The following is a 70,173-nucleotide window of genomic DNA, read 5'->3' on the forward strand; positions in this document are numbered from 1 at the left end:
GTCCAGGGAGGGCCATGTCTGCCCCAGCAGCCTGGAGGATGTGGCTACTCCCCAGGACCCTGGCCAGGCAGATGGAGGGTTTAATTTTATCCAGATTGTCCCCATAAAGGCTTTACAGGGAATTGGTTGATTGGATTAGAAGAGCGGGAGCCCCTAATGAGCAGCAGCTGCTTAGCAAAACGCTAAAACAGACACAATTTTCCTTTGCCACCAGCCTCCAGGGCAGCATCCGGGCTGATAGGGATCCCTTAGATGCCAGAAGTACCACTGAGTGACACCCAAATTGCATTTGCCTTCTAGAACACACTTCTAGGTCCCAGACATCCCATAAGAGGTAGAGAGCAAGGGGTTAAGAGCACAGGTTTTAGAATGAGACAAAAGGTCTTTTGCAGACTGAAATTACTGTGTGACCTTGAGCAAGTCTTTCCCCTCCCTACGCCTCAGAGAATGATGGGAACTGCTGGCACAGGGTTGTTGTGAGGACTAAATGAAGTCAAACACAAAGTGCTTAGTTCAGTGCCTGGCACATAGTAAGAGCCTAATGAATGGTGGCTCATAATATAAAAAGGGAGAATAGCTTGACTAGGCAGTGGAGAGGGTGGGACTGGGATGTGGAGGATGCAGGTTCGAAACCCTGAGGTTGCCAGCTTGAGCATGGAGTTGCTAGCTTGAGCGTGGGATCATAGACATTGACCTTGTGGTCCTGGCTTGAGTCCAAAGGTCACTGGCTTGAGCCCAAGGTGTCACTCGCTCTGCTGTAGCCCCACGGTCAAGGCACATATGAGAAAGCAATCAATGAACAACTAAGATGCCGCAGTGAAGAATTGATGCTTCTCATCTTTCTCCCTTCCTGTCTGTCTGTCCCTATCTGTCCCTCTCTCTGTCTCTGTCGCAATTTTTTTTTAAAAAAGATGGAGAATATAGGCAGTTTCTCTGGATCCCACACCAGCAGGTCCTGCAAAAAGGTGAACAGTTGTAGCTTCCTCACCTCCATCTTACTGAACATTTTAGCAGTTGCTTCAATCACCTCCTCGAGAATGTTCCAGATTTCCCAGTCTGTGAAATGGGTTGTGTGATTTATATGTTCAAGTAAGCTTTAAAGGTCTTGCCAGAATTAACATTCAGTGTTGTGTCTGACCCAACAGCACAAAGTGAATGTGGGAAGCCTCAGGTGGGAAGAAGGGTGAGTGCTCAAAGGAAGTTTCTTAAGCTCTCCTCCTTTATGCCCCATTTATCTGATCTGGGATCTTTCTCTGGGAGTCCCAGGAATAACAACAGCAAGCAATAATAATTATAATAATTATAATAATAATAATAATAATACCTCATTGATCCAGGCAGTACCTGAATCGGTCAAGAGCACTCACAGGCTTAGGGGTCAGGAAGATCACTATTAGCCTATTCTGCGAGAGTTTTGTGCCTGTGTGAGTTCTCTCCGAGCCTCACGCCCCTGCCCCCCCCCCCCCCCCCCCCCCCCCCCCCGCTCACCTGGGAAGTGCAGATAATGATGGCTCTATGGCCGGGCTGGGAGAGTGCCGAGGTGACCGCATTCCGGGAAGACGCGAGGTCTGGGCCCACACTGGTCACCGCCGGGAGGATCTCACCGCCCTCCACGCTTTCGCGGGCGGATTCCCCAGCGGCCTCCCGCGCCGCGCGGCGGAGACCCGTGTGATTGCAAACAGCCGCCGGCCTCATTAGGAGACGTGTAATTAGCGGCTGCGGAGCCAAAGCCTGCACTAGCTAATTACCGTAGGGAGTGGGCTGCGCCGCCGACGCTGCCAGTCCCGGCCGCCGGACCCGCGGGGCTACCGCTGGTATCCTGACCCTCGTGGAGCCAGCAGGAGGCCCAGCCTGGTCCGAGGATAGGGGTCCCGCACAGCAGCATGCTTCCACCGAGGGGCCGTGCCTAGGGGGAGGAGTAGATCATTCTTTCAAAACAGCGTTTAGTGCGAACTTACTGTGCTAAGCGGTTTGCCCACGTTAAAACTCGTTTAAATCTTACATCCACCCACGAGGGACGAACCATTATTAGCCTATTGCACAAATGAGGAAACAGAGATCTAGAGACATGAATTAACCTCCCCGACAGCATGTGGCTGGAAAATGACGAAAAAGGGATTCGAACCTACGTGAATAGTCTCTCCATTTCATACGAGTGAACAAGCAAAACCACGCACGGGACATCAGTCTGTAGGTGAGAGCAAGGACTCTGGAGTAGGATGGCTTTGAGTTCGAATTCTGATCCTGCTTCTTACTGGATCTGTGTTTGATCTGAGCCCCAACTACATCTCATAAAATGTTGGGATTAAGTGAGCTGAAGGCTAGAAAGTGTTAGTGGCGTTATTTTAGGGACGGAAGAATCTTAGTCCGTCTTTTTCTCTGCACAACGGGCTTCTGACGCCCCCTGCTGGCAGAAAGGGGGACCGTTTTTTGGATAATAAGATTGTTCTCGGTGAAAAAGACCTGACCCTGGTCCCTCAGCAGGGTCACTGCTCTTCTGCCTCCCCCTCCTCTCGCCCCTTTCTTTCCTCTGTATCCCTCCTTTATGGTGGTGAAAAGTGAGAGATGGGAAAATTGAGGACTCTTTCCAGATCTTGCAAATAATCAGTTGTTAAACCTGCCTTTCTTTATAGACCTTACAGGGCCAGCCAAATCTTTGACAGTTCTACTAATTCAGGGATAGGTATAAAGAATAAAGACCTAGTCACAAGGCTGTGAATCAAAGTGCTGAATATAACAAGAAAATCTGGAACTAACTGAAACGTCCATCATGGGAATATTGATAAATTTAACAGTGGTTCATCCAAAGAATACAATACTGTGCAGCTGAAAAATTTTGCTGAACATTTTATATGAAAATATAGTCAAACAAGGTGAATGAATCTTACAGACATTATGTTGGGTGAAAAGATACACACAAACACACACAACATGCTATCAGATATTTATCAGAAGTTCAAAGACAGGCAAAATTAATTTTTCATAATAGAAGTCAGAATAGGGGGTACTTTTGGGAAGGATTTTGACTGGGAAGAGGGTATAGGAACCTTCTTGGGTGCTGGAAATGCTCTCTTAATCTGGGTGGTAGTTACACAAATCTATATATATGTAAAAACTCATTGAGTTGTACACCCATATTCACTTTATGTATGTTATACCTCAATAAGACAGTTTAAAAAATATATATTCAAGCAGGAAAAAAGGTACTAAACCATCTTATCCTATGCTTAAAAAGAAAAGAAAAATATAACTTAGCATAGGGCAGCTGTTCTTATCTCAAACTGTTTTCATTGTCTCAGGACCCCTTTATGCTCAGATTATTTAGAATCCAAGGAGCTTCTGTTTTTGTGACATATATCAATACTTATCATGGATATTAAAACAGAAGTGTTCAAAACAATATACAACCTCATTAAACAAAGCGATGTCATTACATGTCATGTAACCTCTGGAAAACTTTACTGTCTATTGTGAAAGAGTAAAGAAGGCAAATAACATCTTACTGTTATTACTAAAGAAATTTTGACCTTGGAATTTTGGAACACCCAGTGGTCCCTGCATCTCACTTTGAGAAACGTTGGCACAGGAGAGAAATAACGGGGAAAACAAAAACAAAAACACATCATGAATTATTCTCTGGTGATGGGATTATAACATTTTTGTTTCTTTGCGCTTTTCAGTTTATAAATGGGAAAATATAACCACAGATCATTTCTGAAAAAAAAAAAAAAACACGAGACAATATATCCGTCTCCGTAAGATTGTTGTCCCAGTAGTAATAACATTATTTGGCTGTACGGAAAAAGTAAACCGAGCCCTAACCTGAAAGTAAGCGTCCTATTTCCTGTATCAATCCCTGGCCTGTAAATGCAAGAGTTCCACCACCCAGATTTAGGGAGAGAATATAAGTGCATACACAACTGTATTGCAGTGTAATAGAAAGTAAACATCCCGAGGGCCCCACATTCTGTAACTGCATCCTACAACACTGCAGACTCTGGCGAGCAAACATAACCCTCTCAACCAGAAACTGCTCCGACACAGAGCGCAGTTTGGAACCAACCAAATCAGTCTGGAACTCAGCAATACGCTTGCGCTTTGCAAACGCAAACGGAGGCGAGGCTTGTGGGAGAGTGACACTGGGCTCGGCCTCTCAACATTACAGCTCCGCCTTCCTATCCTGCATCCCTCTCTGAGTGGCTGCAAGACTGCGGAGGCTAACTTCCTATTGGCCGCCTTACGGAACACGGACAGCGTTTGTGCGTCTGGACGCCGGAAGCGGAGGTCGCCATGGTGCGTTTCAAGCATAGGTAGGCATCTCTTGTCTACCCTTCACTGCCTTCCCGACCAAGTGCCCGCGGCCCTTACCGCGTGCTCACCTCCCTCTCGCCTGCCGCAGGTACCTGCTCTGCGAAGTGGTGTCTGACGACCCCCGCTGCCGCCTGAGTCTAGATGACCGAATGCTGAGCGGCCTTGTACGGGACACGATTGCCCGCGTGCACGGGACTTACGGCGCGGCCGCCTGCTCCATCGGCTTCGCGGGTGCGAAGGTGCTGGGGATCTGGGCCAACGGCAAGACATGGAGGGATTGGGGGCCGGAGGAAGGAGAAAGGGCACAAGTGATCTAGGGAGCTGCCAAGCCTGATGCACCGTCCTCTCTAAATGTCATCCTCCTTAGGCATCTGGGAGCCCGAGCCCCAGATCTGGATGAATCCAAGTTACAGAGCTAAGAGCAGAAGGCAATGGAACTTTGGGCAAGAGTCCCACGTACCTATTTGACGTGTATGTTAGGATTGCGACTGCATTTATAGGACGGTTAGAATTAAATAAGGGCAGACGTGTAGTTCCTGTTAAGTTGGGTGACTGGTTACATTGCCATCACATGGAAAAAAATAACACTGAAAAGCCCTTAATAGGGCCTGTATAAAACATATAATTGTGTGTATATAAATGAGGAAGGGGAGGGCCCTACCCACAGGCACACAAATCTAAATTCCCTCTTTTCACACATGCTCAAAATGGAATATGGGGGAGTTGCATGTAGGGACAATTCGACCTCAGGTAAGACTCAGTTGGCTGCTGCAGAACCTTTTTTCAGCCAAGGGTTTTCTTCTGAGGAGGAAGATGGATTTCTGCCTCCCCACTCCCAATTTATTGAGTTAACAAGCCAATGAATTAGAACATTTAAAATTCTAAACTCATCAGTTCTGAGTGGTGTGTAGGGCATTGGATATTGTCTATCCTCCCATAAATGAAGGTCTGTTCTAAATATTTTTTCCTTCAGGAATATTTTTACTCACTGATGCGTCCCAAGTGCCACCCACTGTCTCGAACAGTCTCTGGCAGACAGTATAGGCTTTCAGTTACCGTAAAATTTTTAACCTGATCTTGAGGATCCAACGTTTCCCAAAATGATTATATTTCCTGCCGTAGTGCGATACCTCAATGCCTATACCGGAATAGTGCTGCTTCGATGCCGAAAGGAATTCTACCAACTCGTGTGGTCAGCTCTGCCCTTCATCACACAGTTGGAGAACAAAGGACACCGTTACCCATGTTTTCTCAACACCTTACATGTGGGAGGTAAGAGTGCTGTGGTGTGGCTGGATTTTAATAGGAAACAGGTTCAGAGTTCAGTCCTGACTGGTCGGTGGGTCTTCCTATCCTGCCAAGAACAAGCTGCTTTCCCCTAGTTCTGCAAGTCTTTGAGGCAGACACCTTTTACAAGCTGTTGACCACAAGTCTTTCATGTGCCAGGTACAATTAGAACATGTCAGAAGTTCCTGATCCAGTACAACAGGAGACAGCTGTTGATCTTGTTGCAGAACTGCACTGATGAAGGTAAGCAGCACTAACCCAATGTCCACTGAGCAGTGCCTGACCTCCTTCAGCTGAGTAAATGGTCACACTGTCGAAGACATCTTCCATCCCTGCTCTGTCTGCCTTTTCCAGGAGAGAGGGAAGCTATCCAGAAGTCTATCACAAAAAGCTGTTTACTGGAGGAGTCGGGTGAGGAGGAGCTCTCAGATGGTGATGGTGAGGAGGCTGCTGAAGCAATGGACTGAACCTCTGCAGGCTGCAGTGTGCCCAAGACTCAGGCCCACTTGCTGGAACAGGACATTCTGGGAGGCAGCAGGATCCTCTACATTTCCAGGATCTTTCTCCATAATAAAATGGATGTTACTCAAAGTCCCAGACACGTTTGATAGATTTGTGGATTTTGTTTCAATGTAACAAAATCCTCTCATCTCAAGCTACAACACCCTCATCCCAGCCAGAGTTCCTGATGCAGGATTTCTGAACATTTTTTTTATTTATTTTATTTTTTTTGTGGCAGAGACAGAGTCAGAGAGAGGGACAGACAGACAGGAAGGGAGGGAGGGAGATGAGAAACATCAGTTCTTCATTGCGGTTCGTTAGTTGTTTATTGATTGATTTCTCATATGTGCCTTGACCAGGGGGCTACAGCAGACCAAGTGACCCCTTGCTCGAGCCAATGATGAGCCTTGCTCAAACCAGATGAGCGTGCGCTCAAGCTGGCGACCTTGGGGTCTCAAACCTGGGTCCTCCACATCCCAGTCTGACGCTCTATCCACTGCGCCACGCCTGGTCAGGCTAAACTGCTTCTTTTTAATTTTTTTTTTTTTTTTCAGAGACCTAGAGTCAGAGAGAGGGATAGACAGGGACGGAGAGATGAGAAGCATCAATCAGTTTTTCGTTGTGCATTATGACACCTTAGTTGTTCATTGATTGCTTTCTCATATGTGCCTTGACCGTGGGGCCTTCAGCAGACCGAGTAACCCCTTGCTCGAGCCAGTGATAAGCCTTGCTCAAACCAGATGAGCGTGCGCTCAAGCTGGCGACCTTGGGGTCTCAAACCTGGGTCCTAGGCATCCCAGTCCAACGCTTTATCCACTGCGCCACTGCCTGGTCAGGCTGAACTGCTTCTTTTTAAGAATGACAAGTTAAAGCTAAGCCTAGATCACAAACCCTTTATTTAGATTTGATACTAGGAAAGACATTACTCCATGATAGCTACTAAGAGCTTGAGGAATTCTGCTATTACTTTAACCTATTAATTGTGTCTAGCTGACCTGAATTGGACTTTAAAAAAACAGAAAGCTCACATTGCTTGTGCAGGTAATTTATTACAACTGTTTGCCTTCACATCCTATTATACCTAGAGGTTACTTTATTAAGCAGCAAAAGAACTCACATCACTCAAATTTAGCTCAAACCAAGGCATAAGACTACTCTAGACAACAGAGAAGCAGTGGGCAATGCCACTGCTTTCAAACCCATCCTGCTCTGCCTCAATTTGTGCTGGACTCCTCTGTTCCTACAATTTAAGCCACTGTCACTTGAAACAAGTTTGATTTAAAGGTTGGCAGGTCCCAAAGCTTCCTTAGTGAGTTACAACTTTCCTTGCCAAACAGAAACCACGTGCAAGAGGCAAAACCCTCCATCACACATGCAAGTGCAAGCCAGGTCTGGCCCAATAGCCTGGCCATGTCAGATAAAAAACTGGAATTCAAGCTGGGTATCCTAAATCCATTTTATTCCCATCCCTGTTTCTCTAAGAGAACTGAACATATAGAAAAGATTCAACTATTTTTAAAAAGCACACTGATAGGTGTGCAGAAACCATGATATGCCCTGACATAAGTCAGAGCTGAGCAGTGCTATGTAACACTGATTTGGGCTGCTCCAAGGGATACTGAAAGAACTCAAAATTATTTGGGATTGAAAAAAACTAATTACACATTTGCCAAAAAGACTAACCTGGCAACAAACTAAAAATCTTGGCAGGAAGAGATCTCTGTGAGTGTCAATACTTTATTTTGGTGTAAAGATGGGAAGCTGGAAAATACACTGTATTTAAAATCTTGGTTCCCCCTCACATTGTGGAAACCCCCTCCCCCAAAACTAATCTGTTCAAACTCAAATACTTAAAAATTAGAGCAGCAAAACAAAAGCATGGAAAACAGAAAACCAGATGGAGAAGGTAGCCTGGGCCACTAGTGTCACTTGGTGTGGACGACCGAGGTGCTGAACAGGAGCTTCTGTTTCTGTTTTTTTCTTTTCTTTCCTCCTTTCTCTTCTAAATAGAAACAGTAAGAGAGCTTAGTTTAGAATGCCATCCCTGGGTCCTCTGGCCAGTTTTCATTACTGAGAACAAGATGCAGCTCAGAGTATAGGCTCTGGAATCAGAATGCCTGTATTCAAACACCGGTCCTTGCATACTCTTAGGTGTTTGTCTTTGGGCAAGTCTCTTATCTCCCTAGACCTCTGTTTCCTCATCTCTAACGTGAGAATTATGCCCATTTAATATGGCTGATAGGAAAATAAAATCAGCACAATGCCAGACACACGTGGGAAGCACACCATAAATCTGTTATTCACATCTAATTATGAATACCACAGAGTGGGGGACTTCAAACCCAATTTCTGCATCTATGAGCCATCCTTTACCCACTCAGGATCCCAAAATCTACTCTCCACTGCTGTGTCTTAAAAAGGGGAAAAGAATTTCTCAGTATTTCACATCCAAGCCTCAAGGATTAATCTGAGGTGGCAAAAAGGTGCTATGTGACATACCAAATGCAATGTTAGCTGGCAGTTAGAAGGTGAGCCTAAAGGCTCAGGGGAAAGTGCCCGACTGGACGCCGGTGGGAAGGACAGCCCCAGGACCCCAGTGGGAAGGACAGCTCCAGGCCAGGCACTCCGGTTCTTTGCCCTTACCAGAGAGGGCGTCTGAAGTAGCTGGCGTGTCCAGCTTCATGAAGGCTGCTTCAATAGCTTGGCTGAAGGAATTCTGGAAACTGGGCACAGGAACACGATCCGAGTTATCACTCTCCCCATCACTGTCCACAGTGGCAGGAGGAATTAAGCTGTTCTCATCTAAAAAATACCAGTGTTAACTCTAGAAACAATGCTAGAGACTTGTATTTTCTGAAAGGGACCAAACCCCCCCTTTCACCAGGAGGGCCATCCTTACCTTTCCTTGGAGCAGTTTTGGGCCACACATCTGCTTTTGCTTTTCCAACTCTCAGCATCTGCCAAAGTGGGGGGGGGGGGGGGGGGGAAAGGAACTCTAATGATCTGTTAAATAATGAGAACTCTGATTCTTCCTCAACTACTCTTAGCCTCCCTCCTTGTTACCCATCTAAGACTAAATCCATGAGCCAGACCGGTTGGTGGCACAATGAATAGAGTGTTGACCTGGGATGCTGAGGTCCCAAGTTCGAAACCCCGAGGTCACTGGCTAGAGTGTGAACTCATCCAGCTGGAGTGTGGGATTATCAACATGAACCTACAGTTGCTGGCTTGAAGCCCAAGGTTGCTGATTCAAGCAAGAGGTCACTGGCTTGGCTTGAGCCCCCCAGTCCAGGCACATATGAGAAGCAATCAGGGAACAGCTGAAGTGCTGCAACTATGAGTTGATGCTTCTCATCTCTCTCCCTTCCTGTCTCTCTCTCTCTCTCTCTAAAAAACATAATAAAAATAAATCCATGAGCTTCCCTCTTAAGAAAACCTTCCATGATTATTAGTCAGTTTGAAATTAGCATGCAAGCCTCCCCTTCTTCAACAAAGGAATTTCCAGAAAAGAACAGGCAGCAGAGTCCATGTTAGATACACTTGGGCTGCCTCACAAAGGATTTTCACCTGGGCAAAAGAAGGGAAGGGAGAGTCTTCTTCCAGACTCCCGATGCAGAATGAAGGACTGCCCCGACTGGCAGTGGGTGACACAGGGGTCAGCAGAAAATCTGAAAAGAACCAGAGACCTGATTATACGAACAAGTTCCAGGGAGCTAGAGTATTCTCCTAACAAGTCTGAAGAGATGAACCCTAAATCAGATGTGGATAAACAATCTCATCTCAAAAGGCAAACCTCAATCCAACTTAAATTCTGACATATTCTCAAAAAGCCAAGAACATGGCCTATTATTCATAAGTTTAGTGTTTACAATAACACTAAAAGTTATGGCAGAATCTATTCCCACATTAAGAGAAGCACTTTCCACACTGGCTGGTTCTTATAGCCTAGGTTTGGACTGGTTTTATATAGATGAAAAAGCTCCAAGATATAAAATTTAATTAGGTCAACCTTTATGTTCCAGCTAGCAGATGTCCATGACTTGAGAATATTCAGTTAGAATCCAACTGGAGCGTGGGAAACACACGCATCAACAAAATCCAGAATGAAAATGCAAGCTTTTCCCTGATAATTCCCAGGAAATAGTCTTCCCCAGCCTTTCTGACCTTATGTTGAACATTTCCCAGAGGATCACGTCTACCTACTCTCCTGGTCACTACTAGAACGGAGAAGCCCATTCACTCTCCCACTAGAAGGCCCCTCCACAGCCAGCCGGGGCTGTTTAGTACTACTATTCCTATGACCACCTAACTGCTTTTTCCTAAACCCACTAAAGCCCATACCTTTAGGAAAACTAGTATGTGAAAACACAATCTTTATACTATAAACAAGGCAGTTGATGTTTTGCTGTATTCCTTTGGATAGCAGCTCTCTTCCTAAACATGCTCTTCAGAGCATCATGGTCATGCAGCCCTCAAGATCCAGGTTCTAGTCCTAGTCCCTGCCATGAACCAGGGCCCTGCCTTAGCCTCAGGCTCCTAATCAGTGATAGGCATATGATCACAAGGGTAATCAAGAGTTTTAAATATTCTGATCTTGCACATTTTTTTAAATACCTGACAAGAGCAATAAAGTAGTATCTGCTAGGTGGATGAAGATCAGAAATTATATCACTCTGAAATTATAGCAACTCTTTCTTAAGTGTTTCATTTCATAACACAGTAACAGTCTATATGAGAAAAAAATATTTTTTTAACAGCTAAGGCCTCTCAATCCTGGTCTCACTCCCTAGAATGGAACGTTATTACTAGTTTGGAACAGAACCATCCAGTATTTCTCTACATTTAGATATACGAACCAATAATGAAATGCTTTGTTTTATGTGGTTTTTCTTTAAAACCCACAAATGATACAATGTTTTGTTTTGTTCTACATCATTAGCTCACAGGTCTACCCATTAGTTCATGAAGCAAGCTATTTCCTTCTTTAATAGGTATATTTCAACGTATAAATGCTATAATTTAGCCATTTACCTATCAGTAGATTTGTAGACCTTTTTTAACCTATTATAAACAACGCTACAAGGAGACACGTACAAACATACTTAAGCACACAGGGGGGAGTCCCACAAAGGCAGAAACTAGAAATAAAACAGCAGGGTCGCAGGGGAAAATCCATATTTAACAACCCAGCCATATCAACTGCTTTGAGGTTTTTAGAAGCTAAGGCATAATCAGTACAGCCCATGGGAAAGGTGAATCAAATGGCAAGAATTTGATGTACCTCAGAAATACACTAACTACCCAAAGTACGATTAGTCACCTAAAGACCCCAACAAGGCAAATAGGTCAGTGTTATAAATTCATGCACTGGGGCTATGCTTTAAGATCTGTGGCTATAGGCAACTTTACTCCTTCTTTAATTTCTTTTTTTCATTTACTGATTTCAGCAAGATAGAAAGAGAGGAACATCGAACTGTTCCTGTAAGTGCCCTGACTGGGAATCAAACCTGCAACCTGTGTGCCTCAGGACGACGCTCTAACCATCACTATCCAGGGCTAGGTGACTTCATTCTTCATATCCCAACTTTATTTACCTGCTTGGGAACCTGGACTTCTGTTAAGAGGAGAAATGGAGAAAGCCCCATGGCCCTCAGTGCTGGTGGGACCCAAAGCAGAATCGGAAGAGCAAGTATAGGAGTTGAAGGCAGGAAACTGCTGTAGATTCTCCAGGGGAATATGAACTTCTGGGTCTGCAAAACAAAGATGAGAATGGTAGGTCCATTTACAAATTTCCTCAACTCTTTTTCAACAGGGAAGTAGGATGTAGAAAGAAATTTTAAACTTAAAATTTATAACTGTCACCTTAGAGTCAAAGGTGAGGTTAAGGACCCAGCCAGAGAACATGTGGGACAATTATCCCTAGCATTCAGCAGCTCTCCAGTTCTTTCCCCCACAGCTTTTTTCACCCACTCTGCCAAGGATGAATTCAATCTTCTTACTATGGGCTATGCACTTTGACCCAATTTAACTAATTTAATTCTCAATTAAGCCTATGAAGGCATTACTCTCACAATTCACACTTAAGAATTGAAGAAAACAAGTGGCAGAGCTGGTATGTGAACCCAAGCAGTGTGGCTCCCGGGCTCGGGCATCGAGCCTCTGTACAGTGACTGTATAGTGATGCATAGCTGTACTGGTCAAAGATGAGAGTTCTTGAACGTACACTTGCCCTGTTTCTTGTTCTCTTCCATCTCAATCCTGCGCTCTCGACGGCGCTCCTCCCGAGCCTTCTTCTGGCGCTGACGCTTCCTCTTCTCAATGTCATCTGTGGGTTGGTCAGGTAATGAGGAGGCAGACCCAGGACAGCCTTGCCATTCCCTTCTCCCAGCTGACTAGGAGCTAAGGCCACACAAGTGGCCCTAGCTGGGCTGCATGAACAGATGGAGTGTACCAGGAGGTTCTGAGAATCATGACACCACTCCTTAACTCTTCCCACCCTGGGTGTCTAGTCCTAAGAATCCCTGAATCCACTATACAAAGAAGCAAAGTCAGGGCATTCTGACCTGAGAATATCTCTAGGGTTTCCTTAGAGACCACAGGAGGCTGCAGAGCTAGTTCACAGATGCTGAACTCGCAGGTGAGCGGCAAGTGAGAGAGGTATCTATGACGCTGTCGAACATCCTACAGTGGAAAAGGGACCAACGCTCCACTAAGACCAGGCCTTACTCTGTGGGCAGATTCCCACCCCAGACATCCAACAGTCTACACACACTCGCAGATGGCACTGGGGTCAAAGTGTAGTGCTCAAGTTATCACCATCTCGAAAAACCAAACATTAAGTGTCAATTAATAAGCTACAGTAAGGTAGACTAAACAACCAAGAGCAATTTTTTGGTTTGTGCTGCAAATAAATGAATTGAGTCCAGTAATAAATTATCTAAAGCTGATCGGCTGTTTCTGATTTTTCTGGGGTCCAAGATTGAGGGGAAAGAATAAGGAAAATTAAGTTATTTGTTGGCAAAAATCTAGAAACCACTGTCAGAGTTCATGATAACTGGGTAAACACATAAAGCAGATTTCTCTCTTGCACAGAGCTTGCCCTAAAACAGTAAAAAATTAAACCCATCAAAAATTTTTTTTATTAAGTAAGAGGTAGGGAGGCAGTGAGACAGACTCCCACATCCGCCCTGAACGGGATCTACCTGGCAACCCCTGTCTGGGGCCCATGGTCTGCCCATCTGGGTCCATGCTCTCAACCAAGCTATTTTTAGTGCCTGAGCAGCACCTGGGGCCAATTTGCTTAAACCATTTGAGCTATGGCTGCAGGAAGGGAAAAGGGGAGAGCAGGGGTTGGAGAGGCAGATGGGTGCTTCTCCTGTGTGCCCTGACCAGAAATCAAACGCAGGACTTCCACACGTGCCGTGCTGACACTCTACCACTGAGCTAACCAGCTAGGGCCTGATGCCCACCAATTTAGGTTTAATTTTCTTTTCTTTTTCTGCAAGTTTTATGGAAAGTTTATACTATTCAAAAGGTCTAGGCTTATAATAAATTTCAGATCCATAAAGGGCTAACTCTCAAAGGGCAAAAACTTATATATATAAATTATCAGGCAATTAATTCATAGGTATCTAAGCCAAAAATGCAATTTTAAGTCTCATTAAAATAGCTTTAAAAACGCCCTCCAAGGGTTTTTTGTTTCCTTGGACATTTCTCCCAAGCAATAAAGAAAAAGAGAAACAAGAACAAACACAGCTTGAATTAAAGTAGGAGACACCTGTATTACCAAACCACAGTAAATAACCTGCAAAGCAGAGAGCAGCAGTGACTGACTTAACAGAACCCTGGCACTTAATTTTTAAAAGGTAGCACCATTTAATTTTTTAAAAATTCACGAGCACCATCACTGACAAAAATAGACTTAAAATACAAAAACTAAAGGCCTTGAAGTTTGGTGAACTTGGGTTGGCTAGGCTCACCTCCAAGACACCTTACCTCAGACATGGAATAGCCAGCGATCTCCACCACTGTCGCCGAGATCTTCTCGGGGCTCTGCTCCAGGCTACCGTACTCCCGCACGAGGCAGCGCACGTTCACGGGGTGCAAAAACATGTACTGCCCATCCTCCGCTGAAGACAAGTGGCTCCATCACACAGCAGTCTTGGCCAGTCCTCAATACAAGGCCTCCCTTATAGATACGCCTGCCTCCCCCTCCCGAAACCCAAAGGCACAAGAGATCGAAGTGCCTAGGACCTACTGGTGAGAACTCCTACTCAGAGTCAGGTCATCTCTCTGAAACATCTCTGTGGCAACCCAGCCCTCCTCCTCAGGGACCCTTACCTTGGTAAAAGTAGTAACAAGGAGAGCTGCTTAGGTGTGCAAAGCCTGAATTAGTGATGGGTTCCTGCTGGGTGGACTCAGAACAAATAGTCCCCTCTCCAAGATTGTCATCTGCTAACTCGGAGTCATCACAGGCCTCCCACAGCCCCTCAGGCTCTGGTTCAGACACTGCTTCCTCTTCCTCTACCAGAGGGAGACCAAGAGGACGAGAAGAGCGCAGAGAACAAATTTCGACGGTTTCTTCATCAAAAGCAGACACGTACTCTAGCACTCCCTGTTGGGATAAATTCTAGGTCAACAGAATGTAAACGTGGTTGCAAAGGCAGGCACAGGAACCAAGCTCCTGCGTGTTTACCTTAGTTGTCGTATTCACTGATTTAACACCCCTGGGGAAAGAACTAATAAACACGCAGGAAATACAGTCTGGTCTTCTTCCAGCAAAGTTCGATCTCCCACAGTGCCTACCCACTCAACAGCAGCATCTGAGGAACAGCAGCCATTTAGTCTGAACAGGGATATACTCACCTTTTTGGGGTGAAAAACGGACTCCTTCGACAAGGGAGCCATCAGCACCAGTTGTTCCAGAGCAGCCATGACACCAGTGACCTCACCTCTGCTTTCAGCCAATCCTGACAGAGCCTCTTCCCGAGTCTAGACCACCAGAGAGAAGACAGGAGAAACCTCAGTTTCCAGAAATACACGTAAATTTGAAGGGCAAGGGCTTTCAATGACCTCTTTCAACAGGACCAAAAGATGAAAGGCAACAAGACCTAATGGGAAGTTTAAGTGTTTAAAATCCTCAATTTTGCCTGACCTGTGGTGGCGCAGTGGATAAAGCGTCCACCTGGAAACACTGAGGTTGCCGGTTCAAAACCCTGGGCTTGCCTGGTCAAGGCACATATGGGAGTTGATGCTTCCAGCTCCTCCCCTCGTCTCTCTCTGTCTCTTCTCTCCTCTCTCTCTCTCTCTCTCTCTCTCTGTCTCTCCCTCTCCTCTAAAATGAATAAATAAAAAATTTAAAAAAAAATCCTCAATCTTTAAGGGAAACAGAAATTAAAAAGCATCTGGTACTTAAATAGGATGGTATTCTGTTAGAGTCTCTGACAATGACAACACTACACTACACAGAAGCTTCCTAAACAGAAGTCCAAGAACACAGAACTAACTTTTACAAACTATGCTGAGAGAGTGTCCCAGCTCAGGAGTGCTCAGGAGGCAGGAGGGGTTTGGCCAAGACCACCTCAGTGAGGACAGCTCTACTTCTATGTAGTTTTTCTTCTACCTGAAAAGCATTTTTTTTAAGACTTATTTATTCATTATAGAGAGGGGAAAGAGAGAGAGAGAGAGAGAGAGAGAGAGAGAGAGAGAGAGAAGGGGGGGAGGAGCAGGTAACATCAACTCCCATATGTGCCTTGACCAGGCAAGCCCAGGGTTTTGAACTGGCAACCTCAGTGTTTCCAGGTTGATGCTTTATCCACTGCACCACCACAGGTCAGGCCTGAAAAGCATTTTTTAAAATGCTCTGCACTATAGAGAGAAAATAAAATTTAAATACACAGGACCCTGCCTAGGGAGGACTTAGAAGTCAGAGACAGGAATTCAAATACCAGATTCACCTCTAATTAGTTAGGTGTCTTCAAGCAAATTCCTTAACCCATCATTCCATTTCATCATCTGGGTCAGGGGACAGTTACATCAATCGTATCAAGATGTATGAAGCTTAAGTGAGATAAATTTAAGTACAGTAACTACTGAATCAATCTCTTAGGCTGGACCCCAACAACCAGTGATTCTGATGCTTGTTAAAGCTTAAGAATCCCTATTGTAGAGGATACGAGACACAGGGAATTTTTTATTTGGGTAATTCTTGCTGCTCCAAAATCCTCAGCAGATATCACTAGGCCTGCTGGACAGGCCATAATATTTTCTCCACAATGTCCCTCAAATAAAACATCTCTATGCCTGACTTGCAGTGGCACAGTGGGTAAAAGCCTTGACCTGGAACACTGAGGTCGCTGGTTTGAAACCCCAGGCTTCCCTGCTCAAGGCACATATGGGAGTTGATGCTTTCTGCTCCTCTCTCCCTTCTCTCTCTGTCTCCTCTCTCTAAAATGAATAAATAAAATCTTTAAAAAAAAATCTCTAAAAATAAATCCAAGTGTTCTCCTAGAAAACAGAAAGTATACCTTGCTTAACTAAGAACACAGCTAACCTAAGAAACTCCAGATCATTCTGACATTTTCCTTTCAGTTCCAGAGGCTGCTTAAAATCATCTAGCTCAGCCCTTCCCTTCCATCACCAAAGCTCAGAGAAAATCAGCCTTTTCAGTCATTCCCTTCCAATCATCTTAAATGTAGGGGTGAAGTAACTTACCTTCGCCATCCTGTCCTGTTTCTAGGGCACCACCTCACCTTGAGCTCCTGTATGGCTGCCTCAATAAAGCAGGACTCAGGACTGTGCTTCTCCTCTGCCAGCTGCTGCTCTAGCGCTACTTTCTCTTCCTGAACTACCCGGTGCAGCACCTGCTCCTTAGAGGCCAGCAGCAGCTTGGAGTACTGGCTGTGCTGTTCATCTACAAGACAGCAAGGAAGATCACAAAAATGCAACACTCATCGCTCACAACCATATGGCTAAACAAAAACTTCCACACAGAACTTTTTTTCTAAGGTGAAGATGAAGTAATTCAGCATAATTTCCTAAAAATAAAATTTAACAATGACTTTAACTCTGGCCCCATCATAGGAGGAATCTATCCTAAGAAACCCAAAGATACAGTAAAAAATTTAGTCAATTGATATCCACTGATTACAGATAGCATTATCTGTAATTTACAAAGCTGTAACCAATCAGTACAATAACAAAGAAATGGTTAATGACATGCATGAGGATTTAAAAAGATATTGTCCTATCCACCACACAGCCCTCTCTGCCCCATGGCATTCCCGGCCCTAGCCCCACAGCCTATGTGCGTCAGCCAGCAGCTCCACGCCACGCCTGGGGCCCATGCCAGCCACCCGGGCTGCTGGGCCCAGCCCGGACTGCAGGGACTCAGCCTTGCCCAGCACCACAGGAGGCCTCGACCCGCTGGACTTGGCGCGCCAGCGCCTCTCGTCCAACTTGTGACCCTCGCTGCACCGCCCCGAGGGCCTAGGTGGGCCAGGGGCGGGGCCTTCATCCAAACCAAAGCCATGCCATTGCGCACTCTGCCCCCGCCGCCCACCCCAGAAGCCATAGAGGAGTCGTAGGTAGTTGTAGTTGGACGGACGGGCCCCTGCCGTCCCCCCTCATCACCCTGCGCCCACTCACATTGCCCTCGCCCCTAGTGGTGGCCTCGTGAGCATGCGAGGGGGCTCCCTTCACCATGGTGCCTCAGTTCCCCCAACTGTGAAACAGGAAGGGAGCAACCCCATGGCTGAGAAGAGATGGCCGTGGATTTCCACCCACCCCCACCTTCATAGGTGGCCCGCCGTCAGATGAGGATTCTGTTTAAGTGCAATACTTGGCCTGCCGGCTTCCCCGCTGCTCCCATCACACTCACGCAATAACTGGCCCCACCTCTGTCCGTGCGTGCCCTCAGGTGACCTCCCTGGAGCAGGCACACACAGCACCCTCCAGCACCCAGGGGCCAGCAGTCCTGGCTGTGCCTGGGGAGTGGGGGTGAGGCTGGGGATTCCCCACCTTCATGATGAATGTACTGACGAGCCGAGGCAGCAATGCTCCCACCACACCCCACTAACTTCCACACCCCTATTTTGTGCAATAAACGACAGCATTGGCACCAAAAAAAATATAAAAATTAAAAAAAATAAAAAGATATTGTCAGCCCTGGCCAGTTGGCTCACTGGTAAAGCATCAGCACAGCACGTGAACTTCCCAGATTCCATTCTGTCATGACACACAGGAGAAGAGACCATCTGCTTCTCCACTCCTCCCCCTTCCCTTCTCTCTCTTCATCCTCCTGCAGCCATGGCTTGATTGGTTAAGAGCAAACTGGCCCCAGGCGCTGAGGATTACTCCCAGGAGACTTCATTTTAGGTGCTAAAAATAGCTCGGTTGGAAGCATGGCCCCAGATGGGGGTTGCTGGATGAATTTCGGTTGGGGCACATGCTATCTCCCCTCCTCTCACTTGGAAAAGAAGAAAAAAAAAAAAGATAATGTCTATTTTCGTTTAAAGTTTTAAAAGTTTTGGATGTTTTCACTTAGTTCTTCAAATCCATCAGGAATTGATTTTTATGAATGGTAATATAATAGGGATCTACTTTTATTCTTTTCTCTGTAAGAGGAGTCAATTCTTTCAATACATTTAGTGAGAAAGCTCTTTTGCCCAGAGACTGAAATGCCACTGTAATGCAATTCTAGTTTCTACAGGGAATACAACCCCTTGGACTTTCCCTACTGTAAGCACTTACCACACTAGCCTAACTGCCTATCAGTCTTATCTCTTCTATCAAACTACTGACTGGAGTGACTGAATGGAATCTCCAAGAACAGGCCCAGTGCCAGATACTATTCAACAAAGTCTTGTAAAATAAAAAATTAAAATACATATAACTGAACCAAACTTGAAACCAAGAGTTAAGCCACTCTGCAAACTCTACCCTAACCTACTAGAATCCTGTAAATATTTGGAAATGCTAGAAATTGCATGCCCAAAGGCTAAACTTCTCATTTTAATGTATGTGTTGCCTAAGTGAGAGCACCAAAAGCTAAATTTCTGACAGAGAAAAACATTCAATAGCCTTGACAGGTGTATCCAGGGCTAAGTGCCCCCCCAAATTAACCAAACTCACCTCCTAGATGAATAGGATGGTCTACATTCATCCATTTGGATTTGGGCAAGGCCACCAACACCCCTTTCTCCCTCTTCATCAGCTGCATCGTAATGGTATCACCAACAACATACTGACGAGATTCTGTGGCAACAACGCTGTAACACGGACATTTAGATGTAGCAGGACAAGGAGTTAACAGACTGGGGTCTAATCTAATAAATATCTCCATCTCACCTCTTGAGATCCTTCTTATGCACAGAACTGTAACAGATGGGACATTTACTCCAGGTCTTCTCACTCAGTGAAAGATAGTGCAGGATGCAAGCCCAGCAGAAGATGTGTCCACAACGGGTTATCTTGGCTGCAGTTGGTGGATATAGGCATATTGGGCAAGATGGCACTTCATGGCTACAAATACGCTGAAACAAAATGCCATCATAAGTTACAAAGCTTTCAGAATTAATTAGGGATTGTCAAAGGTAAAGGCTCTCCTCTCCCATCCCCATACATCTCTACTCAACCTTCATACAACTCCATTAAAACCGTTCAACAATGCAAGTTATAAGTATGATAGCACTTTAAGTAAATCATAAAGAAAAACATAATGGTTTAATATAATAACTACATAACAAGTATTTTGGGGGTTCTATAATAGCAAAGGGAAAAAATAACAAAAATCAATATATGATTCTATTTACAAAAAAAAGATTTATATGTACACACAAAGGCATAAAAAGGGTCTAGTCACGTAATTTCCAACACAGGAGTCAATGAAACTTTCACTTTATATGGACCTCTTTTTTTTTGTAAACCAATGAACACAAAATTTAAGTTTCATAGGCTTTATGTCTTGCTCAGATAATTTAATGAATTTTCGCAGTAACAGGAGTCCAGGATTAGGGGCCTATCATTCTCAAAGGTATATATTTTATATCTTATAACCTAGGACAGCAAGGGGTTACCAGCGCTTATAATTTCAATAGAAAACAAATATAGCTTGACCTGTGGTGGCATAGTAGAATGCTAAGGTTGCTGGTTCAAGACTCTGGTCTTACCCGGTCAAGACACATACAAGAAGCAACTGCAAGTTGATGCTTCCCACTCCTCCCTCCCTCCTGCTTTTCTCTCTCTCTCTGCTCTGTCTAAAATCAGTAAATAAAATCTTAAAAAAGAAAACAGACATAGCAGTGCCTTGGACAAAAGTACATATATATGATGTGGCTCATTCACCAGCCACAAGGCTGAGGGCTGATTTGACACTGATTACTACAAATGGCTATCAATGAAGCAATGTCCATGTAATAAGTCCACCCTGGGTCAAGAGTGTAACCAGAGCCCCTCACGTATTCCCCTGGTTACTTCTTCCAAGAAGAAAGGAGGTAGTAGATAGCACTGCTTTCATACCTTCAGCTCAGGCTCTCCAGCTCCCCAGTCCTGCGAGTGAGTGCCAATTAGAGCACACAAAATGAACTCCAGAAGAAAGCAGGACTGATCTCTGGGAATATCCTCAGTAAGGCCGTGCAGAAAAGGATAGTGGCAGTGAACCCAGCCAAGAGCTCTGTGTCACCACTATTCTTTTCTTTAGTTCTCTCTCCCACTAACAGCTTATAAACTTAGCTGATATAGCCTGACCAGGAGGTGGTGCAGTGGATAGTGTTGGACTGGGATGCAGAGGACCCAGGTTCGAGACCCCGAGGTTGCCAGCTTGAGCGCGGGCTCATCTGGTTTGAGCCAAAGCCCACCAGCTTGAACCCAAGGTCACTGGCTCCAGCAAGGGGTTACTCGGTCTGCTGAAGGCCCACGGTCAAGGCACATACATATGAGAAAGCAATCAATGAACAGCTAAGGTGTTGCAACGCGCAATGAAAAACTAATGATTGATGCTTCTCATCTCTCTCCGTTCCTGTCTGTCCCTGTCTATCCCTCTCTCTGACTTTCTCTGTCTCTGTAAAAAAAATAAATAAATAAATAAATAAATAAACTTAGCTGATATACTCACCACTTGTTCCACAAAGTCCCAATTGACTAAGGTATCAGGATCAGCAAAGTGAACTGTGTAGTCTTGGTCTTCAGACACCACAAATTGGCAGCTAGAAATAGGAAGACAAGGAAAAGGCAGACTGTCAGAAGCCACCAACAAGCTCTCAGCAGAAACTCACCTCTACACTTAGAAATCAAATGCAGGCCATTAGCAGCCATGGTTTGGGAAGCACTCAACTCAGTTCTGAGCCCTGGCTCTGGAGGGAATCCAAAGACTCAGTGGGTGGAAGTCTAAATCCACAAGCTCTGTTTTTTCTGCTTTCAAGCCCAGCCAAGCCCCCTGTAGGCCTCCCCTGAACTAAAATTAACCCAGACTGTGGCTCCATCAAGCAGTAGGAAGCCAGAGTGCTCCCTCACCCCCAGAAACCCTGGAGCATAGCTAGTCTTTAAGGTAGTAGAAAAGGCTGCTCTCAATAACTTGAGTACCAGTTTATATAAAGTACTAAATGGTTATCTGCATCTAGAGCCAAAGTTAAATCTTCTTACATTATAACCAACACCACATTAAAGAAAAAAGGGAATCAGTATTTAAGCAAATGATATATGCCAAGCTCTCCACTTGTCATTCAATTCTCCCTTAAGTAATCTTTGCTCCTCTATAGAGGAGAAGCTGAATCTCAAAGTGGTTAGGTAAATTGCCCACAATCGAAGGCCAGAACAAGATTCAAATCTGAGTCCAATTCCAAAGCAAATACTTTTACTACCTCATCATGATACTAAAGCATTACTTAATTTTAGCATGTATTTTTTTTTTCTGTATTTTTCTGAAGCAGGAAACGGGGAGAGACAGTCAGACAGACTCCCGCATGCGCCCGACCGGGATCCACCCGGCACGCCCACCAGGGGGCGACGCTCTGCCCACCAGGGGGCGATGCTCTGCCCATCCGGGGCGGTAGCTCTGTTGCGACCAGAGCCACTCCAGCGCCTGGGGCAGAGGCCAAGGAGCCATACCCAGCACCCGGGCCATCTTTGCTCCAAAGGAGCCTTGCTGCAGGAGGGGAAGAGAGAGACAGAGAGGAAGGAGAGGGGGAGGGGTGGAGAAGCAGATGGGCGCTTCTCCTGTGTGCCCTGGCCGGGAATCGAACCCGGGACTTCTGCACGCCAGGCCGACGCTCTACCACTGAGCCAACCGGCCAGGGCCAGCATGTTTTGGGGGTTTTTTAAGCATTATAGTTGTTGTTTTTTTTAGTGTAAGATATTTATTTATTTATTATTTTTTTACAGAGACAGAGAGAGAGTCAGAGAGAGGGATAGACAGACAAGAACGGAGAGATAAGAAGCATCAATCATTAGTTTTTCATTGCGTGACACCTTAGTTGTTCATTGATTGCTTTCTCATATGTGCCTTGACCGCGGGCCTTCAGCAGACCGAGTAACCCCTTGCTTGAGCCAGCAACCTTGGTTCCAAGCTGGTGAGCTTTTGCTCAAACCAGATGAGTCCACGCTCAAGCTGGCAACCTCGGGGTCTCAAACCTGGGTCCTTCCACATCCCAGTGACGCTCTATCCACTGCGCCACTGGCTGGTCAGGCAACATTATAGTCTTTTAAGCACCAAGGGTGTTCACTTGGAAAATGACTTTTCAACACTTGCCAAAAGAAAAAGAGAAAAGAAAAAAAAAGGGAAAAGGAACCAGATCAACTTCCTTCCTACCTCTCTCTCACAGTAGTTTAAAAGGAGTTTCTTCTCAGCACAACTGCCCAGAAACTCAATTTCACTTTCCTCCTAAGAGTAGCCATACTCACTTGGCCTGTAAAAAGAGTTCCTTGTTAAAAGGCTTATGCCCCCACTTGTTCCTTTTCCCCCAGCTGCCATGTCCGCTGCCTTCAAAGTGACCCGCCTGGCCACGGGGTTCAAAAGTGAAATTCAACAAGTGGTTCAGGTTGATCTTCTTTGGACCAGAAAACTGGGCAGGGCTAAACTCTGCCCGTTGAGCCTCTGCTACCTAGAAAGAATGAAAATGAATCAGAGCATTTCAATTAAGATGACAATAATTTACAGTAGAAACCAGCACAATCCCTCCTTTCATAACTTAAACAAAACATAGGCTTGGCCCTGGCCAGGTAGTTCAGTTGGTTAGACAGTCATCCTCAATATGCCATAGTTGCAGGTTTGATCCCCAGCCAGGGCACATACAAGAATCAATGCATAATGTAAGAAGAACAATAAATCAATGTTTTTCTCTCTTTCCCCTTTCCTCTTGCTCTCTAAAATTAAAACAAACAAAAAATCATAGGTTTAAAGTACACAATCATTCTAGGAGGTGGTAATGCAAAAGGTCTACCTAAGATCTAGATGGAAGTGGAAAGGGGAAAAAGAGCTTTTAACATACAATTACTTAAACCAGTGGTCGGCAAACCGCGGCTCGCAAGCCACATGTAGCTGTTTGGCTTGAGTGTGACTCTTCCACAAAATACCATGTGCGGGCGCTACCTCGATAAGGAATGTACCTACCTATGTAGTTTAAGGGTTTTTTGTTTTGTTTTTGTTTTTTCTATGTAGTTTAAGTTTAAAAAATTTGGCTCTCAAAAGAAATTTCAGTTGTTGTGCTGTTGATATTTGGCTCTGTCGACTAATGAGTTTGCCAACCACTGAACTGTTTCGTCTGCCCTAAGTGGCAATTAGCCATTAAATAACAAATTAACTTCTTTAGCTACACTGAAGCACAAAAATTTACTTACTAGATTAATCTTTTCACAATCCCATAGGACTCCTACACCTTCACTCTTTTTTTTTTTGTATTTTTCTGAAGCTGGAAACGGGGAGAGACAGTCAGACAGACTCCTGCATGCGCCCGACCAGGATCCACCCGGCACACCCACCAGGGGCGACGCTCTGCCCACCAGGGGGCGTCGCTCTGCCGAGACCAGAGCCACTCTAGTGCCTGGGGCAGAGGCCAAGGAGCCATCCCCAGCGCCCGGGCCATCTTTGCTCCAATGGAGCCTTGGCTGCAGGAGGGGAAGAGAGAGACAGAGAGGAAGGAGGGGGTGGGGGGGGAGAAGCAAATGGGCGCTTCTCCTATGTGCCCTGGCCGGGAATCGAACCCGGGTCCCCCGCACGCCAGGCCGACGCTCTACCGCTGAGCCAACCGGCCAGGGCCTACACCTTCACTCTTGTTAGCTACTTCTTTGGTTTGTTTCTGGCAAAAGCAAGTCTGTGGAACTACACACTGGAGGTAGCTTGTAGGCAAGCTGCTAACTGCCATAGGCTCAGGATCCTGCCAGAGACCTCTTATCTAAGACACATACTGCTATTCAATATTAATTAAAACTGACAGAATTAGAACATGTAGGCAGACTTAGCTCTTGGTCCTGAAATAAAGCCAATCAGCAGACTCAGAAACAATTTAGAAAGGGGCAGGAAACATGAAAAACACCACCACCCACCAAAACAATCCCATTAGCAAATTTATGCTGTAAGTTCTCCAAACTTAAACTCTCTCTTGACTTCACACTCCCTTCAAACTACTACCTCACCTCTCTGCTCCCCTTAGAGCAGCAGTTCTCAGGTTCTCAACCGATGGCTTTAGGTGACCCCTGTATTTTGGTCGTTAGACCCCCGCCGGGGTCACGACCCACAGGTTGAGAACCGCTGCCTTAGAGCAAAGCCAGTAGAAAGTACTGCCTGAACTTGCCTTTCTCCTTAAATCTATGCCAATCAGGTTGTCCTCACCATGCCACCAAAGCAGCTCAAGGCCAACAACCTACCTTCACATTTTCAAATCTAATGGCAACATTCAGTCCTAATCATACTCAGACTATCAGCATCATAGAACAAAACTGATCACTTTCTCCAAATGGCTTTCAACTCTTTTCCTCCCTTTTCGTTGGTTCCTTATCATTCTGACTCAGGGCTCAGTGCTTGAATCCAGTCAGCTTTTTGCAACATCCACTTCCTAAATGATCTCTTAGTTCCAGTGATAAACACCAACTGCATGTGGACAGCCCTCCACCCTTCAATTCCAGACTCAGTCAATGACCTACTTCTACTTAGAGATTTAAAAGAAATCACAACACAAATACATTTCCAAGACGAAGTTCTTTATCTCAAAACATCCCCCCAAAACCCTGTACTCCTCTTGAAATCATTCCCATTTAGCAAATGGTACTTGAACTGGGATACTGCCAAAAACATCAGTCATTCATTTCCCTGCTCAGACCACATACCTAACATATTAAAAAATCTGACCACCTTTCACCACCATCACTGTTTCAAAGCTTCCATTGCTCTCACCAGTAATTGCTTAATAGCTCCTAACTAGTCTCCCTGCTTCCACTCTCCCCTTTAAAACTCCAAGTCATACAAAAGAAGAAAAACAAACAAAACCTCCAAGTCAGATTACCTTACATCACTTCTCAAACCCCACATTAGCTTATCTTTCTGAACAAAAGCTAAAGTCCTCAAGGGCCCACGTGATCTGACCCCTCTCTCCCATTATCTGATTTCATTTCCTACTTCTCCTCCACTCATAGTGACTTGCTTTACCTCAAACACACCAAAAACAGTGCCACCTCTGCACTCTTGCACTTGTTATTCCTTCCAGCTAAGACACTCTTCCTCAAACTTATATGGTGTGGTTGCTCCCTTGCTTCATTCAGGACTCTAATCAAAACTCACCTCCTCTGAGAAGCTTTCCTCAGCTACCTTCTAAAACTGTATTCCTTTCCCTGGCCAGTTAGCTTAGTCAGATAGTGTGTTTTTCAGAAACACTAGGGTGGCGGGTTTGATCCCTGGTCAGGGCACATACAGGAAGCAACCAACGAGTGCACAACTAAGTGGAACAACAAATGAATGCTTCTCTCTCTCTCTCCCCCTAAAATCAATCAATCTATCTATCTATATATCTATATATCTATATATAGATATATATATAACTGTACTCCTTGTTACTCTTTATCCCATTACCTCTCAGTTTATTTTTAAATTCACAAAGCACTTACCATCAGATTTATTATACAATTGTTTATTTAATGTCTCCCCAAACTAGAATATAAGCTCCTGAAAGAATGTTCCACCTGATGTTGTACTGCAGACTCCTAAATGGTATCTGGTGCCCAGCAGGCAAGGAGTAAATTTCTGGTGAATGAATGCTTGCATGAGTGTATCTATTAAATCTGTCCTATTCTATAATGGTGACATAGTATGAAACATTCAACACAGCAGGATAATTTATTTAACCAGTCCCTTGGCAATGGCAGCTGGTTGTTTCCTAAATTTTGTAACTACAAACAATGCTGCAGTGAACTCTCTTCTATGTAAGTCTTTATGTCCTTAAAGAAGAATATCAAAGAAAACTTCTAAAATCATAGTATCTGTGACTAAAAACATGGCATTTTACATTTTGCTAGATAATACTGGGCAAATGTCATTGATTAATTAATGTCATTTTATCATCTAAATATTCCTAAGAAAACTTGTAATTCAAGAGTGATGATAAAAGGACAATACAGGCCCTGGCCTGTTGGCTGAGTGGTAGAGCATCTGCCCAGCGTGTTGGTGTCCTGGGGTCAACATCTGGTCAGAGCCTGACCAGGCGGTGGCGCAGTGGATAGAGTGTCGGACTGGGATGCGGAGGACCCAGGTTCAAGACCCCGAGGTCGTCAGCTTGAGCGAGAGCTCATCTGGCTTGAGCAAAAAGAGCTCACCAGCTTGAACCCAAGGTTGCTGGCTTGAGCAAGGGGTTGCTCTGCCTGCTGAAGGCCCACGGTCAAGGCACATATGAGAAAGCAATCAATAAACAACTAAGGTATCAAAATGAATAACTGATGATTGATGCTTCTCATCTCTCTCCGTTCCTGTCTGTCTGTCCCTATCTATCCCTCTCTCTGACTCTGTCTCTGCAAAAAATAATAATAATTAATAAAAAAAAAAAACCTGGTCAGAGCACACAGGAGAAGCAACAATCTACCTCTCCACCCCTCCCCCATCCCCTTCTTTCTCTCTCTTCCCCTCCCACAGCCATGGCTCAATTAGTTCAAGAGCATAGATCCCAACATTGAGGGTGGCTCAGTGGAGCAGACTGCCTCAGGCACTAAAAATAACTAAGTTGCGAACACGGCCGAGATGGGCAGAGCATAGGTCCCAGACAGGGGATGCCAGGTAGATCCTGGTCGGGGCACATGCCGGAATCTATCTCTCCTCCTCTCACTTGGGAAAAAAAAAGGGAAAAAAAGGACTATACAGCCTGACCAGGTGGTGGTGCAGTAGATAGAGTGTCGACCTGGGATGCTAAGTACCCAGGTTCAAAACCCCAAGCTCACTGGCTGGAGCCCAGTCTCATCTGGCTTGAGCATGGGCTCACAAACTTGAGCGCAAGGTTGCCAGCTTGAGCGTGAGATCATGGATATGATCACATGGGCACTGGCTTGAGCTCAAGTTCATTGGCTTCAATAAGGGGTTGGTCACTGGCTCAGCATCCCGGTCAAAGGACATATGAGAAAGCAATCAATGAACTCAAGTGCCGCAACTACCAGTTGATGCTTCTCATTTCTCTCCATTCCTGTCTGTCTGTCCCTATCTCTCTCTCTCTCTCTCTCTCTCTCTCTCTCTCTCTCGCTATAAAAAGGAGGGGGGGGTATCCAGGTATCCCAAATTTGCTAGTTTTTTATAATTTTTCACAATTCATAAATATGATATCATCTTCCTTCAAGCAAATTTTCATAACCTTCAAGGGAAAAAGGAGGACAAGTTCTAAACCCAGTTAATCTTCAACTATTCAACACTGTTTTTTTTGTATTTTTCTTAAGTTGGAAACGGGGAGGCAGTCAGACAGACTCCCGCATGGCGGGACCCAGATCCACCAAGCATGCCCACCAGGGGGCAATACTCTGCCCATCTGGGGCGTTGCTTCTCTGCACCCGGAGCCATTCTAGTGCCTGAGATGGAGGCCAAGGAGCCATCCCCAGCGCCCAGGGCCAACTTTGCTTCCATGGAGCCTTGACTGTGGGAGGTGAAGAGAGAGACAGAGAGAAAGGAGAGAGGGAAGGGTGGAGAAGCAGATGGGTGCTTCTCCTGTGTGCCCTGGCCAAGAATCAAACCCAGGACTTCCACACGCCAGGGCGATGCTCTACCACTGAGCAAACCAGCCAGCGCCTACTCAACAGTTTTACTTTCTATTCACCTCTTGCTCCCCCACTCCCAACTTTTGATAAACTAGAAAAAAAAATTCAGACCTCATGCTTATGCTCTAGAAAAAACATACCTCATCTCGTCTTCCACCATTAAAAGAAGAGCTAAAGAGTTTGCTGCTGCTGCCACCACCCCTTTGAGGAGGCATCTTATTAAAAGTTTTGCTTTTCTGTGAATTGGAGCGACGGGACTGGTTGCTAAAATTTTCATTTTTGGGGCAGGAAGGTTCACGTTTGCGATTATAACGCTTGGATCCGCTTGAGTTCTTTCCATCTAAAAGCAAGAAACACAAAAGAATTAGTTGAGGAAAAAAATATATATATACTTGGCAAATTGCTCTCAACCTCCCAACAAAATTGTGCTTAAATAAGGGTAAATAGGGGCTGCCCTGTCTGTGAAGTAGCCACTCTGTCTCACTGCTTCACTAATAAAACTTTCTACTTTTAACCTCTTTTAAAAAAAGGTAAATGGGCCCTTCCACGACCTCCAAGAATTCTGGATTTGGGCCAGAGCATTAGTGCCTTGGGCAAAACATCATATAGTAAGGTTAAGGTACTTTGTTTTTTTGTTGTTGTTTTTCTGTGAGAGACACAGAAAGACAGAGAGAGGGACAGATAGGGTCAAACAGGAAGGGAGAGAGATGAGAAGTATCAATTCTTCGTACAGCTCCTTAGTTGTATATTGACTGCTTTCTCATATGTGCCTTGATGGGAGGGAGGGTCCAGCAGATTAACTGACCCCTTGCTCAAGCCAGTGACCTTGGGCTTCAAGCCAGCAACCTTGGGCAAGCCAGAGACCATGGGGTCATGTTTATGATCCCACACTCAAGCCAGAGACCCTGTGCTCAAGCTTGTGAGCCCGCACACAAGCAGGCAACCCCAGGGTTTCGAACTTGGGTCCTCCGCATCGCAGTCTGATACTCTATCCACTTTGCCACCGCCTGGTCAGGCTTGTAATTTTTTTTTTTAATTTATTCATTTTTTTTTTTAGAGAGGAGAGAGAGACAGAGAGAGAGAGAGAGAGAGAGAGACAGGGGAGGAGCTGGAAGCATCAACTCCCATATGTGCCTTGACCAGGCAAGCCCAGGGTTTCAAACCAGTGACCTCAGCATTTCCAGGTCGACGCTTTATCCACTGCACCACCACAGGTCAGGCCTTGTTGTTATTTTTTTAATGATGAAACCTAAAGGGTCCCTCCCTCAGGACAAATACTAGATAAATCAAACCACACAGAGTCTCACTCAGTCCATGTCTTTCTGTCCACTGCTCTTGCAAAAGTCCATTCAAACAAACTAATAGGAAAAGGAACAGCCTTTATATATATATAAAATATCTATATTAGGGAAAAGTACTCTACTGTGACAGATAGAAGATATTTTTTCCTTAAATTACTACAGCATTGCTAGATTCTATACTGCAACAGCTTGTGAGAGTTATTGACAAAAAAAGTTGAACTCTAAGAGCATATTAGATCAATATGAGTTATACCCTTTTAAAAAATATTTCCAGATTTTTTTTCTCCAATTGTAAAAATATATTAAATTTTGCCTGACCAGGTGGTGGCGCAATGGATAGTGTCGGACTGGGATGCAGAGGAACCAGGTTCGAGACCCCGAGGTCACCAGCTTGAGCACGGGCTCATCTGGCTTGAAGCAAAAAAAAAAAAAAAGAAGAAAATAAAAGCTCACCAGCTTGGACCCAAGGTCACTGGCTCAACGAAGGAGTTACTCGATCTGCTAAAGGCCCGCGGTCAAGGCACAGTTGAGAAAGCAATTAATGAACAACTAACTAAAGTGTTGCAACAGCAACAAAAAACTGATGATTGATGCTTCTCATCTCTCTCAGTTCCTGTCTGTCTGTCCCTATCTATCCCTCTCTCTGACTCTCTGTCCTTGTAAAAAAATGAATATGTTAAATTTTGAAATCCAGAAGAATAATTTACATTTGCCAGTACACATACCAACCTATAAAGTATTTAATTTCCTTTGACTGCCCATTTTATCCATGTGCCACACACACATCTTCCACAAAATGACAGGTATACAAGATATACTGTCTTCTATCTATTACTCCATGACTATTTTCATGCATCCATCATCTTCAAAAGCATGACTGTTTACCATACACTTATAAAATAATATAACCAATGCCCTACTGCTGTATATTTTGCTAGTTTAATATAGTATGGGGAGCCACTTTTTACAGAGGTCCATTTGTATGATTATGTCAAATGAAATTTCAAAATGGAATTAGCAGATCAGGTATAATCATTAAAGCCTTTTACACATCTACAAGTTGCTTTCTAAAACCATGATACCAATTTACTTATATTCTAACACTATAAGAATGTCTAATTCACTACAATCTTTTTTTTTTTTTTTTTTTACAGAGACAAAGAGAGAGTCAGAGAGAGGGATAAATAGGGACAGACAGGAACGGAGAGAGACAAGAAGCATCAATCATCAGTTTTTTGTTACAACACCTTAGTTGTTCATTGTTGCTTTCTCATATGTGCCTTGACCGGAGGGGGGGGCGGCCAGCAACCTTAGATCCAAGCTGGTGAGCTTTGCTCAAACCAGATGAGCCCATGCTCAAGCTTGCGACCTTGGGGTCTCGAATCTGGATCTTCCGCATCCCAGTCCAATGCTCTGTCCACTGCGCCACCACCTGGTCAGGCACTACAATTTTTTTTTTTTTTGTATTTTTCTGAAGCTGGAAACGGGGAGAGACAGTCAGACAGGACTCCCGCATGCGACCGACCAGGATCCACCCGGCATGCCCACCAGGGGGCGACGCTCTGCCCACCAGGGGGCGATGCTCTGCCCCTCTGGGGCATCGCTCTGTCGCGACCAGAGCCACTCCAGTGCCTGGGGCAGAGGCCAAGGAGCCATCCCCAGTGCCCGGGTCATCTTTGCTCCAATGGAGCCTCGCTGCGGGAGGGAAAGAGAGAGACAGAGAGGAAGGAGAGGGGGAGGGGTGGAGAAGCAGATGGGCGCTTCTCCTGTGTGCCCTGGCCGGGAATCGAACCCGGGACCTCTGCACGCTAGGCCAACGCTCTACCACTGAGCCAACCAGCCAGGGCCTTGTTTGAATTCTTTATCCAATTTTTTTCCACTGGGAAGCTAAACTGCGTAGATTATTTTACCCCAAATTGAACAAAAAACCCTCGCCAGACTTTTTTTTTTTTTTGTATTTTTTTAAAGTTGGAAACGGGGAGGCAGTCACACAGACTCCAGCATGCGCCCAACCAGGATCCACCCAGCATGCCCACCAGGGAGCGATGCTCTGCCCATCTGGGGCATTGCTCTGTTGCAACCAGAGCCATTCTAGCGCCTGAGGCAGAGGCCATAGAGCCATCCCCAGCGCCTGGGCCAACTTTGCTCCAATGGAGCCTTGGCTGCGGGAGAAGAGAGAGACAGAGAGGAAGGAGAGGGGGAGGGGTGGAGAAGAAGATGGGTACTTCTCCTGTGTGCCCTAGCCGGGAATCGAACCCAGGACTCCTGCACGCCAGGCCGACGCTCTACCACTGAGCCAACTGGCCAGGGCCCTTGCCAGATATATTTAACATGTGCCAAAGTTTACCAGCTTAAAAAAAAAAGTAAGCCTGACCAGGCGGTGGCGCAGTGGATAGAGCATTGGACTGGAATGCGGAAGACCCAGGTTTGAGACCCCAAGGTCGCCAGCTTGAGCACGGGCTCATCTGGTTTGAGCAAAGCTCACCAGCTTGGACCCAGGTCGCTGGCTTGAGCAAGGGGTTACTTTGTCTGCTGAAGGCCCACGGTCAAGGCACATATGAGAAAGCAATTAATGAACAACTAACTAAGGTGTCGCAACGAAAAACTGATGATTGATGCTTCTCATCTCTCTATATTTCTGTCTGTCCCTATCTATCTCTCTCTCTGACTGTCTCCGTTAAAAAAAAAAAAAAAAAGGTAAAATAAAACCTATCTGGAGAACCATTCACAACTAAATAAAGGTGCAAGAGATCTCCAAATTAGTCTTAGAATATAAAAAAGACTAATTAATTAACATTCTTGTCCTTTCGCTCATTCCATGCTGCCTTATTTCAACAGGGAAATCTGACCATATCAAGTCTGCATACTAATTTAATGGTTTTAAAAGCAAAACCTTAGAGAGAATGGAAAATGAGGGACTTTTAATGAAGAAATCCATTAGGTTACCCTCTTGAAGGGACTGGTGGTTTACAAAGTCAAAAGAATTCTGCATGAGCCTCAGAAACTAAAGTTTCTTTCCCAAAAATATATAGCTTTAATTCCATTTATGTTAAAAATATGGAATTGGGCCCTGGCCGGTTTGCTCAGTGGTAGAGCGTCGGCCTGGCGTGCAAGAGTCCTGGGTTCGATTCCCGGCCAGGGCACACAAGAGAAGCGCCCATCTGCTTCTCCACCCCTCCCCCTCTCCTTCCTCTCTGTCTCTCTCTTCCCCTCCCGCAGCCAAGGCTCCATTGGAGCAAAGTTGGCCCGGGCGCTGAGGATGGCTCTGTGGCCTCTGCCTCAGGCGCTAGAATGGCTCTGGTTGCAACAGAGCTACGCCCCAGATGGGCAGAGCATCGCCCCCTGGTGGGCATGCCGGATGGATCCTGGTCGGGCGCATGCTGGAGTCTGTGTGACTGCCTCACCGTTTCCAACTTCGGAAAAATACAAAAATAAATAAATTAAAATACGGAATTGGCTGGCCTGTGGTGGCACAGCGGATAGAGCGCTGACCTGGAACACTAAGGTCACCAGTTCAAAGTCCTGGGTCTGCCAGATGGAGGCACATACAACAATCAACCAATGAACAGCTAGAGCGAAGCACCTACTTCTCGTTACCCCCCACTCTGTAAAATCAATAAATATTTTTTAAAATAAAAATATGTAATTAACAAAAAGATGTCTAGAAAATGTTAATGACAGTTACCATTGGGAAATGGAACTTTCCACTTTTATCAGTTTGTAAGAATCACTCAGATGAGCTTTTAAGGGATTCCTGTGCTCAGGCCTCACCCTTTAAGATTCTGACTTCAACAAACAGAATTATTGTTCTATATACTTATTATTTCAGTAATTTTAAAAACTACTAACTAGAAAAATTATTTCTAGACAAGATGACCAATTTATCTTATAGCAGACTAAACAAAATTCAAGTGAAGCACATCGGAGAAAAGGAAACATGAGCTGATAAACCACACTCCAAGTTTTTTTTGTTTGTTTTTGTTTTTGTTTTGTTTTATTGATTTTTTTAGAGAGAGAGGAGTGAGAGAGAGAAGGGGGAGGAGCAGGAAGCATCAACTCCCATATGTGCCTTGACCAGGCAAGCCCAAGGTTTCGAACCGGCGACCTCAGTGTTCCAGGTCGACGCTTTATCCCACTGCGCCACCACAGGTCAGGCCCACACTCCAAGTTTTGACAGCAATCACCTTACACTCAGTTTGTCAACAACATGGGGTAAAAGGGAGAGGAAGGACATGCCATTCCTCTCCAAACCTAACCAAACTACCACCTAGGAGATAAGCTAATAGGTAAGATGCCAGCAATGCAAACAAAAAACAGATGGTCACACAAATAACTGCCAAGCTAGGTTCACAGTCCTACCAGTTACCTCGAGATCCCAGATAGGCAAAGTGACACTGTTACCAACTTCTTGAGTTAGCAACAGTTGTCAAACATGGCATCCATAGTAACGACCAGAAAGTGAGGCTTCTGCCTGACCTGTGGTGGCACAGTGGATAGAGCCTCAACCTGGAGTGCTGAGGTCACCAGTCAAAACCCTGGGCTAGCCTGGTCAAAGCACATACAAGAAGGAATCAACGAACAACTAAAGTGAAGCAACTATGATCTTGCTCTCTCTTTCTCTCTCTCTCTTCACCCCTCCTTCTAAAAATCAATAAATAAAATCTTTTTTAAAAAAGTGAGAGTGATCTGAGATGCTGAGGCCCCAGGTTCAAAACCCCAAGGTCACCATCTTGAGCGTGGGCTCATCCAGCTTGAGTGCAGGCTAACCAGCTTGAGTGTGGGATCATCAGCATAATCCTATGGTTGCTGGCTTGACCTGAAAAGGTCACTGGCTTGAAGCCAAAGACTACTGGCTGAGTCCAAGGTCACTTGCCTGAGCAAGGGGTTACTGGCTCGGCTTGAGTCCTCTAGTCAAGGCACGTATAAGAAGCAATCAATGAACAGCTAACAAGCTGATTCTACTCATCTCTCTCCCTTCCTGTCTCTCCCTCTCTCTGTGTCTCACTAAACAAAAACAAACAAAAAAAATGAGGCTTCAGATAGACAAACTTTGCCTTGCTCTCTTCCCATGGAATTCATTTATAATAAGATTTCAGAGGGATACAGAACCCCAGCTAACTATCCCATGAGAACAAATGAGGCTTTATGAAGAGGAATATATAGAAAACATACTCCCCAAACCTCATTATTCAAGACTGTTTCAGATGATCCTGTATTTGACCCTGATGCTTCCAAGACAAGCACCTGATAGCTTGCACAGATTTAGGTAAAGCCAGATTCTATACTTTGAGGGCTCAAGAAAGTAAGCTGGAACTTAGCAGAAGGGTTGCTTTCATTTTAGCTACTTATTACCACACTGGCAAGGAAAGAGTTTCATAATGCTTACAGAACTACTCTCTGATGGAGAGAGAAGTGATATTTCTAAAACAGATTACAACAACTGACCACATACAGATTTACGATTTTAGTTGCTAAAATCAACTCCCTCATCTTGTCTTCCATTTACCTAAAGGTATGAGGCCAGACATCTAAAGTGAGAGGCTGGGCCCTAGCTAGGTAGCTCAGTCAGTTAGAGCATTGTCACTACATGCCAAGACTGTGATCCCCGGGAAGGGCACATACAAGAACCAACCAATGGCCCTGAATGGATAGCTAGGTTGAGTATCATCCTGACATGCAAAGGTTATAGGTTCAATACTTGGTCAGGGCACATACAGGAACAGATCAACATTTCTGTCTCTTGCCCCCTGCCTCTAAAATCAATAAAAAAAAATAAAAATTTTTAAAAAATTTTAAAGAATCAACCAATGAATGCAAAAATGGAAAAACAAATTGATGTTTCTCCCTCTCCTTCTCTAAAATCAATAAATACATTTAAAAAACAAACAAATTAAAAAAAAAAAACTTCAAAGTGAAAGGTTGGCTCTTATCTCTACATCCAGGCAACAGGCAGCTCAAGACTGAAGGTACAGTCAGGCCTGGAACCGAGAGATAAAATTGAGAGTAGTTTTGGAAATGTTTTATAGACAACTTGCCAGGATATACATGTAAATAACTTCGGGGTAAAATTTGTTCTCCTTTCTCTTATAGGAGATAGAAATGAAATGATCTGATTTAATTTTTGGAAAGCAGAATAAAAGTCAAGTTAAGTTCCTGGGATAAACGTTCTCTGTTGAAAATTTTAAATTTCAAAGTGCTGGTTCTAAATCCTGGCTACACAAGAGTATCACTTGCAGAGACTTTTAAGCTGTGGATATCAAGACCCAAGGAACCAACCCAGATCAAAAGAATCACTAGGGAAGGACCCCACACATCCCTTTTTTTTTTTTTTTTTTTTGTGACAGAGACAGAGAGAGTCAGAGAGAGGGACAGATAGGGACAGACAGGAAGGGAGATGAGAAACATCAATTCTTCGTTGCGGCTCCTTAGTTGTTCATTGATTGATTTCTCATATGTGCCTTGACCGGAGGCTACAGCAGACAGAGTGACCCCTTGCTCAAGCCAGCGACCTTGGACTCAAGCTGGTGAGCCTTGCTCAAATCAGATGAGCCCACGCTTAAGCTGGCGACCTCAGGGTCTTGAACCTGGGTCCTCCACATCCCAGTCCGATGTTCTATCCACTGCACAACCACCTGGTCAGGCCATACATCCCTATTTTTAAAAAAAGGTCTTCAGGAGATTCTAATGCATAGCCTTCCAAGAACTACTGTCAAGACATATTCCAAAAGGGACAAGACTACTAGTTAAATGGCTCAGATCCAGAACTGGGGATCCCAGAATCAATAAGAGACTTGAGAACTTAACCCAGTGTCTCAGTTACTCTACATTTCCCTAACAGAAAATTCTCTACGAACAACTCTAAGTATATCTCAGTCTCTTCTCCCCATTGCCAAATTAAAGATCATAAATATTTCCATTAAATAATTTGGCATCATCAACATTTCTAGTTCTAGTACTAACAGGTGGCACAGCCTAGAGATCAGAATATCAGTCAAGAAGTTTCTGCTGCTGATTCATGTTGTAATAATCACAAGCATGATGCTCACCCATCGCCCAGAGTGGTTGACAAGCACCTCTGGAGGGACAATATATGGCCTTACTACAGAGTCAATTAACAATTAACTGAAACCACCTGAAATTAGTAATTCTGAATGAAAGGAAAAGAGAAGTGGTATTAGGAATGATGTATGTGCCAGTAAGTCACCTGCTTGCTAAGTGAATTCATACAAAGTATATGTGTAAATATTGCCTAGGACTTAAGAATTCAGTTGGACAGCCTGAACTGTGGTGGCGCAGTGGGATAAAGCGTCGACCTGGGATGCTGAGGTTGCCTGTTCGATACCCTCGGCTTGCCTGGTCAAGGCACATATGGGAGTTGATGCTTCCTGCTCCTTCCCTTTCTCTCTCTTTCTCTTTCTCTCTCTCCCCTCTCTGAAAATTGAATAAATAAAAATCTTTTAAAAAAAAAAAGAATTCAGTTGGACAAATCACTCTCACCCCTCTAGGACTGTTTTCTTGTAAGATTACCCTCCTCACAGTATAAAGCTTAGGAGAAAATTTCTGTGAAATGCCTCCCACAGTGCTTGGCACTGTTGCTATTATTATTTGAAGGCCTATTAATAAATATAAATTATTCCAGTCAAGAGCACCCACTAAACTGCCAACAAAGTCATATAAAGCAAGGACTTAAGCCAAAAGGCCTGGAAATTCTTATAACTTCTCTAAGTGGTTTTTTACTGAAGGCTTCAAGTCACCTCAATTTTCAAAGCCATCAAAACCTCCAGGTCCATTTACAGCTCAAAGGCATTCTTCAAGGCGATTACTACTAGAAACCTGGCTTCTGGTACCAGAATAAGAGGAAGAGTGTCAGGACAGTGCTTCATATCACCAACCTCAAAATAACTGCTTCATAATACCTGACCTTCCCTTAACCTCCACAGCAGTACCATTCCCCACCCAGTAGGATGGGGCAAGAGCCTGGCTCCTGGCCAGGGTCCAGTGTTTGCCCATAAACTGCCTAGCCTCTCTCTCACCTCTTTTTTACTTTCTTTGCTGTTTTTAAATCCCTTTCCCCAAACCTCTTGGATTTCTGGATAGCCACTGTTAAAACATTGTTAGAACTGCATCTTAACCCTACCCAGAGCAAAGCTGTTGGAATATATCCAGAAAGGAAATGTTACGTAAAATGTTTGCAGCAATTAGCCAACAAAAAAAACCATGGTATGCCACTGACTGGAACGATCAAATAAATCCTGGTAGCCAAATTTACCTTTTCTTGTGTGCAGGAAGGGCAAATGTAAGCCAGTCGCAGGAACAAAGACTTAAGTATATTAATCATCTAGCTAGGGAGCAAATGACCATTTATGACACACATGGTTTAGGGACTAGAAACTAGAGATTCTTTCTTCACATGAGGTAGGAAAAACAAAGAGGAAAAGGAAATTAAATATTTAGAAATTGAAAAAACAAAAAAACTCTTGTTCTTGTTACTTGGACAAAAGAAAGACAAGTTAAAACTTTACTTTTTTTTTTTTTTCAAGAGAGACAGACAGGAAAGAAGAGAGATGAGAAGCATTAACTCATAGTGGCGGCACTTTTGATGTTCACTGATTGCTTCTCACATGGGCTGAGGGGCTGAAGCCAAGCCAGTGAACCCTTGCTGCTCAAGCCAGCGACCCCTTGCTGCTCAAGCCAGCAACCTTGGGATCATGTTCACATTGATGATCCCCTGCTCAAGCCAGCAACCCACCATCCCCCTGCCACTCAAGCCAGATAAACCCATGCTCAATCTCAGGGTTTCTAACCTGGAACCTCAGCGTATCAGGTCAACATTCTATCCACTGCGCCACCACTGGTCAGGCATAAATTAAGTCTTTTCAAGTTACCTTTGCTGTTCTTCAACTCAGTACTCTGAAACTCAAGAAATCCTTTTAACAATTTCCAAGAGAATTAAGTTCATCAAAAGTTGAGTCAGCTTCCGAAAAACTTTTTTATGGAATTACACTGAATTTGAGCCTACACTTTTGTTATCGCACCTATCTGGAAGTCACGGTAGAAGAGGTCCTGATGGCTGTCTGTTATGGCAGCACTCGTCTCAGCTTAATGTTCTGAAGGCAGCATATGCTGTTCCTCAATTCAACCTTTAAAAACAGTCAATACCCAGAGTTTCGTAAACCATTTTCGAATCTCTTCCTACTCTACCTTTGAATTTGTTCCTAAATGCAAGCAGTGGATTATAGATTAAGTACTATGTATTTCCCTACAAACATTCCTTTATGCTAAAGGAAAATATTATACATGGCTGCAGTCAGAAAAATAGGCACTGCTCATGACAACTATGACCAAGCTTTCTAACAAATACACTAAACAAAAACTAATGCTGCCTGACCGGGCAGTGGTGCAGTGGATACAGTGTCGGACTGGGATACGGAGGACCCAGGTTCGAGACCCCGAGGTTGCCAGCTTGAGCGCGGGCTCATCTGGCTTGAGCAAAAAGCTCACCTTGCTGGCTCCAGCAAGGGGTTACTCAGTCTGCTGAAGGCCCCTGGCCAAGGCACATATGAGAAAGCAATCAATGAACTAAAGTGTCGCAACGAAAAACTGATGATTGATGCTTCTCATCTCTCTCCGTTCCTGTCTGTCTGTCCCTGTCTATCCCTCTCTGACTCTCTCTCTGTCTCTGTAAAAAAAAAAAACAAAACTAATGCTACCTGAGGGCACACCTGCATATTTCATATAACCAGTGGCGGGATTTAGCCGGTTCACACCAGTTCAGCAGAACAGATACCTCATTTTTTGTTGAGTTCAGCTAAACGGTTGTTAAAATGGCACTCATAATCAGGGTTCTCTCTAAGGAGGGCGCTTGGGAAGCCACCCAATGTGGAAATAAGTTTACATTCCTTACTCTTTTTTAACAGTGTATTCTAAGCACCTGTAGTAATGTTCATTCTGTCCATAGGTGAAAAAAAGTGCAAGTGGGCCCTGGCCGGTTGGCTCGGTGGTAGAGCGCCGGCCTGGCGTGCAGAGGTCCCGGGTTCGATTCCTGGCCAGGCACACAGGGGAGGCGCCCATCTGCTTCTCCACCCCTCCCCCTCTCCTTCCTCTCTGTCTCTCTCTTCCCCTCCCGCAGCAGCCAAGGCTCCATTGGAGCAAAGATGGCCCGGGCACTGGGGATGGCTCCTTGGCCTCTGCCCCAGGCGCTAGAGTGGCTCTGGTCGCGACATAGCAACGCCCCGGAGGGGCAGAGCGTCGCCCCCTGGTGGGCGTGCCGGGTGGATCCCGGTTGGGCGCATGCGGGAGTCTGTCTGACTGTCTCTCCCAGTTTCCAGCTTCAGAAAAATGGGGGGGGGGGGGGAAGGGCAAGTGAAGATACCAATCAAGAAGCAATATGGGCCTGACCAGGCAGCGGCACAGTGGATAGAGCGTGGGACTGGGATGCGGAGGATCCAAGTTTGAGACCTCGAGGTCTCCAGCTTGAGCGCAGGCTCATCTAGTTTGAGCAAAGCTCACCAGCTTGGACCCAAGGTCGCTGGCTCAAGCAAGGGGTTACTCAGTCTGCTGAAGGCCCACAGTCAAGGCACATATGAGAAAGCAATCAATGAACTAAGATGTCGCAACAAAAAACTAGTGATTGATGCTTCTCATCTCTCCATTCCTGTCTGTCTGTCCCTATCTATCCCTCTCTCTGACTCTCCCTCTGTCTCTGAAAAAAAAAAAAAGCAAATTGGAAAAATCTTAAGTAACAGTTTCATTCTTTTATCAAGTATTATTTAATATTTTTTCATTAATTTTAAACCCCTTATAACATAATCTAGATTTGTATACCTCTTTTATTGTTCTTATTTAAGTATTAAATGGATGAAATAATAAACTGCCTTTCAGTATATTATTTTTTTATACTTAGAACAGTCAGTCATTAGGGCAGAGAATCACTTGTTGAACTGTTTGAATCCCATCACTGCATATAACCTAGGAAAAAGTCATTTATATGAGTTCTTATTTTTCTTTCTCAGTTTTCAATTAAGAAGTTGAACAAATTTTTAAAAAAAGGTGAACAAGAATTTTAAGAGTGCTTCATAATATTTGTTTTTTTAAAAAAACAAGCCCTGGGAGATGGCTCAGTGGACAAAGCACTGTCCCCACACACCAAGGTCAAAGGTTCAATCCCTGGTCAGGGCTCGTATGAGAAGCAATCAATGAGCGCACAACTAAATAGAACTAAGTGGAACACTGAGTTGACGCTTCTCTCTCTCTCCATATATATATCAATGAAAAAAAAATTTTAAAGAAAAAACAAGCCTGACCAGGCAGTGGCACAGTGGATAAAGCATCGGACCGGGGACATGGAGGACCCAGGTTTAAAACCCCGAGGTTGCCGGTTTGAGCACGAGCTCATCCAGCTTGAGCGCGGACTCACCAGCTGGAGTATGGGGTTGCTGGTTTGAGCTTGGGATCATAGACACGACCATGTCGCTGGCTTGAGCCCAAAGGTCGCTGGCTTGAGCAAGGGTCAATCGCTCTGCTGTAGCACCCCCACCCCTCAAGGCATATATGAGAAAGCAATCAATGAACAACTAAGGAGACTAAGGAGCCACAACAAAGAACTGATGCTTCTCATCTCTCTCTCTTCCTGCCTCTGTCCCTATCTGTCTCTCACTCTCGCGCGCACTCTCTCTCTCTCTCTGTCACAAAAAAAAAAACCAGAAAGCCAAAAATCACTCTAGTCAAAATCAACCCGACAACTAATATACAAGTCTGTTTGAAGCTTTAACACTGAAATATTTATTTGCTTTGGTCACACTACAACAGAATTCTGTATCATCCTGTGGGGTAATAGGAGTTAGTTCCATTAATCAACATATTCAAAGTCAGGGTCAGCATGAGTAAAATACCTTAAATACCTCAGGTTTTGCTCTTGTTTTATTTTGTTTGGATTGTTGCAAACTTTCACCTGCCGCCTCACCAAAGAATAAACTTGACAGCATTATTGCAACTTACTCGTGATTTTATGTTAATGGCTTGAAGAGGAGCCCCAGAAAAATTACAGCAATTGAGAATTCAGATAGTGAATTCTTTTAACTTTACATCTGGGAATAGTGTGCAAAAGTAAAGTTATTTACTACCTATACTGAGAAAACAGTCAAACCACTCTTGACCAGTTCCAACACTGGCCTCAAAGACTGTCTACCCTCTATCTCTAAAGGGATCTGTGATAAAGCTATACATGTGCAAAAGCCCAAAATTAGTCTGCATAATACTGCCTGACATGGCCTAAGAGTACCTACTAATCCCAGCTTAGATACTTAAAGCATTCATTTACATATTATCTTGACAACTGGTCTCCACCTGAGTTCCATAAGCAGTCTCTAGAAATCCTCAGCACCTCAGGTAAACAAGTTTGCTATATCCAACAGGTCAACTCTGAACTCAAGTCAGCTTTACAGTTGTTTTTTCTTTTTGTTTTTAAGTCAGACATACAGTTATTTAACCTTAGAAAGTTTTAAACAACTGGACTCCAAATGTTCCCTCTGACACATTTTCCCGCTCCCACTGAAAACATCTTTCTACCACTGCTAACATAATCACAATACAAAAGACCAGAGATTATTATAACTCCAGACCTGCCAACTTCTAAACTGGCCTCTCAACGTTTCCTTCTTTAGATGAAAACACCTTGTTGGACAGGTTAGTGCCTGGAGTGTCCCTAACAGAGGTAAAAGCCTAGCCTAGCACCTGAAACATGGTAAGCCCTCAATAAATGGTAGACTATTATTATCATCATGGTCATAATTTTTTTTTCAGGGGGAAGCGTGAACACAGTCCCCCACTACCACAAATGATGCAGTCGTTTCCCACATTTGGAGAAATCGCAGGGGTCGTGGGCACATCCGGATTGCAATGCATAAGCCTTGACCTGGGAAAACCACCCTGGTGATCATGGGATTTCCCCTGCCAGGTAAGTATCATCATAGTCATAATTGAACATTGAGAGGCATGACTACAGAAATGACAAAAATCTTCCCTGTAAAAGAACACAACTGGAGCCTAACACAGGGAAATAAGCATGATGTGTATTTGGTGCATTCTAAATTAACTTATTTAATTCTCATTATCTCCACCTTTAAAGGTAAGGAAATTCAGACACACACTCAAGGACTGTAAAACCTAAAACCTAAAAAGACTGAACCCAGAACCTGCGCCCTTAATCTCTACTCCACACTGAACAAAACTTTTCAAGGGCAAGTCCTCCTCAGTAGAGAGGGATGGCTCTGGTGCCAGGTTATTAAATAAAAGATTTGAGTTTGAAAAGTCTTTGGGCCCCACCCTCCCTGTTTCAACTTGAACACTATCCAACCCTAATTCAACATTAAAGGGCAGAACAACTCAGGGTTGTCAGGAGCATAGACTGATGAGTCAGTCAACTAGGTATTAAGGCCTGCTGCGAGGCACATACTAGCTGGGCGACCTTAGCTTTCCTGAACCTCAGTTTCCTCATCTGCAAAATGGGAATAAGAATAGCACCTACTTCACAACCTGTTTCGAGTATTAATGCAAGAATTCAAGTAATCCACGCGGTTCAAGGCTCATTAAGAGCTAGTTGTAAGTAATGGGAACCATGGAAAAGGGGAGAAAGCTAAGAACCCTCGTAGAAAGCGGAGCTTGTCCTTGGGTGTGACCCAGCAGACGGAGAGCGGGGGTCGGTCCCCCGCCCACCGCCGTGGCAACCCGCCCTCACCGCTCTTGGGTTTAGACTCGCCGGCCGGCCCCGCCGAGGCGGAGCGGAGCGGCTGCTGCCCTTTGCTGCTGCCCGAAGAGGCGGAGGAGCTGCTGGGGCCGCTGTTCTTGTCCATGTCGGAAGCTGTGGCGGCGGCGTTGGGGGAGCTCTGCGGCATCAACGGGGGCCTCGGCGGCGGCGGCGGCGGTCGGAGCGGAGCGGGCGCGGCAGGGACCCAGGCTCATGGCGTTCAGGGCCGGCGGGGGTCGGCGGCGGCAGCGATTCTCGGCCTTCATGGCGACATTTTTCCCTGTTTCCTTACTTGGCTTCTCAAATTGGTAAGAGAAGCGGCGGGCGGGGCTGTGGAGCCCGGTGGCGGCAGTGACCAAGACGGAGGAGGAGGAGGAGGCCGGGGCTCGGAGGTCCGGGCCGGGCCTGGCGGGGCGGAAGCTGAGGGGGGAAGGGAGGCAAGGGAGGGTGCGCGAGCCCCGCCGGCCGGCCGGACACGCTCTCCCACCGCGGGGCAGGGGAGAGGGCTGGCTGTCTTGGTGTCGGGGACGGATGTCTCCGACACAGCGACCGACACTCGCCTCTAGGCCGAGGCCGAGCTGCTCCTGGAATGGCGACGAGTCGCCAAACAGCATCTCGAAGAACCCGGATGGACTATATATATATGTGGAGGGGATGAAAGTGAAGCACTCTGGGAAATGTGGTTTTCGGCTTGCATCCGGGTCCAGGCACGTTTTTTCCCCTCGTTGTGTAAGGGCGTACAATATGATGGGACTTGTAGTCCAAGTTTTAGTATTAGCATGCTAGTAACGTATTGTATAATGATAAACACTACTAATAACGCATCTAAACATTGGAATGCCTGTAGAATTCCTTTATTGGTTCATTGTTTAATGTATAGTTCTTATACTAGTATTAATATCAATTTATTCATGGCTCTTATAAGGGCAAAACCTTACATTTAATATCACTTTACAGCCCTGGCCAGGTAGCTAATTTGATTGGAGTACTCTCCAAATATGCCAAGGTTGCAGGTTCTCCCCATGAGGGCACGAGCAGGAAACAGCCAATGAATGCATAATGAGTGGAACAACAAATCGATGTTTAAAAAAAAAGTCACTTTACAGCACATCCTCCTACAATACTTCATTTCATTGTTAATAAGTCATTTATTAATATTTAATTAATGTTTCATTTCATTAATAATTGTCATTCTGAGCTTATTAGCAGACACTATGCTGTTCAGTTTATACAGATTATCACACAATTCTCATAATAACTTAAATTTACAGATGAGAAAATGGGCTAAAAAAGCTTAGATCATTTACCCATGTTCACAACTTAGCTATTGAGTAAATGTCTTCACTACCTATGACATAAGCAGCTATCCATTTTTGCAAATATGGACACTAAGAAACACATCATATCCATTTGTACTTTGGAAAATTATAAATTATGCACTCCAACCATAGCAGTTTGAGATTCAAAGGATCACATACACACTTTATTAAAGAGATCAACAAATAATTCTCACACTAACCTTAGCTAGTTAGAAACCTGTTATATGTCAGACATTGTGCTGAGCACAAGGAATGCCTACATTAAACTACATTAAAATTGAGGCTTTTAATATACTCCTACTTTCCTAAGTTATCAGTAGTTAAGCAAATAAACTACAGTGGCTAGGCCTAGCTCACCAAGGAGAAAGCCACGCTCAGTTTGATCCCAAAGATCATGAAGCGCAATGGTGAGAAGCTGGACAAGTCGTAGTCTGGCATTTCCCAGGCTCTCCTTGAGCTGGAAATGAACTTGGCTGTCAAGGCCCAGCTAAGGCAGCTGACTATAACAACTGCCACAGATATTGAAGTTAGTGGTGATCAGAAAGTTATTATAATCTCTGTTCCCATTACTCAACTGAAATCCTTCCAGAAAACCCAAATTAGGTAAGTAAATTGGGGAAAAAAAAGTTCAGTGGGAAGGACATTGTCTCTTGCTCAGAGTTGCCTTAAGTCAACTGGAAAAAACCTAGGAAAAATAAACAAAAGCATCCCAGAAGCTACATGAGAATCCTAGTGAAACTGGATAGCAGCCAGCTCATAAAAGTTCATCTAGACCTGACCTATGGTTACACAGTGATTAAAGCATCAACCCGGAATGCCGGTTCAAAATCCTGGGGTTGCCCAGTCAAGGGACATATGAGAGTTGATGCTTCCTGCTCTTCCCCCCTTCTCTCTCTCTCTCTCTCTTGCTTTCTCTCTCTCTCTTTAAAATGAATAAAGTTTTTTAAAAAAGTAAAAAGTTCATTTGGATAGAGCACTGCAGAACAATATGGAACACAAGGTTGAAACTTTTTCTGATGTCCATAAGAAGCTCACAAGGATGTAAATTTTGAATTCCCAGAATTCCAGTTATAAAATAAAATGACTAAATACAGTGTGTCCATAAAGTCATGGTGCACTTTTGACCAGTCACAGGAAAGCAACAAAAGACGATAGAAATGTGAAATCTAGCCCTGGTCGGTTGGCTCAGTGGTAGAGTGTCGGCCTGGCGTGCGGAAGTCCCGGGTTCGATTCCCAGCCAGGGCACACGGGAGAGGCACCCATCTGCTTCTCCACCCCTCCCCCTCTCCTTCCTCTCTGTCTCTGTCTTCCCCTCCCGCAGCTGAGGCTCCATTGGAGCAAAAGATGGCCCGGGCACTGGGGATGACTCCGTGGCCCCTGCCCCAGGCGCTAGAGTGGCTCTGGTAGTAACAGAGCGCCGCCCCAGATGGGCAGAGCATTCGCCCCTTGGTGGGCGTGCCAGGTGGATCCCGGTCGGGCGCATGTGGGAGTCTGTCTGACTGCCTCCCCGTTTCCAGCTTCAGAAAAATACAAAAAAAAAAAAGAAATGTGAAATCTGCACCAAATAAAAGGAAAACTTTCCCAGTTTCTGTAGGATGATGTGGCAGCATGTGCGCATTCGCAGATGATGACGTAACACCGTGTATACAGCAGAGCAGCCCACGGCCATGCCAGTCAATATGTGGATGGTACAGGAGAAAGTTCAGTGTGTTCTGTGGCTTGCTAAATTCGAATCCGTGACCAAAGTGCAACGTGAACATTGGCGCGTTTATAACGCAGCGCCACCCCATAGGAATAACATTACTCGGTGAGATAAGCAGTTGAAGGAAACCGGCAGTTTGGTGGAGAAACCCCGTTCTGGTAGGCCATCAGTCAGTGATGAGTCTGTAGAGCAGGGGTCCCCAAACTACGGCCCACGGGCCGCATGCGGCCCCCTGAGGCCATTTATCTGGCCCCCACCACACTTCCGGAAGGGGCATCTCTTTCATTGGTGTTCATGAGAGGGGCATAGTTCCCATTGAAATACTGGTCAGTTTGTTGATTTAAACTTATTTGTTCTTTATTTTAAATATTGTATTTGTTCCCGTTTTGTTTTTTTACTTTAAAATAAGATATGTGCAGTGTGCATAGGGATTTGTTCATAGTTGTGTTTTTTTTATAGTCTAGCCCTCCAACAGTCTGAGGGACAGTGAACTGGCCCCCTGTGTAAAAAGTTTGGGGACCCCTGCTGTAGAGGCTATATGAGATAGCTACCTAAGGAGCCCTAAAAAATCTATGTGTGAGCCCACATCGAACTGCACTGAATAGGAGTGAAACTGGGAGAGTTTTCCTTTTATTTGGTGCAGATTTCACATTTCTATCTTCTTTTTTTGCTTTCCTGTGACCGCTCAAAAGTGCACCATGACTTTAAGGACACACTGTACAGTATCATTCATGAGAAGAAAAGAAAAAAGAAACTACAGTGAAAGATTGTGATAGGGCTATTATAAAATTAACACAAAACGCTGACCAGAGCAGAAGTTCCAAGGAGAGAAGTACAAACAGTTGGGAGGAGTAAAAGAGGACTTCTCAAAGGTGGTGTCACTTGAGCAGAAAATAGTAGAATGAGTGGAATTTCAGCAGTCAAATATGAACAAGTAAATAGGTGGAATCCTAGAATTCCTGTAATTGGGCCCTTCTTTTCTCTTTATTTTTTAAAAAAAAATTTTAAGGGCCTGACCTGTGGTGGCGCAGTGGATAAAGCGTCAACCTGGAAACGCTGAGGTTGCCGGTTCAAAACCCTGGGCTTACCTGATCAAGGCACATATGGGAGTTGATGCTTCCTGCTCCTCCCCCCCTTCTCTCTCTCTCTCTCTCTCTCTCTCTCTCTCTTTCTCTATCTCTCCTCTCTATAATGAATAAATAAAATATTTAAAAAAAAAATTAAATTTATTCATTTTTAGAGAGGAGAGAGAGAGGGAGGGAGAGAGAGAAGAGAGAGACAGGGGGGAGGAGCTGGAAGCATCAACTCCCATGTGTGCCTTAACCAGGCAAGCCCAGGGTTTCGAACCGGCGACCTCAGCATTTCCAGGTCGATGCTTTATCCACTGCACCACCAAAGGTCAGGCCTCTTTTCTCCTTATTAATTATCACCTTATACAAAACATTAATTAGTATAAATATGTATATTTTTTTAAAAGCTTTAATTGGTTTTAAAGAGGGAGGAAGGGGCCCTGGCCGGTTGGCTCAGTGGTAGAGCGTCGGCCTGGCGTGCAGGAGTCCCAGGTTCGATTCCCGGCCAGGGCACACAGGAGAAGCGCCCATCTGCTTCTCCACCCCTCCCCCTCTCCTTCCTCTCTTTTTCTTCCCCTCCCATAGCCAAGGCTCCATTGGAGCAAAGTTGGTCCGGGTGCTGAGAATGGTTCTGTGGCCTCTGCCTCAGGCACTAGAATGGCCCTGGTTGCAACAGAGAGAGAAAAACAATGACTTGCTGGATTTATTGTTCCACTTATTTATGCATTTGTTGGTTGATCCTTGAATCTACAACCTTGGTGTATCAGGAGGATGCTTTAACCAACTGAGTTACCCAGTCAGATCCCAGTTAATATCTTGAAATTATCAGGTTTTAATTTAATTTTATTTATTTTTTTATAGGGACCGAGAGAGAGTCAGAGAGAGGGATAGATAGGGACAGACAGACAGGAACAGAGAGAGATAAGAAGCATCAATCATCAGTTTTTCATTGTGACACCTTAGTTGTTCATTGATTGCTTTCTCATATGTGCCTTGACCATGGGCCTTCAGCAGACCGAGTAACCCCTTGCTGGAGCCAGCGACCTTGGGTCCAAGCTGGTGAGCTTTTTGCTCAAGCCAGATGAGTCCGCGCTCAAACTGGCGACCTCGGGGTCTCGAACCTGGGTCCTCCGCATCCCAGTCCGATGCTCTATCCACTGCACCACCGCCTGGTCAGGTTCCTCCACCAGTTCTTGTCTTGGTTCATCTTTTCCAGTTTTTTCCCCCCATTGATCTTATTGAAATGAGAGAATAGCTACATAATGTTGGTCTAGAAGTTAATTTGGTATTTAGAAAGAACCATTTCAAATCCTTAAGTCCATTCTCATGTATAACTAGATTTGAAAGATATACTAAGATTCCTTGATGAATTTTTATTTCCTTTAACAAAGATATGAGGACTCTGATTACATGGATGAATTATGCCTTCTAATTACTCGTAAAAATAAAAGACAGGGAAAGAGAAATCCCAGTCTATTTCTTCCAAAAGAAAGTGGCAGGTGTCTGTCAGGCTACTTTAGACCAGGAAGAAAATTCTCCTTTTCGGAATAGTTTCTTAGGGTCCTTGGCCCTTTCTCCTTGTGAAATATTTACAGGAAACATACATTAAAAAAAAAAAAGAAAGAAAGAAAGAAACAGCCTGACCAGGCGGTGGTGCAGTGGATAGAGCATCGGACTGGGATGTGGAGGACCCAGGTTCGAGACCTCGAGCTCGCCAGCTTGAACGCGGGCTCATCTGGTTTGAGCAAGGTTCACCAGCTTGAGCCCAGGATCACTGGCTTGAGCAAGGGGTCACTCCATCTGCTGTAGCCCCCGGTCAAGGCACATATGAGAAATCAATCAATGAACAATTAAGGAACCACAGCGAAGAATTGATGTTTCTCATCTCTCTCCCTTTCTGTCTATCTGTCCCTCTCTCTGACTCTGTCTCTACCACACACAAAAAAAATAAGGCCCTGGCCGGTTGGCTCAGTGGTAGAGCTTCGGCCTGGCGTGCAAGGGGTCCCGGGTTCGATTCCCGGCCAGGGCACACAGGAGACGCGCCCATCTGCTTCTCCACCCCTCCCCCTCTCCTTCCTCTCTGTCTCTCTCTTCCCCTCCCACAGTGAGGCTCCATTGGAGCAAAGATGGCCCGGGCGCTGGGGATGGCTCCTTGGCCTCTGCCCCAGGCGCTAGAGTGGCTCTGGTCGCAACAGAGCGACACCCCAGAGGGGCAGAGCATCGCCCCTGGTGGGCGTGCCAGGTGGATCCTGGTCGGGTGCATGCGGGAGTCTGTCTGACTGTCTCTCCCCGTTTCCAGCTTTGGAAAAATACAAATAAATAAATAAAAATTTTTAAAAAGAATCAAAGAGGAAACATACAGAAAACTAAGCAAAACTCAACACCCCCATCCTCTTTCATGCAAGGTGGTCTACAATTACCCTTTCCATTTTAAAAAAGGGGGGATCTGAGGTTGAAGTAAAACATTAAGGTGACCAATCGTCCTCCTTTAGGGAGGACAGTCCTTCTTTTGTAAGTTCTGTCCTCCCTTGAAGGACTGTCCTCCCTTGAAAAGTGTCCTCCTACATGTCCTCTTTTTTGATATTGGAAGACTAATCTGTAACTGTCTGATCGATACAGTCGATCCATTGCGTGTGACGTATTTGTATCTAAATGAGTACTTTTTTCTTACAATTATTATTAAAAAATTAATAAGGATGTAAGCATAATTACAATATAAAATATTACAAATGTTTTTATTATAGTGTATTATTGTTGCAATGAATAAAATGTTTCTTTTCTTTACAATATTGTTTTCTTCCATTTATTTTTGTCCTCTTTTTCATTGTAAAAAAGTTGGTCACCTTAAAAACATCCATGCTATGCCAGTTGGGGTGGAACTGTAGAAGTGTGACAGCAGGAGAGGAAGTTTGAGTGGTGATTTGTGCTGACTTGCTAGATAGGCTTTCCAATTTCTCTTGGATGTTTACTTTTCAGAGTTGTCTGGCATAAATTTCTTAAGAATGGTCTGCAAATTTCTTGCATCAAAATCACCCAAAAAGTTTGGTCAAATAAACATTCCCAGAACCCATATAGGATTTACTGATTCAAAATCTCTGGTATTTGTGGCCTGGTAATCTGCATTTTAAAGATCAAACCAGGTGATTCTTACGCACACCAAAGTTTGATAGAATTGATCTGCAATCTCAGTCTTTTACCACACTGCACCTCTTTTCCCCCACCTTCTTCACCAGAGAACGAGTTACTTCGTGGTATCTTGCAAGTTGGTAATACTGGTTGGCAAATTCAGAGATACAGCCAATGAGAAGTGATTGTAGGCTCTCCTTAAGGTCCGCTCATTCCTGGTGAATCCTGTGTTCGATATGGGAAGTGAAAGAAGGCACTTCAGGTATTGAAAGACTAAGCCGACTCGGGATTCCACAAATACGTGCATAACTCGTTAATACCAGGTTTCAGGACGCGTTCGGCGAATGTCTCCGGCCGGCCGCCGTTGGCCGTCTAGTGATGCAACGTGACGTACTGTCTGGCTGCTGTCACACGACTGTCAAGATGGCGGCTCCCATGAGTCGCGCTGTATGGGGCTACTGCGGCCGTGGGTGGTCGAGGGTGATGCGGCTCGGCCAGCTACTTGGACTTCGTAGCTCCTGGCCAGGCAGCCCGCTGGGTGCGCGGCTCTTGTCGCAAGAAAAGCGGGCAACAGAAACGCACTTCGGGTTTGAGACTGTGTCGGAGGAGGAAAAGGGGAGCAAAGGTGAAAGGGGCGAGAGAAGTGGCTGGAGGGATCTAGCGGTCTACGACCTAGTTTCTTCTGCCTAGCTAAGGGTTGATTTAACGTGGTATGTTAGCTTCAGTGTTGAGCTTGTGTAGTCCTGACATCGAAGGAGTCCCACCCAGCCTGGACCCACCTCCTCTTTTTAAGCAAAATAATTATCACTAAATCCCACCAATGTAGCGTTTATAACGTTCCAGGAACAGTACAGACATTTCCATTTTCATTTCACCTTGATGGTAGGTATTGTTTCCCCCATGTTACACATGAGGAAATTGATACCTAAAGGTTAAGGAAGAACTTACCCAATTTAACCGTAAGTGGTGGAACCAGTATTCCAATCCAGTTGGGTCTGACTGCAGAGACTACGTTCTTAACCTCTTGCTAAAGGAGTAGGTCATTTTTTATAAAAAGTAAAAGGAAAGAATCTTCTCTGTACCTCAGCTTCCAAATTTGCCAAGTAGGAATAATAGTAACTTTTTTTTTTAGAGTGCTTGTGAGGATTAGATTACTTCATTTTCAGCAATAGGTATTGCTGAAAATTATACACTTCATAATTGTTCAATAAATATTAGGTATTATAGAGCAGTTTGAATCCAGCACTGTGCTACAGGCATGGAAAAGAACAATTTTAAAACTCCAACTGTAGGCCCTGGCCGGTTGGCTCAGCAGTAGAGCGTCGGCCTGGTGTGCGGGGGACCCGGGTTCAATTCCCGGCCAGGGCACATAGGAGAAGCGCCCATTTGCTTCTCCACCCCCACCCTCCTTCCTCTCTGTCTCTCTCTTCCCCTCCCGCAGCCGAGGCTCCATTGGAGCAAAGATTGCCCGGGCGCTGGGGATGGCTCCTTGGCCTCTGCCCCAGGCGCTGGAGTGGCTCTGGTCACGGCAGAGCGACGCCCTGGAGGGCGTGCCGGGTGGATCCCGGTCGGGCGCATGCGGGAGTCTGTCTGACTGTCTCTCCCTGTTTCCAGCTTCAGAGAAAATACAAAAAAAAAAAAAAAAAAAAAAAAAAAAACTCCAACTGTACATTTCATAATGGGGAAGGTATTATCGCCATTTTACAGGTTGATAAGATGAGGCTCTGAGAGGTTCCTTCACTTCCAAGAGTCCCCAAACTACAGCTGGAGGGCCGCATGCGGCCCCCTGAGGCCATTTATCCAGCCCCCGCCGCACTTCCAGAAGGGGCACTTCTTTCATTGATAGTCAGTGAGAGGAGCACTGTATGTGGCGGCCCTCCAACGGTCTGAGGGACAGTGAACTGGCCCCCTGTGTAAAAAGTTTGGGGACCCCTAATAGCCTATGGTCACCCAGGGAATAAGAAAACATCTACAAGCCCTGGCCAGTTGGCTCAATGGATAGAGCGTTGGCTCCACGTTGGCTCCCAGGTTGATCCGGGGTCAGGGCACACATGGGAAGACAGGCAATTTCAGGGGTGAAAAAGCTTCCTTCTCTTTCATAGAAGACTTTTCCAAGTTAATCTTGTCAGCAGCACAATTGCATTGTATTTCTCCCATGTCAGTCTATCAGGTGTTTGAAAGTGTGGCCAAGAAGTATGATGTGATGAATGATGCAATGACTCTTGGTATCCATCGTTTTTGGAAAGATTTTTTGCTCTGGAAAATGCACCCATTTCCTGGGACCCAGCTAGTCGATGTTGCTGGAGGCACAGGTAATGTCCATATAAGTATCCTCAGGTACCATTGAGCACCTTTTACAGAAATTAGCATCTCTTGTTGGAATGAGCTACTTTACCCACCATTAGCCTAAAGATGGTAGATGAAAATCATTATGCTTTAAGAAATTTTTACTCTTTTCTTTTCAATTGAATGTCAATCAAAAGCACAGAATATCAGCTTTGTGGCTGCCACTTTTCTAAAATGCACAGGATTACAAAAGTAAAAGACCAGTTTTTTACTCCAGTGACATTTAACATCTGAAAGACTTTTAGCTTTTGTTTAGCCTTTGACTCATTTTGTCTCTTTCTCTGGGGGAATGCCTTATATCATATTACATAAGTTTTCTAGGCAGCCTTTTCTGCTTAATTCATTGTCACATCAGATATCAAAAGCTCAATTATTTATGCATGGTCTTTTGATACTTGGTGCACACTACACATCTGGTGAGTAAAATATCATATCTATATATTCTAAAATGCATCGTGGTGATATTGTTAGATGGTTAATGTACATGTTAAATTACATTAGAATAATGTATAATGTAATGCAATAATGTGATTATATAAGCAGAATAATGTATAATTATAGTAGATTAATCTCCATGTTTGAAAATAATGTGTGGTTTTGTTGGTGTGGTCCTCTCCCCAAATGGAATCTTAGAAGGCAGTAAAAGATCCTGCTCAGTGGAGGAAAGTTTAGCAGAACCTATCAAAATCTAAAATACTTATGGTAGGATCCCACAATTCCAATTTTAGATATTCAGTCATAAAAAAAAAAGGGTTGCACAAAGATAAAGCTACAGAAGTGGTTTGGTCAGAGCTGCCTACATCTCCAGTATGCATTACTCCAGTAGCATTACTTAATTCTGACAGCAGCCCATTTGAAAATGTAATTAAAAGATAATTCCATAGCCCTGGCCAGATGGCTCAGTTGGTTAGAGCATCATCCAGAAGAGCAGAGGTTACTGGTTTGATCCCCGGTCAGGGCACTTACAGGAACAGATTGATGTTCCTGTCTCTATCTCTCTCCTCCTACCCCTCTCTCTAAAATCAATTAAATGAACATTTTTTAAAAAGTTTTTAAAAAGCTAATCCCGCCTGACCAGGCTCAGTGGATAGAGCGTTGGACTGGGATGCAGAGGACCCAGGTTCGAGACCCTGAGGTTGCCAGCTTGAGCACGGGCTCATCGCGTTTGAGCAAAAGCTCACCAGCTTGGACCCAAGGTCGCTGGCTCCAGCAAGGGGTTACTTGGTCTGCTGTAGCCCCGCAATCAATGAACAACTAAGGTGTCACAACGAAAAACTAATGATTGATGCTTCTCATCTCTCTCCGTTCCTGTCTGTCTGTCCTTATCTATCCCTCTCTCTGACTCTCTCTCTGTCTCTGTGAAAAAAACAAAAAAAAAATCCCATATATACTTCTCAGAAAAATTAGGGGGCTTCCACAAGGGGGTTGATGTTCTACCGCTGAGCCAAACGGCCAGACCATGTTTCTTTCTTAAATTGTTCATTTATTGATTTTAGTAAGAGAGGAAGGGAGAGAGATAGAGACAGAAACATCAGTCTGTTCCTGTTTGTGCCTTGGCCAGGAATTGAACCAACAACCTCTGTGCTTCGGGACAATGCTCTGACGAACTGAGCTATCTACCCATTTATGTTTTTGTTTTTTGTTTTTGTTTTTGTTTTTTTAGAGAGGAGAGAGAGAGGGAGAGACAGAGAGAAAGAAGGGGGGAGGAGCTGGAAGCATCAACTCCCATATGTGCCTTGACCAGGCAAGCCCAGGGTTTTGAACCAGCGACCTCAGCATTTCCAGGTCGACGCTTTATCCACTGTGCCACCACAGGTCAGGCCTCCCATTTATGTTTTTAAGTCAATTCATATGAGTACATATAAATAGATTTAAATATGATATATAAGAAAGTGACTGGAGAATAATACCTCATTGGATGGAGAGACTGGAAAAACTTAAGGATGCATTTCTAGCAAATAGTGTAAGAAAAACAAAGACAATGAAACAGTGTTATAAGAAAGCACTGGTTTCTCCTGAACAGTATTTACCTGGTCACAATCATGTAAACACTTTGATTTTCAGCTTTTAGACTCAAACCATCAACAAAGCACAGAAGACGTTATAGCAGTAAAGCAGATTGTTACCAGTCCTTTTTTTTTTTTTTTTTTTTTTATACAGACAGAGAGAGAGTCAGAGAGAGGGATAGATAGCGACGGACAGACAGGAAGGGAGAGAGAAGAGAAACATCAGTTTTTCATTGCGGCACCTTAGTTCATTGATTGCCTTCTCATATGTGCCTTGACTGTGGGCCTTCAGCAGACCGAGTAACCCCTTGCTCAAGCCAGCGACCTTGGGTCCAAGCTGGTGAGCTTTGCTCAAACCAGATGAACCAGCGCTCAAGCTGGTGATCTTAGGGGTCTCAAACCTGGGTCCTACACATTTCAGCCCGACACTCTACCCGCTGCGCCACTGCCTGGTCAGGCAGATTGTTACCAGTCTTGACAGTAAAAGCACCTGGGATGGCCTGACCAAGAGGAGACCCCGAGGTCGCCAGCTTGAGCGCGGGCTTGTCTGGTTTGAACAAAGCTCACCAGCTTGAGCCCAAGGTTGCTGGCTCGAGCAAGGAGTCACTCAGCCTGCTGTAGCCCCCGGTCAAGGCACATATAAGAAAGCAATCAATGAACCACTAAGGCAGGGGTCGGGAACCTTTTTTTAAAAAAATATTAAAAAAAAAAAAAAAAAAGTACCTGGGATGGAAGGCTGAAGGGAGTCAAGAGATACCATCTGTAGGTGATGGGATAAGAAATATGATATTGATTAGTTCATTACTGTAGATTGCAAAGGCATACATGAGGAAGTATGAAAAGTGATATGGGCCCTGGCTGGTTGGCTCAGTGGCAGAGCATTGCCCAGCTTGTGGATGTCCCATGTTCGGCTCCCCGGTCAAGCGACCATCTGCTTCTCTACCCTTCTCCCTTCTCTCTCTCTCTCTCTCTCTCTCTCTCTCTCTCTCTCTCTCCTCTTCCCCCAACCATGGCTTGATTGGCTCAAGGGAGTTGACCTCTGGCACTGAGGTTGGCCCCATGGCCTCGGGCCTCAGGCGCTAAAAAAAATGGCTCCTGTTTCAATGGAGCAATGGCCCCAGGTGGACAGAGCATCGCCCCCTAGTGGGTTTGTCTGGTGGATCCCAGTCCCTGCGCATGCGGGAGTCTTTCTCTCTGCCTCCCACTCCTCTCACTAAAAAAAAAAAAAAAAGAAAGAAAGAAAGAAAGAAAGAAAGAAAGAAAGAAAGAAAGAAAGAAAGAAAGAAAAGTGATGAATTTGAATTTGCTGAGTAAAGGCAAGCAGAGACAGCGGGGCAGGTATAAATTTCAAAGAAATGCAATAACTGTAACCTAGAGAGGAAAGAGCTAAAAGAGTTGGGAAAGACGGTCTCTGGGGAACTGAAGGGGGAGTGAGAAGTGGTAGGACAGAGAATTGTTGCTTGTAACCAGACCCATATGTTACTTTCATAAAAATTATTGGAAAAAGACTAGAAAGCTATACATTAAGCTTTTAATTCTAGTTATGTCTGGAGAAGATAAGGACAGAGGATATGACTTTTGTGTTTTAGTCTATATTTTGAGATATTGAGTCTTTTATAGTAAGAATATGTCCATGAATTAATTATGCAATTAAAAAAAGTTTTCTGGGCCCTGGCCGGTTGGCTCAGCGGTAGAGCGTCGGCCTGGCATGCGGGGGACCCGGGTTTGATTCCCGGCCAGGGCACATAGGAGAAGCGCCCATTTGCTTCTCCACCCCCCCCCCCTTCCTCTCTGTCTCTCTCTTCCCCTCCCGCAGCCAAGGCTCCATTGGAGCAAAGATGGCCCGGGCGCTGGGGATGGCTCTTTGGTGTCTGCCCCAGGCGCTAGAGTGGCTCTGGTCACGGCAGAGCGACGCCCTGGAGGGGCAGAGCATCGCCCCCTGGTGGGCAGAGCGTAGCCCCTGGTGGGCGTGCCGGGTGGATCCTGGTCGGGCACATGTGGGAGTCTGTCTGACTGTCTCTCCCCGTTTCCAGCTTCAGAAAAAAAAAAAAAAAAAAAAGTTTTCTGGCCCTGGCCGGTTGGCTCAGCAGTAGAGCGTCGGCCTGGCGAGCAGGAGTCCCGGGTTCGATTCCCGGCCAGGGCACACGGGAGAAGCGCCCATCTGCTTCTCCACCCTCCCCCTCTCCTTCCTCTCTGTCTCTCTCTTCCCCTCCCACAGCCGAGGCTCCATTGGAGCAAAGATGGCCTGGGTGCTGGGGATGGCTCTGTGGCCTCTGCCTCAGGCGCTAGGATGGCTCTGGATGCAACAGAGCGACCCCCCAGAGGGGCATAACATCGCCCCCTGGTGGTCATGCCGGGTGGATCCCGGTCTGGCGCATGCGGGAGTCTGTCTGACTGCCTCCCGGTTTCCAGCTTCGGAAAAAAGAAAAAAAAAAAGTTTTCTAAATAATCTTAGAAGTTAAAAAAATAAGTCACTGTAGAGATGAGGACAAACTTCATTTTCATACACTCCCCAACTCCTATTCCTTTGTGGCCCCGTTTGGGTTTAGGAAATGCTGGGTTTTTGTTTTTTTGTGTGTGTGTGTGTTTTAAGGAATTCTTATTTATTTATTTATTTTTTACAGGGACAGAGAGAGAGAGTCAGAGAGAAGGATAGATAGGGACAGACAGGAACGGAGAGAGATGAGAAGCATCAATCATCAGTTTTTCGTTGCGGCACCTTAGTTGTTCATTGATTGCTTTCTCATATGTGCCTTGACCACGGGCCTTCAGCAGACCAGGTAACCCCTTGCTCGAGCCAGCGACCTTGGGTCTAAGCTGGTGAACTTTTTGCTCAAACCAGATGAGCCCGCGCTCAAGCTGGCGACCTCAGGGTCTCGAACCTGGGTCCTGCGCATCCCAGTCCGATGCTCTATCCACTGTGCCACCGCCTGGTTAGGCGGGTTTTTGTTTTTGTTTATGTTTCCATCTTTCCTCCTGATGACTTTCCACAGGTGACATTGCATTCCGGTTCCTTAACTATGTTCAGACACAGCATCGGAGAAAGCAGAAGAGGCAGTTAAGGGCCCAGCAAAATTTGTCGTGGGAAGAAATTGCTCAAAAGTACCAGAATGAAGAGGATTCCTTGCATAGTTCCCACGTCGTGGTCTGTGACATCAATAAGGAGATGCTGAAGATTGGAAAGCAGAAAGCCTATGCTCAAGGATACAAAACAGGTAAGTCCTACAGAAATGTTTGCATGCTTATAAAATAAGATAGGATACAGGAAATGTTGAAGTGCTTTATTTTCCTGTTTTCAAAAACTCATAGCTAGGTAAGAGTTGAAGATAATTTTTTTTTAATTTTTTTATTTTTATTTATTTATTTATTTATTTATTACAGAAACAGAGAGTGAGTCAGAGAGAGGGATAGACAGGGACAGACAGACAAGAATGGAGAGAGATGAGAAGCATCAATCATTAGTTTTTCATTGCGCGTTGCAACACCTTAGTTGTTCATTGATTGCTTTCTCACATGTGCCTTGACCGCGAGCCTTCAGCAGACCGAGTAACCCCTTGCTGGAGCCAGCGACCTTGGGCTCAAGCTGGTGAGCTTTTGCTCAAACCAGATGAGCCTGCGCTCAAGCTGGCGACCTCGGGGTCTCTAACCTGGGTCCTCTGCATCCCAGTCCGACGCTCTATCCACTGTGCCACCGCCTGGTCAGGCCGAGTTGAAGATAATTTGTGTGAGTGAATCCAGTTTGTGCTGTTAATGTACCTTCCTTCAGCAAGCCAGGGAGTTAGATTATCAGCCCTGTGCGACAGAGGAAATGACCAAAGCCCAAGGAGGTTATATATGTCACTCAAGTAATACAACCTAAATGGCAGATCTCCAGGTGGAGCTGAATCTTTGGATCTTAACTCCTGGGCCCTGAGACAGAAGTTTTGCTTTCAATTCCTAGCCGTCCCCCTATGACCCCAAATGTCCTATTCTTGAGCCAGTCCATTCCTATGTCAGCACTAGGATCGTTTGATTGATGTGGAAGCCAAGCAGGTGCGCTGCCCTTAAAGAAGGAACTTGGCCTTCAGCCACAGGAGTGTAGTTAGCTGACAGCCTCCCGCTCTTAGCACCTGTAGGCTCTGCCTGAGCTTCCCAGCCTGGCTTTCTCCTGCCAGAGCCCAGCTGATGGCTGAGCACCTGGACAGTTCCCAGGCAGGGTTTTTTTGTTTGTTTGTTTGTTTGTTTTAAATTACATCAGAGCCTGACCTGTGGTAGCACAGTGGATAAAGCGTTGACCTGGAAATGCTGAGGTCGCCGGTTCGAAACCCTGGGCTTACCTAGTCAAGGCACATATGGGAGTTGATGCTTCCAGCTCCTCCCCCCCCTTCTCTCTCTCTGTTTCTCCTCTCTCTCCCTCTCCTCTCTGAAATGAATAAATAAATAAATAAAATTAAAAAAAAAATAAATTACATCAGAGGTAGAGAGACAGGCTCCCACATGTACCCAACTAGGATCCATCCGGCAAGCCTACTACCAGGCAAGGGTCTGCCCATTTGGGACTGCTGCTCTGTTGAACTATTTTAGCACCTGAGACAAGGCCATGGAGCAATTCTCAGCGCCCAGGGACAACTTGCTCAAACCATTCAAGCCATGGCTGTGGGAGAGGAAGAAAGAGAGAAAGAAAGAGAGAGGGAGGAGGGGGAGGAGAAGCTGATGGTCACTTCTCCTGTGTGCCCTGACTAGGAATCGAACCAGGGACTTCTACACGCCTTGCCAATGCTCTACTGCTGATCCAGATGGCCATGGTCCCAGGCAGGGCTCTTAACCAGGCATTCTTTGCTCCAGATCCCCCTGTTGAGTAGGCTACGACTATATCTGACCTGCAGCAAGATCTAACAGGTTTCCCCACTCAGTCATGCTTCCTCATCCTTTTATCTTTTCCTAGTGTTCCTTCTCCCCTCCCAAAAAACCACCCAAACCCTAAAAAACCTTTGCACTCCATGTCAACATCAGTTTCTCAGAAGTCCCAACTGATAGTTAAAAAAACACCCATAAACAGTACAGCAGATCCTAGAATAATGTTTTTCTGTTCAACGTTGTAACATTGATGAGAAAAAAATTTTGGTTTTCCAGCCAGGGCCACTGTCTGTGAGGAGTTGGCACATTCTCCCCATGTCTGTGTGGGTTTTCTTCGGGTACTCCAGTTTCCTCCCACGTCCCTGGGCTGTGCACATGAGGTGCATTGGCATGTCTACATTGTCCCCATCTGAGTGAGTGTGGGTGTGTGAGTGGCCCTGTGATGGAAGGCTGTCCTGTCCAGGGTTAGTCTCACTTTCGATTTGAGCTGCCAAGAGAGGCTCCGGCCATCTGCAACTCTGAACTGGAATAATCAGGTTGGAAAACCATTATCTGATTTGTTTTTATGAATCTTTCATAAATGTATCTAGAGCTCACATTTATTTCAATGTTTAATATTAGAAGAGTTTTGAGTCTTTCTTTAGAAGTTGGGTGCTGTTTCTGTGACTGGAAAGATACCATAGGAACTTAACTCTTGTTTGAATCAGTTAGCCTATGGTCATATTGATTTTTTTATCCATCGTTTTACTTAAAGTCGTAGTTTCCAAGAACCTATCGACGATGTTAAGTGAGCATTTACTCTCCTCTGAAACCACAGTCCTCTCCACAGCAGAGTGACTGCATATGTCCAGGAAGCCACTGCAACCACAAAGTGGCCTAGCTTAAAGATGGACATTTTAGAAGCATTTATCTCAGTCTGTTGAGGGAAGTGGGGGGAAGATATACAATTTACATTTGGCTTTCTGTTCATTTAAATATTTTGAAGTACTACTTCTCCCCCACACCACCAGTTATTTCAAGTAGAAGGAATGATCCCGGCAGCTGCACCGTGTTTACCCAGCTTTCCAGAGCGGCTGCTCTGCCCTCTCCCACGCTGGCCAAGCACTGCAGGCTGCCGCTGTGAGAGGCAGTGGTGTACAACAAAGAAAACAGAGTGCCTCAGGTCAACATCAGTACTCCTCTCCTTCCCTCCCCCACCAGGAGAGTCTATGGTTATTTTAGCTCAATTCTTCCTCCTCCTGCCCCCACCCTCAGACCAGCTGCCTACACCAAGGGCAGCCCACCCGACCCCCCAGATGAAGGGCTCTTTTGTTAACCATCAACACTGACCAGAAGGCAGACCAGTCACTTGTGTTTCCAGACAAAGACACTATGTTTCCTTACACCTACTGAAAAAACGTGTTTCCCATCTCTCTGGTACTCAGCCATAAGGAATGGGGAGCAAACATAGAAATAATAAGGAATGTTTCATTTCTTGAATCTTCTCTTCCATAGCAGAGCTTGCCCTTCAGGCCCTCCTACCTGCCAGGACAAATCCACCTGTGTGGGAATCATTAAATGCTGGATAGAACTATTTTTATCTTTCCTCCTTGCTTTTTCAACCTCCACTTATAATGCCTTTGCAAAAGTATACCATGCAAAAATAGAAGAAACTAAGTGGGAGGATCCTAGAAATATTTAATAAATGTAAAAGTGAATGAGTAAAGGCACTTTTCTGTGTAGCACTGTTAGGTGGGTGTTTTGGGGTTTTAAAAATTTTTTTTAATTTATTCATTTTTAGAGAGGAGAGAGAGAGAGGGAGAGAGAGAGGAGAGAGAGACAGAGAGAGAGAAGGGGGGAGGAGCTAGAAGCATCAACTCCCATATGTGCCTTGACCAGGCAAGCCCAGGACTTCGAACCGGCGACCTCAGCATTTCCAGGTCGACGCTTTATCCACTGCGCCACCACAGGTCAGGCGGTTTTTTTTTTTCTTTTCTTTTTTTCTCTGAAGTTGGAAACAGGGAGGCAGTCAGACAGACTCCCGCATGCGCCCAACCCACCGGGATCCACCCGGCACGCCCACCAGGGGGCGATGCTCTGCCCATCTTGGGGCGTAGCTCTGCCACAATCAGAGCCATTCTAGCGCCTGAGGCAGAGGCCACAGAGCCATCCTCAGCGCCCGGGCAAACGCTGCTCCAATGGATCCTTGGCTGTGGGAGGGGAAGAGAGAGACAGAGAGGAAGGCGAGGGGGAGGGGTGGAGAGGCAGATGGGCGCCTCTCCTGTGTGCCCTGGCCAGGAATCGAACCCGGGACTCCTGCACGCCAGGCCAACGCTCTACCACTGAGCCAACCAGCCAGGGCCCAGGCGGGGTTTTTTTAAATGCTTATATGTAGCACTTTCTCCCCAAATGGAAGCTCTGAGGGCAGTTGCCTTTGATTTGATGTGCTCTAAATGTGATATGTTTGAAATTTTGGATTTCTAAATTCAAAATTTTGGAAAAATATTGAAAAGAAAGTAAATGTTACCCATAATTCCAACATCTGGACATACTCTTTAATATTTTAATAGATTTACTCCCTATCTTTTTTCTAATCATTTCCTTTTTATAAAACTGAGAACAGCCTGACCTGTGGTGGCGCAGTGGATAAAGCGTCGACCTGGAAATGCTGAGGTCACCGGTTTGAAACCCTGGGCTTGCCTAGTCAAGGCACATATGGGAGTTGATGCTTCCAGCTCCTCCCCACCTTCTCTCTCTCTGTCTCTCCTCTCTCTCTCTCTGTATCTCCCTCTCCTCTCTAAAAAAATGAATAAATAAAAAAATAAATTTAAAAAAAAAAAAACTGAGAACATCCTGTATATACAATTTAGTATTCTTCCTTAACTCATCATTATGAGATGTTTCCATGTCATTAAAAATTCCTTAAAATAATTACTTTTTATGATATTTCCCCAGATGGATGTTTCATGATTCATAGAACCAATTTACATAACCAACACCCAATTGATCTTTCATTTTTTCTAATGGTTTTGCATATAGCACAACATTGTGACATCCTTATTTATACATTTTTGCATGCATTCATTAATTTTTTTTTACTGACTATATAACCTAGACAAATATTTAAACTTTCTAGCTCTCAATCAGTGAAATGGAGAAAATAATAACCACCTCATAGTAGGCAGTACTATAGGTGTTAGAAACACAGGATCTAAAATAAAGCTGCCTGAGTTCTCAACCATCGGTGTGACTTTGAACAAGCTACTTTAACCTTTGAGACTAAACTTTGCTTACCTGAAACAGGATGATAGTAACAGCTATCTCATGGCGTTGGTATGAGGATAGGATAAACCAATATATGTACGCTAGTCCCTTTTATCCCTGGGGGATAAGTACCAGGATCCTCAGTGGATGTCTGAAACCTCAGATAATACTAAACCCTATACATATATACTGTTTTACCCAATACTGTATATACACACCTATGATAAAGTTTAATTTCCAAATTAGGTACAGTAAGAGATCAACAGAAACTAATAATACAATGGAATAATCCTAATGATATACTGTTATGAAAGTTATGTGAATGTGGTCTCTCTCTCTCAAACTTTCTTATTGTTCTATATGTATCCTTCTTCTTCTTGTGATATCAGAGGATAAAATGTCAAACCTATTCCTGAATCTGTGTGATCATCCCTTATTTGCAGTAAATGGTCTCAATGTCACTCGTTTCAGAAGATCCTCTGCTGTCGTCTTTGTTTTTTTTTTTTTTTTAATTTATTCATTTTTAGAGAGGAGAGAGAGAGGGAGAGAGAGAAACAGAGAGAGAGAAGGAGGAGGAGCTGGAAGCTTCAACTCCCATATGTGCCTTGACCAGGCAAGCGCAGGGTTTCGAACCGGCGACCTCAGCATTTCCAGGTCGACGCTTTTATCCACTGCGCCACCACAGGTCAGGCCTGCTGTCGTCTTTGTATAGGCTCAATGTTTTCTGGTGCAATATGCCATCAAATGGAATGTGTTTTCTATTCATATCTTCTCACAAATTTAATGCCTTTTCCATCTTAACTATGTACTTATCATACACTGTGACTGTAACTTTTGCAGTTTGAGGTACAACAGCAAAACTAGAATTTCTTTCCCTCCTTCACAATTTCATGGATAGAAGATTTATTCTTACTGTAGATCTTAGCAATCTCAGCATATGATTTTTTTTTCCTTTCTTGCTAAGTCGACAACTTTCACCTTTTCTCTTACAAGAAGTTCTTGACAGCTTCTCTTTGGTATGTCTGAACTGCAGTTATGTGTAACTGAAACCACAGACAGTGGAACCTTGGATAAGGGGGCACTACTGGAAAGTGAGAACACAGACTGCCATCAAGGGGTTCAGCAAGCAGTAGCTATGACGATGTCAACAATGTCCCCCTTCTAAAAGTCATAAGAGCTGGGTCTCAGGATATGCTTATTTTTAAGGTTCTTGTTATATACTGCTAGTTTGCTTTCCAGAAAGGTTATTTTCATTTGCCTTCCTCATAGAGCCTGCCTTCTATGTCATATATTATATCTATCTAGTTCACTGCAAACTGAATAATGTTAAAATTGAATCAGGATCCTTAAAGTTTTCTGAATTCATGACCAAACTTGGGGTCTAGACATTTTGATTCTCTATGACTCCAGTAGAATCAATATAACAATGCAAAATTCTGTATTTATAATACTTCCAATGACCCTCTGACGTAGGTACTATTGTTTACTCCATTTTACAGATGAGACTGAGGCAGAGTAGTTTTTTCAAGATTGTACAGCTAATAATGGGGAAGCTGGACCCAGGCAGTCTAACCCCAGAATCTGGGCTCCTAACCACAGTGCACTATACAAAACCCTTAGTTGACTAAAAACTGCTTGAGAGTAGACATAACTAAATCAACATTAGATTTCACTAAGAGCCTTGGGCGGAGGACTTCACCTAAACTTCAAGGACACCAGTTTCAAGTTCTCAGGATTGGAGTATACCCATTAAGACAGTGGCCAGGAATCCAAGGGAGAAGGCAGGTGTGTGGTGTTTTCTGACATCACTTCTGATACCAAAGGTGTGATGTTTGTCCATCACTAAACAGTTCTCCAATTCTCTGACACCAACTAGGCATCTTAAATTGTTCAGTTCAATTCTGACAGTAACCACCCAGAGTTAGTATCAGATTCCACAGGTTTGAAGGCTAAGCTTGCTGAGACTGACCCACTTCAGAAGCCAGCTGCAAAGGGGGTATCCAGGCTGTCCAGCTCTGCCTGGCTGAGTACAGGTTCAGAGGTTTCCACGCAGTTTTGGCAATTCACTGGGTGCAGAACAGACAGCTACCCAGACTGAGACAAAAAACTAATTTCTCTTTTAGGACTTGCTTGGGTATTGGGAGATGCTGAAGAACTACCCTTTGATGATGACAAGTTTGATGTTTACACCATTGCCTTTGGGATCCGGAATGTCACACACATGGATCGGGTATGAATGGCTGCATCTCAGGATGCTAGTTCTCCTGGAGCGGCTCCATAGTGAATGATGAAAGACGGAGAGATTCTTTTCTCCGCAACCACAGAGCAGATCCCCATAGAAACCCTGGCTGCTTGGGTTGGTACTTACCTCTTTGAGACTGTCAGTCTTGCTCTGATATATTTCATCTGTTTCCTCTCATGTGTGAAGCCATCTGACCCTGTGAGTTTGCAAAGGTTTACAGGCATTTCTGAAGTTGATTTGGAACAAGGCACTCAAACACTGTTTTGGCAGAAAGTAGCTAGATTTATGGTTCCTCTATAGAAAGAAGGGAATGTTCAATTCTTAATCTGATGCAGCTGTTCTTTATTTATACTTCAACATTCTGTCCAAAGCATTTAAGACAATGTACAAGGCATCAGTTTGGTTTCTGTAATGTGGGCTCCAGTTACCTGACTCTTCTGCTCTGGCTCGGACATCCTTTATGGTGGTCTTTAGCTTGGTGTTTGAGACCTGTCCTATGTCTGCAGCCAGTTAATAATTTTTTAATTAAAAACTGAAATAGATTCAAAGTTCAAAAGGTACAAGAGTGTATCAGTGAGTCCTCCTCCCACCTTTGTATCCCAACCATTCAGAGCCTCCTCTCCCTTCAATCATTAGTATCTTGTATTTTTGGAAAGATGTTTTGTGCACATTAAATGTATTTTTTTCATTTTTTAATACAAGTATTAACATATGAAACACTTTTCCCCTTGCTTTTACCCTCAAAAATAAATCTTGGAAATTTTTCCATGTTGGTACATAAAAAATACTGGCTCTTCCCCTTTTCGATAGCTGCATAGATTCCATTTGTATAGATGTTCTATCATTTAACCAGTCTCTCACTAATGGTTAAGATGTTTCTGATCTTGTGCTGTAGTACATTTCCATAGAAGCATTTCTGTAAGATTCCTTAACATAAAATTGCTTGATCAAAGAAGATATCCATTGTGATTTTGATAATTCAAAAATTGCCACCCTGGCCAGATGGCTCAGTCAGAGCATCATTCTGAAGCACAAAGGTTGCAGGTTCAATCTCTAGCCAGGGCGTATACAGGAACAGATCAATGTCCCTCTCTCTCTCTCTCCCATCCTCTCTTGCTAAAATCAATAAATAAATTTTAAAAAATTTAAATGCCTTTCATGTGGGTTGTACCAACCAGAGTCAGTTTAGATTACTCTAAGTAAAGTTCTCCTCATGAACAGCAGAGACGTATAAAATTTAGGATGTTGTAGGGATATTTCTGCTGTTTTAGCTTCCCAATGGAGAGTGAACAAGGGATCCGTGGGATGGTAATTTGCGCCCACAGAAGCTGACGCTGTCTCGGCCACACGGAATTGAGTGAGCCTGCTGAGGAATGTGTCTTTCGTTCCTTTTCTCATGCAGGCACTCCAGGAAGCCCATCGGGTTCTGAAACCAGGAGGACAGTTTCTCTGTCTGGAGTTTAGTCAAGTGAACAACCTCCTTGTATCCAGGTTGGCATCATTAACAGGGTTTGATTCTCATTCTTTAGCCAAGGGTTCCCATCCCAAAATGGATAGAAAGTAGCTAGTAAACAAAAGCATCAAGCATCAACCTCATAATTCAGTCCCAGACTCCCTGAGGGATAGTGCCACCTCAGAGGTCAGCCACTGCTAAAGGATAACATCTAGGCCAGAAGAGTCTCAACCAACAACCAGAGGCTTTAGTCTGTCCACAGTTTGACTCCTGGCATTTTAAGTTGACTTGGATGTCTATATTTAAAAATCAGGGAACTTTACATAAAAATCTGGATTGCTAGTTTCACTTGAGAAATCAGATAATATGGCAACCCTGGGCAAGCATATTCCCACATGGCCATAGTCAGAGCTGAGCAGTAACTAGCCCTTCTCCACTTTTATGGTACTTCCTAACTGTACCTGTAACCACATCCTTGCTACTCCCTGCTGATCTTAAACCTGGCTCACTTCACTTAATTTAGATACTTGTTTGACCCCTGTAGGCATTTGAGTTTATGACCCCTGATCTAGACCTTCTTCCTTCTTACCAAGGGGCATGTTCTAACCTTAACCTTTTTTGCCTTTTTGTTTAGGCTTTATGATCTCTATAGCTTCCAGGTCATTCCTGTCCTGGGAGAGGTTATTGCAGGAGACTGGAAAGCCTACCAGTACCTTGTAGAGAGTATTCGACGGTTCCCATCTCAGGTACGAAACGTCTGTAGCTTATGACAAAACCCTAAAAAGTGAAATGCAGGTGATCCTTGCTCTGTTTCCCTTTTTGTTTCAGGAAGAGTTCAAGGAGATGATAGAAGATGCAGGTTTTCAGAAGGTGACTTATGAAAATCTAACATCAGGCATAGTGGCCGTTCATTCTGGCTTCAAACTATAACTCCTTTACCGTCCTGGAGAATGAACCACTCACATCCTGTCAAAAGCCTGCAACCGAAGGATCATCAGGCTAGTGAGACAGCAACAGAGTATCTCCTCTTAAGGATATGTGCCTTGGACTCCTGTTCTAATATGACCAATCTCACAGTGGACAAAACAAATTCCCATCACTTGATTTCAGTTTTCATTAGGAACTGCTTCAGGCCTTCTCCCCAAGGTACTGTGTCTGTATTTTTGGCTCAACTCCCCCTATCTTTTTCTCAGCCGTGCAGTGAGTATGTCATTAAGGTAAAACCAGCACTAATGCTCAGTTTTGAAGCATGTTTATAGTTTCTGTGCTGGTGCTGACTTCCAGAGGGATGATGGCATCATTGGAACCTAATGATGATTTGAACCAGAAAACTTCCCAACCATACCTGAGTCAACTTTTCAGCCTAGGACTGGGTAAGGGCCAAAAGCCAAGGTCTGTCAGAGGGCTAACAATCACGACTAGAATTTCATACTGAATAATTAAACGAGTTTACAATTTGTATGGTATTTGTTGGGGTTTTTTTCTTGAGGGAAACACATTTGTCATCACTCAGTGTTCTTCTACCAAAAGCCACTATTGTGCCCTCCATACCTGTCATGAAGAAAACAAATCCTCAAAGGAATGTATCTGCAAACTCATGCTTTTACATCTTATACAGAGAGCTTCTTTGTCAGAATACATTTGAAGAAAAGGTTTTATAGCCCTGCCCAGGTAGGTTGGTTGATTAGAGCATCATCCCAATACGCCAGGGTTGCAGGTTTGATCCCCAGTCAGGGCACATACAAGAGTCAACCAATGAATGCATAGGTAAGTGGACAACAAATCGAAACTTCTGTCTCTCCCTTCCTCTTTCTCTAGAATCAGTAAAAACAAAAATTAAATTAAAAAAAATTTAAAAGGGCTTTATCACAAAAACAGTCTGAAAACTATTTGTCTAGTCTAATGCCCTCCAGTCCTCAGGGACAGAGCTGGACAGAGTGCCTATATCCTTAATACAGTAACTGACATACCGTTTTTTAAAAGTTTTTTGCTTTTTTTAAAATTGATTTTTAGAAAGAGGGAGGCAGAGGCAGAGAAAGAAAAAATCCTTCAATTTGTTGTTCTACTTATTCATACGATCATACCCTGACTGGAGATTGAACCTGCAACCTTAGCAATTCAGGATGTTGCTCTAACCAATTGAGTTACTAGGCCTGGCATATGTGGATAAAGCTTAAGGTTTTTATGATGGTGCCTTGCTTAAGAAATTGCAAAAACCAACTTTTGAGTTGGCTGACAGTTTGTTAATTGTAGCTTATTTCAGGACTATTTGAAAAGGCTTCAGATATGCTGCCTCTTATCCCAGCACAGTAGGGGTCATTTATGTACCTTCAATCATAAGATCTTGCCCTGTCACTGAAAGGCTTTCAGATACGGCTATCTTACATGCAACTACCTCAAAGACAGAAACTAAGAGCATTTAATAAAATGCTAAACCTTAGAAAAACTTTAGCTTACATGTTTTTCCCCAACCAGCTGGAGCCTGTGGGCCTTTGAAATGAACAAGGAACAGGCACTGGAGGGAACTTCATAAACCACAGACCCAGCTCTATCCATGGCAATGTGGTTTCCTCCCATCTGAATCAAAAAATAAAAGCTGCCACTTCCTGGAAGTAGATATGGGCTTAATCAAGATAGTACCCCCAATGTCCAGCTGCTTGTATTTACATGCACAGACTGAAAATATTCCCAGTTCAAACATAGCTCAACTTCACCAGGACTCTTAAAACCTCAAGTTCTGATAAACAATCTTCCAAAGATGTTCTAGACCTAATGCTGCTCTTTAAAATAGAGTCATCACCTATCAATTCAAATCTATCACCTCCTTCTGTGTAGCAATAGCCTGGGTGCTCAGAAATCCTGATTGTCTCTCACAGATCCAAGATCTAAAAAAGTTTTACAGTCCTGGCTGGGTGGCTCAGTGGATAGTGTCATCCCAGTGTACCAAGGGCATTGGTTCGATCCCTGGTCAGGAAGCAACCAACACACGAGAAGCAACCAATGAATGCACAACTAAATGAGTTGATGCTTCTCTCTCCCTTCCTCTCTCAAATGAAAAAAAAAGTTTTACCTAATGTGAACATGAGCATAGGGTCACTAGAAAGCCAAGGCCTTCCTTGTAATTTAAGACGGGTGAGTTGTGCCAACCTCTGGAGTACTTTTCTATCTTCAAGACAAGTTTGCCATATTTGCTTTTCTTAGGAGTTAAGTCTTCTTAAAATTGATAGCAGGAGGCCCTGGCCGGTTGGCTCAGTGGTAGAGCATTGGCCTGGCATGCGGAAGTCCCGGGTTCGATTCCCGGCCAGGGCACACAGGAGAAGCGCCCATCTGCTTCTCCACCCCTCCCCCTCTCCTTCCTCTCTGTCTCTCTCTTCCCCTCCCGCAGCCAAGGCTCCATTAGAGCAAAGATGGCCCAGGCGCTGGGGATGGCTCTGTGGCCCAGGTGCTAGACTGGCTCTGGTCGCAGCAGAGCGA

At 44.6% G+C, this 70,173-nt stretch overlaps 3 protein-coding genes, 1 non-coding gene and 1 pseudogene across 7 annotated transcripts; 3 read left to right on the forward strand and 2 right to left on the reverse strand.

Moving 5' to 3' along the window:
* Positions 1-3,541: 3,541 nt before the first annotated feature.
* POP5 (POP5 homolog, ribonuclease P/MRP subunit) lies at positions 3,542-6,197 on the forward strand. Of its 2 annotated transcripts, XM_066370767.1 has the most exons (5): positions 4,233-4,310; positions 4,400-4,542; positions 5,434-5,583; positions 5,758-5,841; positions 5,953-6,197. In XM_066370767.1, the coding sequence occupies exons 1-5, from the start codon at positions 4,291-4,293 to the stop codon at positions 6,063-6,065; spliced, it is 510 nt and encodes a 169-aa protein (XP_066226864.1). In that variant the 5' UTR covers positions 4,233-4,290; the 3' UTR covers positions 6,066-6,197. The 2 variants fall into 2 exon arrangements, with proteins under 2 accessions (XP_066226865.1, XP_066226864.1); XM_066370768.1 differs by lacking the exon at positions 5,434-5,583 and having other exon boundaries at positions 3,542-4,310.
* Positions 6,198-7,816: 1,619 nt separating this feature from the next.
* On the reverse strand, positions 7,817-43,651 carry RNF10 (ring finger protein 10). 3 transcript variants are annotated; one of them, XM_066370759.1, is made up of 17 exons: positions 43,348-43,651; positions 28,452-28,651; positions 22,996-23,195; positions 21,212-21,302; positions 19,447-19,631; positions 19,231-19,367; positions 16,851-17,011; positions 14,965-15,090; positions 14,440-14,713; positions 14,095-14,228; positions 12,663-12,780; positions 12,329-12,424; positions 11,694-11,849; positions 9,667-9,767; positions 8,999-9,056; positions 8,743-8,901; positions 7,817-8,101 (listed from the first exon to the last, which is right to left on the reverse strand). In XM_066370759.1, the coding sequence occupies exons 1-17, from the start codon at positions 43,502-43,504 to the stop codon at positions 8,025-8,027; spliced, it is 2,430 nt and encodes an 809-aa protein (XP_066226856.1). In that variant the 5' UTR covers positions 43,505-43,651; the 3' UTR covers positions 7,817-8,024. The 3 variants fall into 3 exon arrangements, with proteins under 3 accessions (XP_066226856.1, XP_066226857.1, XP_066226854.1); XM_066370760.1 differs by having other exon boundaries at positions 8,743-8,822; positions 12,323-12,424; XM_066370757.1 differs by having other exon boundaries at positions 12,323-12,424.
* On the reverse strand, positions 42,411-42,575 carry LOC136396244 (U1 spliceosomal RNA). The gene has a single exon (XR_010749636.1). It is a non-coding gene; the product is annotated as a U1 spliceosomal RNA (small nuclear RNA).
* Positions 43,570-45,749, forward strand: LOC136391881 (small ribosomal subunit protein eS7-like; annotated as a pseudogene).
* Positions 45,750-50,985: 5,236 nt separating this feature from the next.
* COQ5 (coenzyme Q5, methyltransferase) lies at positions 50,986-68,160 on the forward strand. The gene is made up of 7 exons (XM_066370745.1): positions 50,986-51,198; positions 52,736-52,885; positions 57,919-58,140; positions 65,128-65,234; positions 66,649-66,737; positions 67,334-67,445; positions 67,528-68,160. The coding sequence occupies exons 1-7, from the start codon at positions 50,997-50,999 to the stop codon at positions 67,627-67,629; spliced, it is 984 nt and encodes a 327-aa protein (XP_066226842.1). The 5' UTR covers positions 50,986-50,996; the 3' UTR covers positions 67,630-68,160.
* Positions 68,161-70,173: the final 2,013 nt, after the last annotated feature.

Source organism: Saccopteryx leptura, chromosome 2 (assembly GCF_036850995.1).
Source record: "Saccopteryx leptura isolate mSacLep1 chromosome 2, mSacLep1_pri_phased_curated, whole genome shotgun sequence".
Classification (NCBI taxonomy): Eukaryota; Metazoa; Chordata; class Mammalia; order Chiroptera; family Emballonuridae; genus Saccopteryx; species Saccopteryx leptura.

Bases quoted from the DNA above. Each gene is read 5' to 3' on its own strand.
- POP5 (XM_066370767.1), top strand. From the start codon at position 4,291: ATGGTGCGTTTCAAGCATAG. The intron at 4,543-5,433 runs GTGCGAAGGTGC...TTCCTGCCGTAG, and splicing joins CTGCTCCATCGGCTTCGCGG to TGCGATACCTCAATGCCTAT. The intron at 5,842-5,952 runs GTAAGCAGCACT...TGCCTTTTCCAG, and splicing joins GCAGAACTGCACTGATGAAG to GAGAGAGGGAAGCTATCCAG.
- RNF10 (XM_066370757.1), bottom strand. From the start codon at position 43,504: ATGCCGCAGAGCTCCCCCAACGCCGCCGCCACAGCTTCCGACATGGAC. The intron at 17,012-19,230 runs GTGAGTTTGGTT...GCTGTCTTGTAG, and splicing joins CCATCCTATTCATCTAGGAG to ATGAACAGCACAGCCAGTAC. The intron at 15,091-16,850 runs GTGAGGTGGTGC...CTGGTGGTCTAG, and splicing joins CAGCCATACAGGAGCTCAAG to ACTCGGGAAGAGGCTCTGTC.
- COQ5 (XM_066370745.1), top strand. From the start codon at position 50,997: ATGGCGGCTCCCATGAGTCGCGCTGTATGGGGCTACTGCGGCCGTGGG. The intron at 52,886-57,918 runs GTAATGTCCATA...GACTTTCCACAG, and splicing joins CGATGTTGCTGGAGGCACAG to GTGACATTGCATTCCGGTTC. The intron at 67,446-67,527 runs GTACGAAACGTC...TTTTTGTTTCAG, and splicing joins TTCGACGGTTCCCATCTCAG to GAAGAGTTCAAGGAGATGAT.